A 72,089-nucleotide genomic window follows, 5' to 3' on the forward strand; every position below is an offset into this window, starting at 1 on the left:
GCCTCATGAACACAACAAACTTAAGCCTCGGTCTAGACTTTGTTGTTTCCTTGGTTATGGCAAAACACAAAAGGGGTATCGGTGTTATGATCCTGTGTCTCATCGTCTTCGTGTTTCTCGTAATGTTGTCTTTTGGGAACACCGCTTGTTTGTTGAACTCTCTCACTTTCGTTCTTCCCTAACTGCCTTTTCTGCTTTAGAAGTTTTCCAAACGAGTCTCATGTTCCTTCTCCAAATACTCTTGATCCTCCTTTGGATTTCTCTATCCAACCTCTAGATATTTTTTATATTCCTTCTAGACAGGTTGAAGATAAACAGGTTGATGACGAGCTACCCCAACCTAAGCCTGGGTCTCCTGCTCCTGCTCCGCCTGAAGATCCTCCACAAGACATTCCACCTCACCACTCAACCCGGGTAAGATCCATTCCTACACATTTACTTGATTATCATTGTTACACTACCCTTACTACACTTCACGAGCCTCAGACCTATCGTGAGGCCTCCACTAGCCCTTTATGGCAGATTGCAATGAAAGAGGAACTTGATGCATTAACCAAAAACCATACTTGGGATCTGGTTACTCTCCCTCCTAGACAGTCTGTGGTTGGTTGTAAGTGGATCTACAAGATTAAGACTCGCTCTGATGGATCCATTGAGCGTTATAAGGCTCGTCTTGTTGCAAAAGGTTTTACACAGGAGTATGGGATTGATTATGAGGAGACCTTTACTCCAATTGCTCGCATCTCATCTATTCATGCCCTCTTGGCTGTTGCCGCTGCTAGAAAATGGGATTTTTTTCAAATGGATGTTAAAAATGCCTTCCTTAATAGGAATTTGAGTAAAGAAGTTTACATGCAACCTCCTTCAGTTCTTTATGTTGAATCAAACAAGGTTTGTCGCCTTCGACATGCATTGTATGGTCTTAAACAAGCTCCACGAGCTTGGTTTGCAAAGTTCAGCTCTACCATCTTTCACTTGGGTTACACTGCCAATCCTTATGATGCTGCCTTATTTCTTCGTCATACTAATAAAGACACAATTTTACTTCTCCTCTATGTGGATGATATGATCATAACTGGTGATGACCTTAGTGGCATACAAGAACTCAAAGATTTTCTCAGTCAGCAGTTTGAGATGAAAGATCTTGGACACCTTAGCTATTTCTTGCGTCTTGAAATCACTCATTCCATAGATGGTCTTTATATTACTCAAGCCAAGTATGCTTCTGACCTTTTGTCTTGAGCTGGACTCACTAACAACAAAACTGTTGACACTCCAGTTAAGTTTAATAAGCATTTGGCTCCCTCGAGGAGGAAACCATTGTCTAATCCTTCTCTTTACAAACGATTGATTGACAGCCTAGTTTATCTCACAGTTACTCGTTCAAACATTTCCTATGCTGTTCATCAGGTCAGCCAATATTTGTCTGCTCCACGATCGACTCACTATACTGTTGTACTGTGCATCCTTCGATACTTGAAGGGCACTCTCTTCCATGACCATTTCTACACAATTTAGTCTCTTCTTGTACTCCATGATTTCTCTGATGCTAATCGGGCAGGAGATCCTACTAATCGCAGGTCCACCATTGGTTATTATTTTCTCCTTAGCTCTTCCTTGATTTCCAGGCGAAGTAAGAAATAAACCTTTGTGGTCCGCTCTAGTACTGAAGCAGAATATCGTGCCCTTGTTGATACCACATCTGAGCTCCTTTAGCTACGATGACTTCTTAAGGACTTAGGTGTGTCTACATCCTCTGCTACTCCTCTTTATTGTGATAATCAGAGTGCCATTCATATTGCTCACAATGATATCTTCCATGAACAGACTAAACATATCGAGATTGATTGTCATTTTATTCGTTATCATCTTGTTCATGGTGCTCTCAAGCTCTTCTCTATCTCCTCCAAAGATTAACTTGCAGACATCTTCACCAAATCACATCCTAAAAGACGCCTTGGTGATTTAGTTAACAACCTCATACTGGTCTCACATCCACCTTGAGGTTGAGGGGGGATGTTAACGTGTATAGTACTGCGGGCTTTAAGCCCAACTAGATTACTTGTATAGCACACATTCTTGTACTACACTCTTACTTGTACTGCACTCATATGCTTCCTATATAAAGGAACTCATGTATATTGTTTCAGTAAGAAATACAATACAATCATTTAGTATTTCTAACAATAGTGATAATGACTTCTTCGAAATTAATTTTCTCCTTTTCCATACAAACTGTATTCTGTAGCTTCCAAATAGAATCGAATAGTGATGACATCAAATAGGACTAATTCATGCTCTCATATTCTCGAATTTATGCTCTCTTTGGGCTTACAATAAACTTCTCCAGTTTCCACTAGCTCTGTAGTGTTAACTGGTAAAGTGCTAATCCTAAATCGTTTTTTTATTTGTTTTCCCTATTTCCTCTACCTCTTATTCTAAGGAGACCTGGCATCTCGAATCTAGCCAATTTTGTAAGTCCTATCTGTAACCACTAACCACATGACATCCAAAGATGGTGAAGCATTCAATTAATTTGTGTATACGAAATCTGGGGTTCAATCCCCGTCCATACCAAAAATTGATTGGTATCTTGGTCTAATAATAAAGAGTTATTATCAGGAGTGGATGCCATAGGTTTAAACTCTCTAAAAAAAACAATTAATTTGTGTATAATAGAAAAATGTGTAGAATTTATATAATTTTGTCTTAGAATGACCCGTATTAGTCCATGTATAATTGTGTAAATTGACAAGTTTGCTATCGTACCCATGTAAATTTACACCGATACTATTCATTTTACATTTAATTGTTTATTCTTTCTTTACATATCTTGAGGGTAAAAGAAAAAAGTAGATGGTTGTGGTTATATGTGAAGAAAAAAAATTAATGAAGAAAAATTGATATTTTAATGAAATGTAATATAAAATAGATAATCTAATATATGTTATTTTAAAAAGTATATAAAATAGAAAAGTAAGTTTTTATACTAAAATATGCCGAAATTTTACGCCTAATATAAATTCTCTTTCTTAAAATATTCATGTCCTTTGACAGATCTATGGGTCCATCCAATTATATGGGCCTAAAACCGTTGGAACCTTAACCACATGCCCAAAGAAAGGATGGCGATTATTGGGCTTTAACCATTCATTGGCCCATTAATCCAATGGTTTTGGATTATGGGCTCAAATTTCCAAAACTTCTCTTTGGTGGTTCTTGAGCCCATGCAAACTCAAATGTTTCTAAACTGGCATGAAACCCTAACCACAGACCAAGAGAAATGGTAATAAATAAAGCCATAAAATATGTGCATCGGTTTGACAAAGAGTAAATAAGATAATTTTAGAAAGATGGAAAATGTAAATAACATTATGTAAATGATTGAAATCTAAATAACATTAAAGTTGTGTTTAGTTCGAGGGAAAGTATTTTCCAACCCTAAAATAAATTCCAAGTGAGTATACTTTCAAGTGGTTGATTGCATTCCAATAACTATTTTAAAGTTTTTTGTTGTGTTCAAAAAATGCTATGAAAAACTGGTGATGACGGAGAACAATGGCAACCAACGGCCAATGATGTTGGAGACTAACTACGACCAGCAATTGATGGTGGTGTAGACAAGTGGTTGTTAGTGGTTAGAAACTAGAGACTGTGAATGTTAAAGGGGGCTAGCTGAGTGGCTATCAGTAGGGGGCGAAGGTTCGGTTGATAAGTTTTAAGTAATTCTAAAAATGATTTGCGGAAAATGAAAACATAAACCAATTTCCACCATAAGTACCTACATTTTACAATCAGGTTGACCAACATTTTCAATTGCCCTAAACACCAACAAATGCAAAAAAATATTTTCTTGAAATCAATTTTTGTCAAACCAACCACAGCCTAAGTAAATCTATAGATGATGGGATTTAAAATATACAAACTAAATTAAGGATCCTTGGGTCCTTGCAATCAGATAGACATAAATCCGCACAGAACTCTAAACATGGTCAAAAGAAAGGATATGATTTTTTGAGAAAGTTTATTTTGCATCTAGTGTATGCAAACAGCCCTCTCATGATATATAGGTCCCAACCACTGGTGAGGCCCAAACGCGACGTGGGAAGCGCAAAATGCGCTTCCCAAACGCTCACATACTATCTGATTTTGGGGCTTGAAATAGTTGTCATGATAGGCTAACACATGAACCCCCAAAAGTAAATAAATAAACCATAGGAGTCTCTAAGTGTAATATACACAAAAACAAAGCTAGAAAGATAAAAAGCTTTTTCTATCACACACACTTTCCAAGTACGTAGAAGAGACGGTAAAATAGAATTTTGCCTAAACAAAATGTTGGAAAGTGACAATTGCCTGAGGATGGTGGTTGTGCTATTGGAAAAGAGTTTGAAGACGAGAGTTTATGGAAATTTTTTAGAGAAAGGGAGAGTTGTTGGTGGAAGAAAGAAGCAAAATGTGTGAAAAGGAGAGGTAAAGGGTTTTGGAAAGAAGGAAAAGAAGAAGAAAAAAATTGTGTGAGAAAAATAAAGAAAATCAAAGAGAAAAAAAGAGGAGGGGTTCCAATTTGATAGATCAAAAGGGGGGGGGGGGGGGGGAGAGACGGAGTTTTTGTGGATGAAAGAAAAAAGAAAAATTAAAGGAGTCTTGAGTAGCTCAATAGTGAGATAACAAAAATAGAGAGTTTCGTGTGGGAAAAAAAAATTAATTTCACTTTGCCTTCCTCGGGTATAAGGACAAGTGCAGTTAGAAAATTGAGCGATGTCCCTTTCCATTTGCCTCTATTATTGAAAAGTTCAACAATTTTAATATTTTTCACAAAATTTTTCAATTATCTTGACTTGCGTGCTAAATCCAATTATATTTTATTTAATTATTAACAAAAAATGTTAATTTTACCCATCAAATCTAAGATTTAATTCTTATACCAAAATTAGATAAAGTATGAAATTAGAGGGAATCTGGTAAAAGGTTAACACCAATTTCCCTCTCCAATCTAAGGATGGGCCCTCCAGCTTTCATATAGTGGGCTTGAGACTATTAAGAATGTCTATAACTCCTTGGGTGAGGTTTCATTTTATTGGATCCATTGAGAAGCCAATATGGCTACTCAAAATCTAACTAAATGCCTCTCAACCATTCTATTTTTCGGCTATTTTGAATTGGGCGTTGTCCCCTAAGGCCCATGTCATCTGGGAGGAGGCATCTCTCTCTAGTGTATTTTGTTGGTGTGCCTATGTTGTTTTTGTTTTTCTGTTGATGTTGATGTTGATAAATAAAAAATTATTCATAAAAATAAAAAATAAAAAGATGAAAAACAATAATTTGTGGTGTACTACATGAAATTAACTTGGAAAAAAGTGACATTCAATCAATTTACAATTGCAAGAGTACCAATGCAATAGCAAAATTATCAGCTGAAAACTAATTAAGAACAAAATTATTAAGTTTGTAAATTTGTTACATTAAAAAAAATAAAAAAATAAACCTCTGTCCAACCAAATCAAACACTCAAATTTCACAAATTTCATGAGTTTATAAATCTATTACATAATTAAGAATAAAATAAAAAATGAACTTTATCCAAACCAAATAAAATACCTAAATCTCCCATTACAATCACCACATTGTTATAATCAAGCAGCAAACTCAATTAAAGCTATCAAACTAAATAGAGTCCTAGGGAGAAGCTTGTTGTGGGTCAAGATGTAACAGAAGAGCACCAAATCATGGATATCGCATATCGGTAGTTCGGTACTAGCGGAGTCTACCTAAGAAGCGGGGAGCAGAAAAATATATTTGAGTTGAAGTAGATAACGAAGGCGAGTGGGTAATCGTGAAGATGAAAGTGGACGAGGAGAAATGAACCGATTACTCTTATGATTTTCTTTAAATATTTTTATTTAAAAATCCCATGTGGCCCATTTTTGTTGTTGGATAAAATTATTTCTCCGAAAAAAGGTTGTTGAATAAAATTGGTATTTTATGTTACATTTATTCTCTTGGCAAAATAAAATTCCTATCTTATCTTTTAAACCTAATAATTTTCAGCTTTTATGTTTGAAAAATGAATAAATATCCAAAATCCAAATCCGATACTTTTTCAATTAAATCCAATGAAATCATAACAATTACAAATATAGTCTAAGAAAATAGCTAGCAGTGCAATTTTCAAAATTTTATTTTCTTTATGATGTATGAATAATAATTTCTTCAAAAATTTCCATTGAGAAAGAAATAACGCATTGAGGATATTTACTCATTTCCCAAATATAAAGAGGAAATTTGCGAACTATCTCAAACATAAAAGAGAAAAGTTTTTTTTCCCTTTATTTAGTAATTTTTTTTAATTATAAATGATAATAAGTGTGGGGACACAGTTTGGTTCCTAAGCCCAAAAGGTAAGAGGATCTAGATCCAAAGAGCCCAATACAATGAATTTTGTAGAAAGTGGGTTAGAAAACTAGGCTCTAATGAGTTAGATAACAATTATAGTGGGTCCAGATGATAAGAAAACAAAAGTAAACTGGTTTTATCCAAAGAAAATCATTCTCGGCACAATCCGAGTAGATTAGTTCTTGTATTTATTTTTTGAATTTGATTACAAATCAAGTTCTTGTTGCTACAGTCTTTTCTCTCAATTCTTAGATACGCCTCTACAATGGGATTTTCCTTCTTTATATTGCCCTTCTCTTGCTCCATCTTAGCCATCCACATGTTGATCAGATGACTAGCCCTTATCATTGTCTCATCAGCACCTTCTTGAAACTTTTAGAGATAACTGTAAGGATGAATATCACTGTTCAGGTATCACCTCCACATTAATGCAGCTAGAGAGTTAGCTACAAAGCATTCAATGCGGTGGCAGCAGCTTCCCTTAGATATTTCTTACTTTCCCGTTACCTTATCCCTTCCTAATAATTATCTTTACCAGTAGAACTGCCTAGAATGCTGCTCTTAATGGCAGGCTCGCTCTTTTGCTCTCTGCTCTGACAAGCGGAAGTGTCATTTGTCCTCAAACCTTCTTCCTGAACCCTCATGACTAGACCCCTTTCTTCATTCACTAACGTGGACTTCCGCGATGACGTTTACTCGTCTTCGGACTTCTAGACGTCCTCAGATAGGGCCCATGACATAATATACACTACTGGGCCTGTCATCCTTACAATAGTCCCTCGAAATTATCCTCTTTTGCTCCTCGAGAAAAAATGAGGATTTCGATATCTACCACAATTACCCTACTCTTACCATACGTCACCTCTGTCTGCGCAGGTATCTTTTCAACTGCCCAACTCACACTCCTAAAGCTTCGGCATCTGGAACACACCTTCATTTAATTCATTTGGCTCCATGTTCCCCACGTTCTACAGTGCAATGCGGATCCAATGGCTGGAGATTTTATGGGAATGCAAGTGGGAGTTTTCCCGCTTGCTTTTCTCTTTCATATATATATTGCTTAGAAGCTTCATCTACCTCACTTTTTGCACTCTCAAGATTCAAGAGATAGTCCGAGGAGCCTTTCTTCTTTCCCATAAGTAGTCTCTAGCCATCTCTTCCTTCTTTCTTCACTTCGGTCCCTTTTGTCTTTCTTTTTATTTAGAGTCCGCTCTCTCCTCAGCCCACCTAATTTCACTTCGTCTACCTACTCCCTTCGTTACCCCTCCCAAATGGGTAGATTCGCCTACTTAGGCTATGTTTGGTAGAGTAGTTAGAACCCACATTTTCAGTTTTTAAACAACATTACACATATTTCCACACACTTTTCACCCACACGTATTTCAAAAAACTACAAACAACATTACTCAAACTCCTCTACCAAATGGGCCCTTAGACTCCTTAGAGGGTATAGAGAGCTTTAAAACTCAATATCGAATCCCACCAGAGGTGTCTATTAGGTATTGCAAACATGGAAAGTGGCATACCACGAGGCAAGAGGGAGAAGTAGTAATCCCCATGATTGCTTTCATAGAGGGAGGGATGAGAATCCCTATGAGTAGAGTTACTAGGGATTATCTAATAGCTCATAGGCTTTCCCCCACCCAGTGTGCCCCCAATATGTTTACGATTTTAGGTAGTATAGACGCCCTCAATGAGAAGATGGACGTGAACCTCACCCACCACGAAGTTAATTGGATTTACAACCGTCACTACTTAATAAGGCAGTGGTACTACCTAAAAACTAAGTTCCTTGAGATCAGACTCATATCATGCCTCCCCGAATCCAACAAAAGCATGAATAAGCACTACTTAATTATTTCCGGGGAGTGGCACAATGGCCTTCACTACCTGACGAGAGAAGGGACACCAGGGGGCTTTTAAGTCTAGGTTCTTTTTTCTAATAATAATACCCCTTTTTTCTCACCAACATCTTCCGTGCTCATTTTATTTTTATTTATTTATTTTTGCTTGTAATTTGACTTCCCTCTAATTTGCACCACTTTTCTAAAAATACTTTTTGGTTTTTGATGGATTTGCAGACAGGCATTTAGCTATCCCGAACATAAACCTTGTCAACCAGCCAGATTTGAACAAAGTACTTAAGGCCGAGGTCTTTGTCCATAGCGACGGGCAGTTAAGGGTGGCCCATCTCATCCTAGGCTACAACCTAATCTCGTCTAGCTTCCAGGCACCCAAGTGTGTGATCAAGGCTAGGGATCCATGTCTGCATCAAATCAACGTCACAGTCCCTGGCTTCCTTGTCTTTGGCCCCGTTCTAGAAGGTGTGCAACAGATAGAATTGCCATTCCAATGCACTGTCGAGGAAGGAGCCACACCCTTCCAACCAACCATCAAGGAGGAGGAGGATATAGTTGAAGTCTCCAAGTCCGAGGACGATTTTGAAGTCTTCAGCCATCCCCAGTCTTCAGAAGCTCCGACCGAGGACTTCAGTCATCCCAAGTGAGCCATAGCCAAGAAGCTCCAACAGTTCTGGATGCCATGGTACTTCAACGCAAAACCAGATCGAGCCTCCTAGAATTCAGTCTCGGGAGGAATTACAGCATCAGCCCCATAAGTCAATGAAAAGGGGGTTTCTCCTGTTAACCTACGAGGGATAGTCCGATATGTCCAAAGAACATGTGGCAACTCTTCAACCCATTTACTCTTGGCATCGTCCAACCTCTTTTTGAGTCCATTTTCCCTTTGAGGAATGGACTTTATTGACAGCCTCAGCCTGTCCATTCCCTTGCAGGTAAGCTGGAGTTGAATACCTATTCTTGATACCTAATTCACAACAGTACCTTCTGAAAGCCTTGCTATCAAACTGAAGTCTGTTATCTAAAATGAGGGTATGAGGAATCCCAAATCAAGTGACAATATTCTTCCACACAAATCTCTTGGCATCCACATCCCTGATATTAGCCAGTGGCTCAGCTTCAACCCATTTGGTGAAGTAATTAGTGCCAATCAAAAGCCAATTCCTGTTTCCTGCTACTTTAGAGAAAGGCCCCACAATGCCCAAGCCCTATTGAGTAAAAGGCCAGGGACTAGATAGACGATTAAGAATGCCCCTGGCTAATGAATGTTTGGGGCAAACCTCTAGCATTGGTCACACTTCTTCACATACTCTTGTACTCCATTTTGCATACCTGACCACCAATATCCTTGAGTGAGGGCCCTATGAGACAGTGATATGCCTCCTATATGACTTTCATAAATCCATTCATGTAATTCTTCTAAGAGGGGCTCTATTGCTCCAGGATGGACACATAGCAGATATGGCCCAAAAAAAGAGCGCTTGTACAATTTTTGGTCCTTGAACAACCAAAAACAAGGAGCTTTTCTTCGCACTTTATCAGCCTCCCCTTTCTCCTCTAGCAAGAGATGGGATCCATCCAACTAAGTCCCACCCTAACTTGATGAATCTGCACAACCTCCCTTCTTATCTCGGTAGGCTTGCACAAATCCTCAGCCAGGATGACCCGAGGTAAACTCTATGCCAAGAAGGTTGCAAGCGTGGCAAGAGAGTCAACATGAATATTCTTTTTTCTAGGGATTTGCTGTAAGGTGAAAGACTCGAATCCTGATTGCAAATGTCTGACCTAACTTAAATACTCTTGCATCCTTAGATCTCTGGCTTCCAATTCTCCCTTTACCTGTCCAACAACCAGCCTTGAATTTGAAAAACTTCCACTGTCCTTCCTCCCATTTTCTGAACCATAGTCATTCCCACCAACAAAACTTCATACTCAACCTTGTTGTTCGTGGCCGAGAAACCCAACCTCAAGGATTTCTCAATAACAATCCCTTTAGGAGATACCACAACTAGCCCCACCCCGGATCCTTTTTGATTAGCAACACCATCAACATACAACCTCCAGGATAGAGGTTCTTGTAAGAAAAACATTCCAACTGATTTTCCATCCATGTTTTGCTTTTCTCCCTCCTCTTCCAAAGGAGGTTCAGCAAACTCGGCCACCAAATCTGCAAGGACTTGGCACTTAATAGAGGTGTGAGGCATATACTTGATATCGAAAGCCCCCGAAAATTTTACCTCATTTAACAATCCTTCCTGTGTAATCAACTCTCCGAAGTAGGGATTGAAGAGGAAGTTGAGTCAACACCACCACCGTGTGAGCTTGGAAGTAGTGGGGGAGTTTACGTGTAGCATGTATAACTACAAAGATGGCCCTCTCCAGTGGTAAATAAAGAACCTCTGCTTCATGCAACAACTTGCTCACATAATAAACTGGCATCTACACACTATTGTCAACTCGTATCAGCACTAAGCTCACCGCATGAGAAGCTACAGCAATGTAAGCAAACAAAACCTCATCCACTTCAGGCTTGGACATAATGGGTGGTCAAGAAAGGTATGCCTTCAGCTACTGGAAGGCTAGGACACACTCCTTGGTCCATTCAAACCCCTTCCACTTATTCAACAATCAGAAGAAAGGTCTGCACCTGTCTACTGACCGAGAGATAAATCGATTCAAGGTGGTAGTCATTCCTGTTAACTTCTGGATTTCTTTGGGATTCTGAGATGGCTACAAACTATTAATTGCCTTAATCTGATCAGGGTTGACTTCAATTCTACGATGAGTGGCCATATAACCCAAAAAATTTCCTGAACTAACACCAAAAGAGCACTTGGAAGCATTAAGGCACATCTTGTGTTTCCTTAATATTTCAAAGATATCTCCCAGGTCACCAACGTGCTCGGACTCTCCCCTATTCTTCACCACCATATCATATATATATATATAAACCTCAATATTTTTTCCTAATTATGGCTCAAACATCCTGGTCATCATCCTCTGATAGGTGGACTCTGCATTCTTCAAACCAAAAAGTATCACCTTGTAGTGGTAATTTCTAGTAGGCGTAACGAAAGTTGTCTTAACGAAAGTTGTCTTCTCCTAATTATCCAAAACTAATGGTATCTGATGGTATCCTTGAAAGGCATCTAAAAAACTTATCCGAGGATGGCCTACAGTTACATCCATTAACTGACCTATTCTAGGCATGGGGAAAAGGTCTTTAGGGCAAGTTTTATTCAAATCTGTGAAATCTACACATACTCGCCACTCCCCATCTTTCTTCTTCACCGCCACCGTATTGGCCAACCACTCAGGGTAGAACACCTCTTTAATAGCCCCAGCCTACTTAAGCTTGATCATCCCCTCCTTGACAGCATTAGAATACTCTTTAAATGAGCACCAAGGTGATTGCTTTTTAGGGATAACAGCTGAGTTGACATTTAAATTATGGCAAATGAAGTTTGGATCCACCCTAAGAGCTTCATAAGCACTCCATACAAACACATTAATATTCACCCTAAGGAACACTATCAGCTCTTCCTTCTCTTGAGGGGGCAATTGAGCTCTAACCTGGAAAAACTTCTCCTTATCATCACCTATAACCACCTTCTCCAATTCCTTACACTTTGCCCCTTCTAACACCGCATTCGTAGATAATGCTGGCATCCTGGATTACTATAAGCCTCGCTCAGCAGGGGTCAAGAACTCCATTTCAGTCTGATGCCTAATTGCAGCTACCAAATACTGCCTAGCCACAGATTGGCTCCTGACCAATTCCTCAACTTGGTCCCCAGACGAGTACTTCACCTTCAAATGCAGAGTGGAAGAAACAGCCCCCATGGCATGAAGCCAAGGTCTCGCCACAATGATGGTATATGGGGAGTAAGCATCCCCAACAATGAAGTCCACCTCAACCACCTCTAAACCTGCCTATACCAGTAATCTAATCTGGCCCATTGGAATAACAACTTTCCCATCAAAACCTACCAAAGGTGAATCATAACATGCCAAATCCTCAAGTTTCAACTTTAGCCCCTTATACAAACCAGGGTACATGATTTCTGCACCGCTGCCCTGATCCACCAACACCCCCTTCACATCATAGCCCCCTATCCTAAGGGTGACCACCAGGGCATTGCCGTGTGGCTGCACTGTTCAAACCTTATCTTCATCAGAAAAACCCAATGCTAGTTGGACCTCCATCTTACTCCTCTTCGACATAGGGGATGAGTCCTTTACATGTGGCCGAGCTATGGACATTACCCCATTACCCTAGAGAGGTGAGAACCAGTCCATCCCAGAGCGGCAAGAATAACACTGATTGTGCCTAAAGGTGGCCTTGAAGAAGTATCTATTTGGGATCCTGACCCTGCCTGGCCTCCTTGCCCATTGGGGTGATACATAAATTGCTTTAACTTTCCATTTCGAACTAATTGCTCCAAGTGATTCCATAAAGTCCTACAATCTTCTATGGTATGCCCTCGCTCCTGGTGGTATTGACAATGAAGGCTTTGGTTGCACTTTGTGTTGTCCCCTCCCATTCTATTTGGCCATTAAAAGTATGACTCATTCTTAATTTTTTCCAGGATTTGATGCACTGGCTCTCGGAATACCGTGTTAACCACTTAAGCAGCAACAGTTCCAGATTGCCCAGCAAAATCCCGCAGAGGACGATTATTATTGTACTTGTTCGACCTAAAATCCCTTTTATCTTGAAGGACCACCTTAGCCTTGTCTTTCCCTAGTTGTTAGTCCTCCTCTACTCGCTTATACTTGTCAATGTGGTCTATGAGTTGACGCACACTTTTAACAAGTTTCCCAGTCAAAGATTTCCCTAAACCATTCTCGGCAGGTAGGCCAACCTTGAATGTCCTTATAACCACGTCGTCAAAGTTCCCATCTATTTCATTAAACATCTTCCAGTATCTGTCAAAGTACGTCTTCAGGGTTTCCCCCTCTCACATGGCCATAAACAACAAGGAGTCTAGAGGCCAAGGAACTCTACTATAGGTTACAAAACAAGAGTCGAAAGCTCTTGTTAGCTCTACTATAGGGTTGCCATTCTCTTGCTCCATCTCAGTCATCCACGTGTTGATCAGATGGCGAACTCTTATCCTTGTCCCATCAGCACCTTCTTGAAACTTTTAGAGATAGCTGTAAGGTTGAATATTATTGTTCAGGTATCACCTCCACATTAATGCAACTAGAGAGTTAGTTGCAGAGCATTCAATGCGGTGGCAGCAGCTTTTCCTTAGATATTTCTTACTTTTCCGTTGCCTTATCCCTTCTTGATGATTATCTTTACCAATAGAACTGCCCAGAACGCTACTCTTGATGGTAGGCCCGCCCTTCTAACCTCTACTCTGATAAGTCGAGGTGTTATTTGTCCTTGGACCTCCTTCCTAAACCCGCATGACCAGACCCCTTTCTTCATTCACTAATGTGGACTTCCACGATGACCTTTACCTGTCTTCGGACTACTAAGCGTCATCGGACGGAGTCCACGGCCCAATATACACTACTAGGCTTGTCATCCTTACAATAAGAATGGGCACGTAATTTGTGAAAATATAATATTTTGTTAATTTTTTTGCTAAATCACAAATTGCACCTTCTAACTTTGACTAAAATTAAATTTAGTCATCTAAGTTCACTTTCATTTAATTTAATCCTATAAATTTTAACTTTGGTCTCTTCGGTCCTCCTATCCACTTCCATTAGAAGATTTTTGTCTAGTGTTCCAAAACAATTTTTTTAAACAATGTCGTTTTTAGTGTTATTGTCAACATAATTTTAACGGGATTAATGAGAAGACTATATTGAATAAATTGGAAATTTAAAGGATTTAATTTATGAAAATAAAGTTATAAAATTTGAATTTTAGGCAAAATCAAGGGATTCCATTTATAATTTTTTTAAAAAATATATACTGTAGCGAAATTTTTTAGCATTATACAATTTTGACTTTTATAAATAATTGAATGATAACATTGTGCATTTGCATAGTTGAGGTGGCGGCTTTGTAGTTTGAACTTGACCCATAGTTTAAACTTTAAAGAGTAAAGTAAAAATTAATCTACGAACCAAAGAGTGAAAGATTTGGCACCCGTAGTACTGGGTCTGGGTGGTACATTTGCTAAAATCTGATTAAAAAATTAAAAATTATTTTATTTATAAAAAAAAACCTTTAGTTTAATTATTTATACGGTAAAAAGTGAGATTAAAACTGGATTTACAGAATAACCCCACAACAAATATACAGTAATTTAGTCTTACAATAACCCAAATCAATCAATAATACAATTGTTTAAATTGCAATTTGCAATGCGACCAACATACTCAGTCCTAGGGAGATGCTCTCCTTGTGCTCCGTGAGTTGGTATCTCGTAGAGTGTACCAAATTGTTTAATCCGCGCAATCCAAGCTTGATTTCTTTCAGTTTGTAGTCTTTTTTGCACAAATCCCAACATAAAAAGTTTCACTACTGTTTGGCTCCTTAATCTAGACATGTCACATCTTACGAAAATCATCATCATGATTCAATATTATAAAACGGTAAAAACTTTTCGCTAAATTACTGAAATTTTTTTTCCCTTTTAACTTAAAAATATTTTTCTTTCAAAAAAAAAACTTAAAAATATTTTTTTAATCTATAAATTATTAAAAAATGTTCTTTTTTTTATCCTTATTTTTTCTCTAAATTATTGGATAAAAAAAACTCTTCACAAAATTTTTTAAAAAAGATTAGGGAGGAAAAAAACCTATTAATAAAATTTTGAGACCAAAATATAATTTAACCTAAATTTTTTTTTTTTTAGAATCAATGATATACCAATCTGCAAAAATTACTAATAAAAAATTTATAATATTCTTAGCAACGCTTTATTGTAAGACATTAAGGACATGACTTTGTGATGTCTAATAATTGTAGAACCAATTATCTTGTATAAAATTAAAAGCAATCTTAAATTGGGTCAATTGCCCAATTGTTCTTACATTCACCTTGTCCCTACCAGTCCTTTACCCAAACAGTTCCAAATTTGGAAGAGAGGCAATGCATAAAAACATATTAACATGGCTCCATCAATGCTGAAATTTTGGCAAAAATAATGGAGGGTAAAGAATCTACATATATATATAGTGTATGTTTTAGCACAGCTGCAAAAGTAAGACCCTCCCACGTACAAGTATGTAAAACAGGCTGAAATTTACAGTGGGCAAAAAGACAAAACCAGCCCTGACAACCCGTTTGTCAACTAGCTTCACGTGACCTAACCCGACACGGGATACCAAAAACCAGGGCAAAAAGGCACAGAGGCCACGCCTCCCTTTTTTAAACAAACGGAAGCAGAGAGACTAGAATGATTAGGGGCAAAACGGGAAACCAAGAAATGGACGGTGGTGATGAGGACTCCTCATTCTCGAATTGCAGGGAATCAACGGCCAGTGGCATGTTCTCTTGGTCGGGGCTACACGTGGACTGTAGCGGAGGGTGCGCACTGTACATGATGGCGCGTAATACAGCAGAGACCGTTGGAATGTACGCCGTTTTGTTACGGGCTAGAAGCCACGTCAGCCCCATGAGCTGGCAGTCCCTGTTGAACATCTTGCTTGCTCTGTCGGTTGTGGGCTTGTCCCCCGTTCCGTTTTTGTACCCACCCTTTAGCTGTAGGTATCAACAATATACAAGGGTATTTTAGACTTTTAGTCAGTGCAAATTTAATTATCGTATTTTCCTAAAAGTTGAAGAAAAAAAGTTTAGTGAAATTGGTATTTGTGTTAGCGTGACTAAGAAGTAAATCTTGGTGAATGGCCAAATTGTGTATGATTGACAAGATGGGAAAAGAGGAGGATGCACATTGTAAGGTCATTTTCTAGGGTGTACCAGAATGACTCTGGTTACGTTCATAAAATGGCGAAGTGTGACTTCCACTTTCATTGTCATGTTAGATGTGCCCTTATCATCAGGTTTGAGGCAAATCAATATCTTTCATTTGTTAAAAATGTGTCCCCTCGGGCTTTGCTATAGCTTACTTTCTTGCTTTGTTTAAAAATTAAGTTGGCCAAAAGTTTTTTTTTTTTAATAAAAAAAAAATCGGTTGGACAAAAGTATATCTGAATTTCAAAAATACCAAACCAAACATGCACTAACTATGACCCAATTAATGATGAATTTATCATTAGAGCATTGGACACACGTCCAAAAATAAACCAGTCGTGATTAATGATAATCCGGTCATGCAGATAGAGTTTTATGTAAGAACCTACAAAATGAATGTGTGGAGTGAAACTCATTTCAGTCCAATGGACAGAAATTTAACCTATATAAATCTTAAACAAGTACCTCTATCTCATAAAAAAATACCATAACTCAAAAATACCAGCTTAACATATCAGGATTTGGGAACAATACTAAAATATAACAAATAAAAATCCAACAATGCATGAGACCTTCACTGTAATTGCCATGCTAAAAGCTTGAATGCCCATGGCCTAATTTATACCGCAATATAGATTATAGACCAATCCAATCATTCCCATATGATCATAATTTCAAAGCTGAGTACATAACTTTCAAAGTTAGGTAACACCCCACCCACCTCCCCTCCCCTCCCCTCCCCTCCCCTCCATGTAAAATCCAAACTATTAAACTAAAAAGAACCACGTTGAAATATCAAATCCGGGAACCACTACACTTAATAAATCAATTCTTGACAATGCAAAATCTATAATTTTTTTAAAAAAAAAGTTCGAAAATTCAATAATTGAAATTGAAATTGAAAGTGAAAACTGACCTTTTGGAGTGCCCCAAGGCACTTAGTACAGCCAGAATAAGAAGAATTGCGGCAACTCCTCTCCAAGTTTTTGACTGCAGCAGTAGGAGTGGCATTATGAAACCCAGTAACATTAAAAGCCGCTGGACAGCTCAGTGAGCTGATCTGGTGGAGCCGAATCCCACAGAAACAGAGTATAGCATCGCAACTCGCGTTTGGCTGTGGGAGCCGAATGTTTCGGCTCAGCAACGAGCTCTGCAGCGCATTAACGCACTTCTGTGAGTCATCTGGCATCATTGGGAGATCGGCTTCGGCTCCAGGAATTGGAGCCGAAGCCGATTGAACCTGTAGAGCTGTCCTGGCGTGAGCTGCGTAGAGCCACGCGGCTAAGACTGGACAGCATCGGCTTCGGTCGAGGTTTTTCCCGCAGGCTTCGTTGACGCCGCCGAATAGCTCGGCTGAGAGGTCGAGCCGGCAGGTTTGGCTCTGGGTTTGAACCGGGAAAGCTGGGACAGTGTTTGGGGTTGAGTACACGCCAGGGTCTAGTGGTTGGTCGTGGCCGCTAACGGGTTCAGAAAGTAAACCGGCGCGAGCGTTAAAAAACATCAGCCATAATACAATGCAAGCTGACCTGAAAATGAACGTTAACGACACCATCTTAAGGTAAGGTTCTGGAGTTGGGAGTTTGACCCTTTTGGTTTGGTTTGGTTTTTGGTGTTTTCTGAGAGTGGTAGTGAGAGGGTTACTTGGGTTTTGTTTGGGAAGCGAGAAAAAAAAAATGATTGTCGTGAAAAGTTGGAAAAAGATGGGAAAGGTAGGACAATCACTTGGGAAATTGGAAGAAAAGAGAGATGGGGTGTAAAGTCTAAAGCCGAAAACTTTGAACCAAGTTGCTTTTAAAGGGTTAATCAAGGTGAGAACTTTATGTTTCTGTGAAATTATGGGATGGTTTAAAGTTGAAAAAGAAGAAAAGGATTCAGGAGAGATTCAATTATTGAAGAACCCTACATGAGCAAATGAAAATATATGTTGTTTTTCTCTCTCTATCTCTTTGTCTCTTTTTGGCCTCTTGAGCTCCTTCTCTCTAATAAGAACTAAGAATGATGTTTATATGATGGGGAGTTTCATATTCATAATCCACGTGAATAATGAACTCTCACTTCACTTCAGTTTATTGGTCATGAGGACTAAACTAGTCGGACTAGGAGGCTCCAATGTCACGAAGCAAAGTGAGCACTCATTAAACTACATTATCATATATTATTTTATTTTTTTGTGGAAAAGTGTTTGTGATTTTTTTTTTTAAAGAAGGGGAAGAAAAAAGGCGTGAAGGAGAGGGAGGGGGGGGGGGGGGGGGGTCCACGAGAAACAGAAAGAGATTCGTTTGGTAGTGAGAGAGAGAAAAGAATCAGAAATCAGAAGAAAAGAGGAGGGAGTGGTTTGATAAGAAAGGCTGTCTGAATATTTGGCAGCTTGTGGTGTCGTTTTCTTTTTCATTCTCTATCTTCCTCTTAGAGGCTGATGGGAAAGTGCATCTCTCTTTTGTGTGTGATTGCTGGACGATGCTCGTACGTGTTTGTTTGTTCTAATGTCCACTCACACTCTCAGTGCTCAGTGACAGTGTCATGCTCACTGCCTCAAGGCTCATGTGAAAAACTTCACAATGGTTGTCTTTGGGTAATTTAGGTGTGGGAAGAGTGAGTTTTAAGGGTGGTCAAAATCAATGTCACACTTCGAAAAGTACCATTGGCGGGTGTGGGGTTATCCTTTAGGGATTTTACTAACCGTCTGTCTGCCCACAATAGTAAATTATTTTTAAAAGAAATTTTATAGGTTGAAAAAGTTTTACAATTTTTTTTTATTTTTTATAAAATATTTTTAAAAATAAATGACTTAATAGGACCATTCTTTAGAGATAGACCAAAAGGTTTACTGGTTTAGCTTTAAAAAGGAAGGAAAAAAATAATCATAATAATTTGGTCCAGATGAGTAGAAATGTAGAATCATTCTAAGGTTTTAAGTTTCACTAGTTACAGAAAAAGGAGAGAGTCTCCTATGAATCGACCTCATAGCAGCTTCAAACCTTCAGTTACATGATATACTTTCACTTTCAGAACTAGTAAAATGCCAAATGCAATGAGGCAAAATGAAGAGGGGAAAAAATTGTTTACAATCGTTTAAATAATATTTTGCGGAAAATATAAATTACAACCTTTAAGTTAGTCAAATTGTCATTTTGGTCTTATAAATTTTATTTTTTTGTCATTTTGTCCTATAAGTTAACATCTACCATCACCATTAGTCATTCCTCCATTCCACAAAAATATTTTCTGTTAAGAAATAAATAGTAACAAGAATGTGAACTTACAAGATTAAAATAACAATTGACTAAACTTAAAGAGCGATTTTTTTTTCTTTTTTTGCCTCTTTCTAAAAAGGAAATAATAATACATTTTTATGATCTGAGAGGCTAACCGTGACTGAAAATGCAAATTTAAAGGATCAAAAAATTAAAATAAATTGACAAGACCAAAATGACAATTGACCAAACCTAAGGGATGGTTTCAAATTAAACCTAATGTAAGTGCACAATTGCACCTGGACCAAAAGACAACTACGGGCTCAGGCTCAATGAGCCTTAGACAATAAAATTTGTAGAGCGTGGGTTTGAAACCTAAATTAGAAGTGCTGAGAACTTAATAACGGGCTAAGAGTTACAAACACATGTAGATAACAAAAGATAACTGAAAACAGGCCTCCTCGGACGTAAACCGAAGATCACTTCTGTATTATTGCTATTTCTTTCTTAGAGGTTATAATTCTTAGTTTCTTTCTTTGTTGCTGACCCCCCCCCCTTTTCTCTGACCTCCACCCCCCTTAAATACTTCCTTCCCTAATACTTTTTAGACAGCGACTAGAAGTTTCGGTCTTACTGTTCAGGGGTCACTTCCCCATTAATGCGGCCAGGGAGGTAGGTGCAGAGCCTTTAATGCAGAGGTGACAACCTTTGCACTTGATATTTTCTTTAACACTGATGCATCTAGAAGGTTCAGGGTGTCCCCCTTTAACCATTAGTCTTTCCAGAGTTATGCCTTGACCTTCATAATGAAGTTTTGAGTTCTCTTGGATTTGTCCGAGGAGAAGCTCGTTCTCGGTTGTACCCTCGGATCCTCGGCGTATGGGCCAATTCGTAGAGTTTAATTCTGGAGCAGGTCGGCCCTCCATGCTACAGTCCAAAGGCCCATATGCCCATTTTGGTCCTTTTACCCCCCACACCTAACACTTTCATGAGTTTTAAATTAAATTGTACACTTTCTAAAAGAAATCTTTTAAAATTATACACTCATTTATGGTAACATTATTAACAAAAAAATGTTTAAACAAAACAACATTATATAGTTATTTCAAGACATATATTTATTTGATTAAGAAATTATTTCAATCCAAATCACATCACGTTGTTTTGTTTAAGTATTTTTCATTAATGACAACATAGTAAATGGGTATATGATTTGAATTGAAATAATTTTTATAAATTGTATTTATAATTTAATTTAAACCTTCTAAAATTGTTAATTTTAAACCAATCTGAATTATGGGGTTTAAAACGTATTTTATGCTTATTTTTAAGGTTGGTTTGGATAGCACTAAATGCGTCCAGCGTTCAGCGTTTTTCCTTTTTTTTTTTTTTTTTTCTTCCTCTGCTGCCTGTTTCTGCTTTTAGGGGACAAGTTACTGTGTGTGCACAGTGTGCGCACTGTTCACGTATTGTGCGCGCACTGTTCACGTACTGTTCAGCCATTTTTTAATTAAAAGTGGGTCCCACAGTACTATTTATACATTTTAAAATTATTTTTCTACAATTTTTTCAGTTTTTAGTTTTCAGCTGTATCCAAACAGACTCTTAGTTTAAGATTAAGAGATAAGTAATAATTTATCAAGATATCGATTATAATCATAGGTTTCAACCATGTCTCTTCACTCTAGACCTCACCTAAACTAAAATCAGTTACCTTAATTACCTAATTATATATGTGTCAACTTGCAACTGATGCATAAGTTGACATAACATGCTCAACTATTTGTGGTGGACTCATATGAAAGTGTTGAAATCTAATCACAAGTTGATTTATAAGTAAAGTGTGAATTTGAATGTAAGAAGGGGTGTCTGTAGACGGATTGTGATTTGGAAACAATGAGGTGGGGGTTCTTCCACTCACCTTTGTATGTTGTAAAGTTGTACATATTTATGATTTGTTTGGATGATATAGTTTGAAGCTAAGGGCATTTACATCCTTTGTTTTTTTTTAATAAAGTTTAGTCAAGTTTTGAAGTAAATAATATTTAAATAAATGACACTAACACTCTTGAGAAAGACTTATTATATCCGATTTTCAAGAAGCTCAATCTATTCCCTTTTCCACACCCAAATGATCAAAACAATGGATACTTAATTACTTATCATTTCCTGAAAATCGAATACAGCAGATCACTATGACTATAGCCCTTCGAAATTTTACCAAGTCTAATTTTGCTTTACCTTAATTTTGTCACTGTAATTTACTCTAAATTTTGTTTTATCCTGATTTCCTCTACGTGGCTTCTTTTTTGAACCACACTCAGATCAAAAATATATTTAAAAAACAGTAGCATGACCAAGCTTATTAAACCAAATCCAATAATAAATAAACCTACTCATGGCTATTTTATATAATTTTTTTATATATCTAGGTTTGGTTCAAGAGAAAACTGCCAAGGATGGTCTGGTTAGAGGGACAATGGGATCTAAAAAGTGAAATTGTATATTCAATGTGTTTCCCTCCAAAAAAAAAAAAAAAAAGAAATCAAATTATACTAACACTCTTAAGGTATAATAAAATAAGACTCGTTATACTCGATTCTTAAGAGATGAGACTTTGCTCCAAAATAATCAAAACAATTGATACTTCACCCTTTTTCCCACCCCCAAAATAATTCAAAACATTGAACGGAATGTCAATTATTTGATCGTCTCTTCAAAATTGAGCATAGAGAGTTTAGTTCACCACACCTTGAGTTTGTCAATATAATTTACCAAGTGTGAAATTACAACTAGCTTGAAGATGAGATTTCAACTATTCACCTTTTAAGTAAATCACACACTGAAGATGTATTTCATCCAAAGGTAAAACTGCATCTTTAACATGCAATTTAACGTTTCAAATTTAGAATTTCTTGCTATCTTGGCAAGTTCTATTACAACAAGAAATCTCATCTTAAAGATGCAGATGCAATTTCAAATAACATTGCATTATTTTTCACATGATTGATATTTTTATATTAAAAGATAGATTTCAACCAAATCACTCCCAGTACGTGCTGCAAAATTAATTAGTATGTAAATGAATCCATTTATAATTAAATAAGGCAAATTTTCCCATTAAAACAAAAAAAAAAAAAGAGGCAAATTTAATAGACCATAGAATTTAACATCTTAATAATATAGACAAAAAAGATGAATATTTTTTTTTATGCATCAAGATTCGAGGTAAAATCAATGATCAAGAATTCAAGATGAATCAAACCAATTATCCAACTGAAAAAGAAATAATTGAAAGATAATTGTGAAAAATATAATTTTATATAAAGTAGAAAATACTCATTGATGGGAATGAATATAAGTTTAAAAAAAAATTTGAAAATATTTGTGAAAATACGTTTAATTTTGTAAGTAAAAAAATGTATAAAAATACGTATAATATTATTTAAAAATTAAAAAATTTTATTTAAAATCATGTAATAAACAACCATTCTGCTTTGGAATGGGAGGGCATCCCAGCGATTTTGACATTTTCTGTGTTATACTCTTTTCAGCTAGCCATATGTGCACGACTTAGGCGTGTGGTTACTGGCTAGCTATAGCCTATCGTGCGTGACAGCCTAACAAACTTACTTTTTTTCAAAAAAACAATTTACTTAATAAATGCAATTGCTCAGAGAAAGAGAAGACAAATTTGAATCTCCAGGTTCACATGGAATGATCCATCCTTCATTGTTTTTACCAAATGAACAAAGGCAATGGCATTGTTTTTATTTAGTGAAGACAATCTTTCTTGTTTGCATATGAATTAGGTTGTAATGTATCACTGAGGAGAGAGACAGAGAGAGAAAAGAATAGTGACAAAGCGGAAGAGGCATTAGTATAAAGACAAACATAAATCCTCAATCATGTAAAATTATTCCAACAAAAAGTCTGCTTTGCAAAAGCTTAAAACTTTTAATTTTTTTATTAATTAATTAGATTTTTTTTTTGTGGGCCCTGATTCTTCTTGGGTGTTGGAGAGGGTCCCTTCATTTCAAAAAGCCGAGGAAAAAGTTAAGGGCATTGCCCTTTTCTTTTAGGTCTTATATTAGTTTTTTCCAACCAAAAAGATTGATATTATATTTGGATTGGTTCAAAGGAGAGACCATTCAGCAAAGTCTTTGGTGACTGAGCTAATTAGCTAAAAGAGTGACGGGAAAAGTTGTAATCATGGCGCTGTAAATTGGCGTTGACGGACCCATATGTTTACCTTCTAAACGTACGGTTGCCGGTTTTTTGTTAGCCACATCCACTTGCAAGAAAGGCGTGGTGCATGCATGACTCTGACTTCTGCTTCTCTGATTTGTCTTCCACGCATTTGAGCTGTAAAAGTATCCCACTAATTGTTTCACAGTCTCTTTCTCACCGGATGTTTAGCATGAAAATATAGAAATCGTCATGGAGATGAACTTTCCCCGTATCTTTTTTATTAAATACAAATATTAAAAATTTAATCGTATGATGGCATGATCTTATTATATTATCATCCTTATAAAATTCTAAGAAAATAAAAAATTAATAACTATATTATCAATCAAATATTTAAATTTTAAATTTTTATAGTCTAAAATTATATATAAAAAATAAATTTATTAATCAACGAAATTCTGTGTGTACATTTAGAACATGCAATCTAACAATTGGTTTTTATTAATTACAACTTTTTTTCTTTTCTTTTTAAACTTGAGTGACCTCATAAGGAAATAAAAAATATATGTTGCAAGTTATGAATGGTAAAATATAGTTGGAATACAAAAATACATAAAGGTGTGATGAGATTTATATGTTTTTGGATGTGTTTCTATTTTGTGATACATTTTTATCACACTCTTAGGGATTTTTTGGTGATTAGAAATGCTTCAATCATGAATTATAAAGAATGGAAAGTTTTGTCCTTAAAAAAAAAATGCCTTTGAACATGTGCAACGCACTTTATATAAATGCTAGTGTAACCAAATTTTTTGAAACAAGTGGAATTTTTAACCACAAATTTAATTCCATAATTTGAGGATTTTTTAAAGCCAAGGGAGTTTAACCATGAATTTTTTAAAGCAAATGGAATTTTAACGATGGAGGGTATAATTCCAAAATTTTGGAATTATTGAAAGCAAACATAGGGTGTAATTCCAAATTTTAAAAAATCTTGGTAGTCGGGAAGATGTTAACCATGGAGGGTCCCGATGTATGCATACATTAGAGAGGTGGTTTTGATAATAACATTCAATGAATAGCCGATTTTGAAATGCCTTTAGAATATAATTATTTTCTTTGTTAATAATTTGATATTTGAGGGAGAGATTTGAACCCTAATGTCACCATTGAAAACACTAAAATGAGTCAATTAGTTGAGTTATTAGGTTATTGGCAGAATATGAAAATTTGTTTATGACAAAATATAGTGAGTTATTGATTTAAAGTTGAGACTTTTTGTAAAAAGAAGATCACATCAATGTATTTAGTTATTTTTATTTACTTAGTATTTGCACCCACCAAAGAAAAATCTTGACTCTCACAGTTAACCTTCAATAATATTGATCATGTGGGAGATCCCACTCAAAAAATAGCTACAACCACACCTCTATAAAAGAAAGGAATACCATTTGGTTTAGGGGCTGCCTCTCTCTCTCGGATTATCTCTAACTTTTTCAGGGACTCTCAATCGAGGACATTCTACCAAGGACCCTCTCTACGCTTGTCCAACTCTTTCTCTAATCTTAGTCTTCTCATGCTTTTTACTTGGCACCTAACTTCAGCATAGCCTCCATAAATCACTAAATTTATTGTAGGAATGTCAATCGAACTAGATTATTTGGACTCACTATAAATCATATTATGTTTGTAGGGATAAGAAACTCGGATAAGGGTATTGAGCCATGAACCATACCCGAGGATGCCAAAGATCCCGAGGACAACCAAGTGTTAATAAGGGTAAGTAGGTTATTGGGCCAAGGAAGAGGGCTGATAATAACAAGTAGGTGATGTAGACCGAGGAACCAAACTTCCTCAGAAAACAAAATGAAAGTCTGAGGTATGACCACCCAATTAGTACTGGGCTAAGGGTCACTATGCTTGGGAGGATAAGTTTTGGAGAGGTGAGTCAACAGAGAATTGAGAAGTATTTGGGAAGAAAGTTGCTACCACCATATTGTATGCTTTACACTTAACCAACTGGTTGCATTAATGTGGAGGTGATGCTTGAACAGTGACATCTAACCTTATAGCTACCCACAAAGACTTCAAAAAAGTTTTGATGGGACAAGTGTCAAGAAAATTAGTTATTCGGTCAATAAGTGAAAGACTAAGATGGAAGAAAGAGAAGGAGTATAAAAGGGAAAGGATTCTTTCACATGGAGATCGAAAAAAGAAAAAAGAACTAGTTGTAACTAAGAACTCTGATATTTGTACAAGTCTGAAACATATATACATAAGAATAGACTTTCCTCGGACTTGACCGATGAGTGTTTTTCTCTTCAAATTGTACTTCTTAATCATTTCATCACTAAACCAGCTCACTGTGATTCATATTTAACTCATCAAATCTTCATTTATTAAACTCACTTTCTAACAAATCTATTGTTGTGGGCTTGTTGGGCCATTGTTCATATCTTTTTGGGCTTTGGGTTAATTTGAGCCCTTACAATGTTCATTAATGTTTTAAGAACATTCAGACCACAATGACTCTTTTTTCTTTTTCTTTAATTTTTTTCCTTTTTCTTTTTTCATTGAATTTTCCAATTAAAATGAAGTGGGAGAAAACCATCCGAAGATGTAGCAAATTGGGCCAAAGGTTTCAGTTAGGAATATATTTATTTTTGAATGGATAAGGAAAGAATATATTTATTTTTGAATGGGTAAGGAAAAAATATTTTTATGGAAAACTGTTTCTAAGGATGTATTAGTATCAAATAAAGTAGAGTTCCATTCAAGCTAAAACAGCTACTGAAGATGAAGCTGTACACGCAGGAAACAGGGGCAAGCAAGAAGTGGACAGAACGGCAAGTAGTTTAGCTTAGTGAAAACGACTTGTAGTTTAGCCTCTTTGTATATACTTACTCAGTGTTCACATGTGACACACGTGTTAAAGTTAATTTTGTGTTAGTTTTTCTGTTAGCATCTTTTCTATCTGCTAGTTAGTTACTTGCTCAGGCTTGTATATATAGATTAGCTTCTCTGTAATTCTAATTATTTAATGAAATCATTTTCCCAAATCTAGTTTTCACATTTAGTGCTCTCCAGCATAGAAAGTTAAATATAGTAGTGAAGATTATTTTGAATAAAGTTTTTGTCACGATAATTAGGTAGAAAGTGTTGACAACCAGTGATTGTGTGGGAATTGGGATGTGTTGATTCCTTGTGTCCACTACCCTGACTTTTAATACATATGATTAAGCCATCATGACAATTTGTTTCATTCTAGCCCTCCATTTAGCCTCTTCTAATTTTATCTTAAGTTAGCACTTAAATTATTCTTCAACTTTTGGTGGGCCTTTTCATTGGTAGCGGCACGTCCCGAAGAAATAGTGAATCATCCTGGGATCTGGGCTCGTCATGAGGAGTCCAAGTAGAAACTTTCGCCAGTTAGACTGCTCCTTAGCTTGCAATCGAGGCCCACACTCAGGTCTACACATGCACCAAAAAAGAGGTGAACAAAGGATTCTGGCGGGCCCTTGGAAAATTTTTAGGTAGTCCCAGAACATATTGAAATGGTGCTCTCTCCTTTCACATTTATGGTGAATCTCACCATGAATTTAATAAGCGGACTCCACCATAAATGTGAGAAGCGAGAGCACCATTCTCCGTGTTCTGGGAGTACCTAAAAATTACTCAGATTGATTCATCCAATTTCATATGAGCTCAGCATCAATGTCACAACTACGTACTACCTAATAGGACTAGTTAACATAGTAGATCTACTAAATGCATTAATTGAAGTACTGTGAAATAGACAAGTGCAGATCTTCTATCCGAATCTTCTTACTCTACTATATAATTCACAAATAAAATCATACCACATATTTATCTATTTTATTAAATATTAAATTTATGCCTTCTATTAGTTCAATTACCTAAGTATGATAGGTTATATATTTATTTATTTTAAGAAATTGAAACAATAGAAGGTATAAATTTAGTATTTAATAAAATAGATGGACATGTGACATATTTTTATTTGTGGAATATATAGTGGAGCAGGAAGAGTGGGTAGAAGATTTAGACTCGAGACTCAATGAAATTGACTTTGTTCAATGTTTATCAAAAAAAAGAATTTACTTTGTTCAAATAAATTGTTTTATTAAAGGAAAAAAAAAACTGTTTTTAAATAGGGATAAGAGTAAATTCTGCACAAATCACAGTCATAATTAGATTGCATTTTTATTTATTTCAATCATACTTTGATTGCTTTCATTATGACAGAGACTATCCCAAAAAGTGGTTATTTAGTAATTTGAAAGCACAATAACGTATGTTTTTATTTTTTATTTTTTTTAAGAATCAAAAAGCACAACAACCATATTTATTTTTCTCATATTTTTAATGGGTTACACTAATTAAATTTATAATAAGATTCAATAGTGAATAATTTTTCCTATTTTAAATATTTTTTTAGAGAGTTTCAATCTATGGTGTCCGCTCCTAATAATAGCTCTTTATCATTAGACCAAGACACCAATCCGTTTTTGATGTAGGCGAGGATTGAATCTCAGATTTCTTGTACAACCATCAAAGACTTTACCAATTGAGCTAACTGAAACCCACTCTCTATTTTTAAATAGATCCTAAATTATCATACAATTGTTTTAATATAATGAATCACGGGATAATATATATTTGGCTAACATACACTGTTGACCGCTAAAGTTTACTTACAAAATATTTTTAATTCTTAAAATTTCAAGTGAGCGTTATTGGTTCCTAAAAGACCTTTAGATGAATATTGTGTGATTATATATTATCTAATAATTATAGGAAATTTTTTATAAGACTACTAAAACACCAAGTATGATCTATGGAACTAGATATTGAACAGTTGAGTTGTAACATGTTAATGAAAACAATTTATGCACTAATTAATGAGAGAGAATGAGTTAATTCAAGTTAAGGGAATTAAAGAAGGTAAATGAAGACTTAAAATAATATTAGTAGATATAGTAAAAAACAAGAAGTTAAAAAATTCAAATTTTCATTTGGAAATCCATGCACAATTGATTGTTTACTTGTCAATATCTGGCTTTTTCTTGCCCGAAAATCAATAACTGATGCCCTAGGTGTAATAATCCTGAAATTACTATCCATATCTTAAGAGATCGCCCTTAGGCTAAGATGGTCTGATGTCACTCTTTGGGTGTATTGGCCCTATCATTTTTTCACCTACCACTTCAAACTTGGTTTCATATCAACGCTACATCGGATACTCTCATCTTCCTCCATCAGCTTCCTTGGAAGATTTACTTCCCCTTCCTATGCTGGCACTTATGGTTGGCTAGGAACGAGCATATTTTTAACAATCAATCTTGCTCACAACATTAGCTTATACACAAAGTGGTTCAGTTCACTACAAAATTTTTCTTTTTAGCTTGCCCTGTAAAGAGTATTAAAATTGGTATCCCGAAGACTATTAAATGGAATGCTCCATTAGAACCTTTTTATAAAATTAAATACAGATGGTAGCTCTTTAGGCAATCCTAGATTGACTAGTGCAGGTGGGCTGTTGCGCAATAGATTAGGTGCTTGGGTTTCAGGTTTTTCATTACACATGGGTCTTACTTCTGATAATATTACTGAGTTGGGAGTAGTTCACCAGGGTCTCCTTTGGGTTTCTGGCATGGAATTTGGTTTTTAAATTTATTCATCTTAAAATTAATTTTATGACAGTTCTTTCTTGGTTAACCATTGGTAAATATAGCTCACCAGATGCTATCCCACTATTGTGTGATTGTAGGAACCTTATGGAGTGTGACTGGACTGTCCAGGTGTGGCACATATTCTGAGAAGCTAATGAGTGCACAAATGCTCTCGCAAAGAGGGGAAATTAACAATAGTGCCTTTTGGAAATCTATGATACCTATCCCACTTTTGTGTATGTGCCTTTTGTATGGGATATGGAACACCTGGGGACTAGTCAAATGTGTCCCGTAAAGGTTGTAATGCCTATCGTTGTATGACATAATATATAATCAAGCAATACTCCCCCTTTTTTATATATATAAAAAAAGACTATATATGTGGCTTACCTTGATTACTCAATTCAAGATCATAGTTGATCCTAAAATTTTGGGAAGAATTATTGTTTCTTTTGTTGTTCTTGATTATATTTTCAAATTTTATGAAAATTAATTCATTATTAAAATCTACTAAAAATTGAAATGGGGGGGGGGGGGGGGGGGGGGGGAGGAGATTTCAAACCACAATTGCTTAGAGATCAAATTGGAGGAATGTAAAATTGGAGCTCAAATACTGGTTTGGGTTGCATAAAGCTATCACCCAAAAAAAAAAAAATAGCATTAATAAAAGAGAAGTGCCACGTCCACAATGTTTACATAACATTTTCAAAACAAATTATAGGTTAATTTGTTATTGGTTCTAATTTAAATCTGTTATTGAAAATACTTGTTTGCTCACCAATAACAACTTGTCACGTATAATTTGTTGTGAAAATATTGCGAAATAGTAATAGATATAGCATTTCTCAACAAAAAAAAAAAAAAACCAAAACAAAACATCATGCACTAGGGGTGTAATCGGTTTGGTTCGGTCGGTTTTTTTTTTTTTTTGTGTTTGGCCAATCAAAACCGAAAAATTTGGTTTGTGAAATTCTCAACTGAAACTGACCGAAATAATTGGGAATCAATCGGTTTCAGTTTTATTGTAGTTTCGGTCGGTTTGAAAAGGAAGCAAGAAAACTTCAAAAAGTGAAGTGTACCCATTTGAGGTGTTGGAATATTCAATGTGAAACAAAGAAATTTAAGCAAAATATTGCAGAAGAAGAAGCCCCTGCAGGCCAGATGGTACTCTCATGATATATATATCAGAGATAGACAAAGAAAAAGAAAAGATATAAATAAAAGAGAAGAATCATATCATGAGCAAAGGTTGAAGTGAGGAGTAGTCGTGGAGGCCGGTGGCAGATGTGGACTGATGGAGGCCGGTATGTGTGTGTGTGTGTGTGAGAGAGAGAGAGAGAGAGAGAGAGAGAGAGAGAGAGAGATGGAGGAGTGAATGTGTGGTAGGGTTTCTAATTAATTTAAGTTTATTAGTTTTTTTTTTTTTGATAAGTTTATTAGTTTTTTGATAAGTATTAGATTAAAAAGATAAAATCATTAAAATGAAGAGCCAAGGCCAAATGGATCTGATGATTCTGATAAGATAAACTGAAAAGCCACGGCCCAAATGTTTTAAAATAAAAATGATGGAGGCCCAAAGCACATATAAACTAATAGAGGCCCAAAGCAAAGAATATATAAATTAACAGAGGCCCAAAGCCCAAATATTTACAAACATTATATTATATATTTGATATAAAATATAATATAATAATATATTCAGTTCAGTTTTGGTCAGTTCGGTGCATTAAAGTTTGCCACAAAAAACCGAACTAAAAATTTTGGTGTTTAATATAATAAAACTATAATCAAACTGAACTGAAATTTTGGCAACAGTTCTGTCAGTTTGAATCTGTTTTTTCTATTTCTCGGTTTTTTGCACGCCCCTATCATGCACAAAAAACACTCAGGGTAATTTTTTTTTGAGTTTGGCTTACCTCCAACACTTTTTAAAAAAGAATTTCCTTCTGTTTTAATAAAAGATTGCCACATGGCCCACTAATTAAAAAAAAGTGGGAATTAAAATCCACTATCACTTGCCGTTATATATTTAAAACAAAAAAACATGTCTAGTTAAAAAAGTAATTTTAAAAAAAACCAACTCTATAAAAATATAGCATTAAAAAAAATAGCTTAATGTATACGACAATAATGGAGAGAATATTCATTATATATTGTAATAATAAAATATTTTACATTACGGGTCCGGTCTGTTGGGATTTGTTTATTTTGTTGAAATTGAAAACTTTTAGTTGAAAGTATTACTGATAAAGTTAAAAGTTAGTTAAAATAGTATCGTGAGATCTATAAATAATACTAAAAAGTACAATGAAACTCATAAATATAAATAATAGTAAATATAAACTGAATAATAAAATAAGTTAACTTTTTAATTTGTAGCTAAACACATACGGCATGATATATTATTTATCCATATCACATGACATGATGACATCATTATATTACACAAGTACCGAATTTTTTTTTTTTTTCTCCTTCCGAATTCTATCAAACACGGTGTGTGTACCATCAAAACAAAAAACAAAAAAACAAAACACACAGTTTGTGTTTCAATGACTGAAAACGTTAGATGAATTTAAGTAGGCTTAGGCCTGCACGCGCGGTTGCGCAAGTTATAAGGGTCATCACAATGTTCGTCTGGCGGCTGAACTCCGTTCTTTGGCGGAATGCAGCTTATATAGGGCTTACCCCGCCCACAATCAGCCGCAGATTCGTTGTTCACGAGAGTTCCCGGACTTATCTGAGCGCCCAGCATTCTTCTAATATCCGAATCCATCAAAAACTCTGACTCCAAGTCATCTGCAATGAGGCAGCAGGCTGTGTCGTTGTTGTTGCTTTTGTTGTACAGTGCTGTTGCTGCTGCTGCAGTATTAGCACTTGACGAAATTGTTTTGAGAAGAAATACCATTGTGATCATCACTAGGGAGATGCCCCTCTTTGCCCTAACTCCCACCATTCTTCTTCTTCTTCTTCTTCTTCTTCTTTCTTTCTTTTTTTGAAGTTCACTCTCCTTTCTTTCTCTTTCTTGGCAACTGAGCGTGGGTCTCCTATAGGAATAGGGAGGGAGACAATTAATATTTAATACAGCTGGTGGTGAATGGCGAAGACTGGGGTTGAATGTGTTGGAGTGGACTGACAAAAGTGCCCTCCGCGATTTCTATGGAACCACGCTACTACCCGTGGATGGCGTTTTATTGTCGGTAGCATCTTTGTTTTATCATTTATGATCTTTTCGTTATCTATGTATTATACTGTATATAAAAGAACGACTTACTCTTATGAAGAAAAAAAAAAATAGTGACTTTGTCAAGCAGCTTGTTTTGCGGAGAAAATAAAGAAATTTACTGCAATATCCAGGTAAAGTGGGTAAGAAAACTTAAAGACCAATTTTTTTTTAGGAATAAATAACAAATTGATTGTTACTTAAATGTAAGAGTTAAAATGATATTTTTGTCTTTTTAATAAAAAAACATAGATTATTTATATATACAATTTATCTCTATGTCATTTGACCCATCACGATTTAGTCAATAAATTGTAAGTATTGCATTTGATCTCTAAGATTTGAATTAAAATAAAATTGCTAGGATTCCATTAAAAATATCCATAAATGTTTTATTTTAATACAAATTTTAGGGGATTGTAGCAATTGAAAAGGATTATTTTCTCTAGCTAAAATTTTTGTAATTTAATAGTATTGCATTTCCCTTCTCCTCATATGTATATAAACAAAACTTACTAGACTAAAATCGTGATAGGATATAGAGACAACATGTGCTATTTGTAATTTTAAAAAAAAGGAACTAATGTGAGTAGTTAATTTATTAATAACTGCTTCCTTTATGAGAGGGTATCTTATAAAAACCATCTCATAAGAACAAACTCTTACATCATAAAGAAAAATGTCTTCCATACACATAAATAAAAAGAATATTGGAAGCAAAAAATGCCATCCTTGCGAATGCAGCACAAAACTATGACATCATAGAGCACATTAAGTAGCAACGACTAATGTCAACAAGTAAATATAGGTAAATTTAGATACAATATTTTAAGTATAGTACTTTAAATTTCTCAATTAAATTTTTTTTAAGAGAGTTTCAATTTATGGCATCCGCTCTTGATGAGCGTTCTTTATTAAAAGACCAAATTAAACACCAATCAGTTTTTGGTGTAGGCGAAGATTGAATCCTAGATCTCTTATTCAACCATCAGAGACTTTACCAATTGAGCTAACTGAAACTCACCATTAGATGATATTGACCAATAAAACATAAGTATTGTTTTCTTTTTTAAGTCATTCCACCCACTTGGTCTCAAAAAAAAAAAAAAAAAAAGTCATTCCACCCACCATGAAATGAATAACCCATTTGTTGTTTCCTAGAAAGACCTAATTGGAATATAGAATACTAAAGAATAACCCATTTGTTGTTTCGAAATATAGAATACTAAAGAAAAGTGAGATTTTTTTAAAATATATTTTTATTGCTGTTCATTTGCTCTATTTATTTTTTTTCACAAATTTTGATCTATTTTGCTAATGATCCATCTAAATTCATATAAGGATACAAAGGTATAAAGCCTAAGGTAAAGAATAAAATAAAGAACCAAGTGTTTGAATGTAATGGTAGAATCTAATGTGCTACTCGTCTATACTTAAGGTATTTTACTTAATAAATAAATAAGAAAAATAAAGAAAGAAGGTACTAGGCATTGGAAAATCCAAATAAACAAGGACGCGACTGACTTGCATTCATTTTTATTCTTTCTCACATGGCCATCATAACGAATGCTTGGCTCTTCTTTTTAAAAAGTTCTTCCCTAAATTTCTCACGAACTTATTTTAGTCTTTTCTTTTGTCTTGTGAAAAGGACCAGGGAAGAGGCTTTAATTGGTTGATGCCCCATTGGTCCAATGCGTTTATTTCATGTGTCTAACTTATAAATTCAATTGACGGAAATTTATGCTTATAAGTTGGCGCTAAAGAGGCATTTTCTTGTTGTGAGAGCAACTCGCCATGGAAAGAAAGAGCTTGGCGTAGTTGAACTTGAGCGCTACCTACCCAGTGGGAAAGCAAAGTTTATCAGTAGTTCACCATACAGAAAGGCATATGCATATATAATTATAAACTTCAATTGATCACCGGGATTCGCCGGGCTGATTGCTATTGTTGCGGTATTATACTATCCATCAATAAAGAGTGGACCAGGGTCAACCTATAGAGAATAGTGATCAACTATTTTATCAGTAAAAATGTCGTTTTCGTTTGTGAGTTTTCCTTTCGACAAAATGTCACATGGGACTAGTCACAATCAGAAACAAAACCAATTACATGCAATAATAGGAAGGACCCTCGACTTTGTCAAGATGATTCCATGAACTTGCACAAAGCATGCATGAGGTCTTGCAACAAACTACCTGATCCTGATGTGCCATATCTTGTCCCAGGGGCAGGGAGTAACCAATCAAGATGTCTTCCAGTAGTGGCCCTGCTGCCACAGTTGCTAATGTGGTAGAAAGCGAGATATATAGGATACCAAATGGAAGGCATAAGACACTACAAGGAGCAAGAGGGTGAAGAATTGGAGGCCCTTAATAATAAAGTTTATCAAAATGGAACAATAGCTTGATGGATTTTTGGAGGCCCTAAAAGGAAAATTAACCGCAACTAGGGAAGAATTAGTTCAACGAAGTGGCATACGACCCCTTCGTGCCATGGATCATGAAATGTCCTCTACTCCTCTACAAGTTTAACTAAAGATGTCAATACCATACCTAAAGCCATTTTGGTTTGATCAAAGAAATGAAATATTTTAGAACTGAGTAATACTGGTATACCATTTTGGGATTATCACTATTTAAAAAAAAAAAAAGGATAAGTACACTTTACCCACTTGTGATTTGCCTCTAATTTGACTTGCCTATCCGTGGTTTCAATTTTGACACTTTACCCATTTGTGATTTTCTTCATTACTGATCTGTAACCAACCTCTCCTTCAGCCGTTACTCTAACACATAATATGTCAAAAACAAAAGCTCAAACAGATCAAAACACTCCTCACATGAAGAACATACACAAACATAAAGAACATACCCAGAAAACTAATACAAATCAAATCAAGCAATACCGTTTCAGCCTAACTCTCATCGAAACTCTCATCTTCGCTCTCTCCCAAGTCAAATCCCAAGTTTTCCATGGCTCCGCACTCATCGCCACCGCCCACGGCAAATTCTTCTCCAACGGCTTCGACCTCGCATGGGCCCAATCCGCCGGCTCCTCCTTCGACGCCGTAGATCAACTCCACCACTTGGTCGCTTCTTTTAAACCAGTCGTCTCCGCTCTCCTCTCCCTCCCTATGCTCACAATCGCCGCCCTCCCCAGCCACGCCATTGCAGCCAGATTCCTCCTCGCGCTCAGCCACAACTACGTCCTGATGAGGCGCGATCGGGGCGTGCTGTACATGAGTAAGATCGATATTGGCCTCACTTTCCCAGATTACTTCATGGCTCTGATGATGTCAAAGATCGGCTCCTCCTTGGCTGGGTGTGATATATTGCTGGCCGGGAGGAAGGTTAAGGGAGAAGAGGTGGTAAGGATGGGAATCGTGGACTCAGCGGCGTACGATAGCGAGGAGAGCGTGGTTGAAGCTGCAATGCGCCTTGGGGAGCAATTAGTGAAGAGGAAGTGGAACGGTGAGGTGTATGCAGAGATCATAGCTGGGTTGGTTAGGTCTTCGTTTTCATAGCTGGGTTTTTTATGGTGTTTCATGCTAGGTTTTTCATGGTGCTTTCTTGGCTGGGTTTTCATAGTTGGGCTTGATTTTCATGGTTGGAAAACTAGTGGATTTTTGTTTGGATATTGAGAAAAAAATGGTGAAAAGAAATCTCTATCTGAGTTCTTTTCTTTATTTATGTGCTTGTTTCCATGTGCTTGGCTTCATTTGGGTTTTTGTTTTGATTTTTGATTTTTTAATCTTTATTTGGAAAGAAAATCTTGATTTTCATGGGAAAAATTTGAATACCCAGAAAATAGATCAAAACAAAAATCCTAGATGTTACAATGCAATTTGAGGTATTGCAGTCTGCTTTGTTTTTGTAGATTTACTGCCTTGGATCTAGGATCTTAGTTTGGTGAGCAAGTTGGATGGTATTGCTTGATTTGATTTGTATTAGTATTCTAGGTGTATGTTCTTCCTGTTTGTGTATGTTCTTCATGTGAAGAGTGTTTTAATCTGTTTGAGCTTTTGTTTTTGACATATTATGTGTTAGAGTAACGGCTGAAGGAGAGGTGAGTTACGGATCAGTAACGGAGAAAATCACAGGTGGGTAAAATGTCAAAATTGGAACCACAGGTAGGCAAGTCAAATTAAAGGCAAACCACAGGTGGGTAAAGTGTAATTATCCAAAAAAAAAATATATATATATATATACACACTTTTATGGAGTTATTCATTTTGAAATTTGAACAAAAGAAATATATATTAATTATAAAATTGTCCAATTTATATGGATTAAGACGTTAAGTTAGATTCTAAATGTAATTTTGTAAATATGGGTATTTTTGGGAATTGGGTTTAAATATGTATTCATTTTACTAGAGTTAGAGTTCTATTCCTGTGTTGCCATCAAACAAATGAGTAGTAATAGCCATTCAATTATAATATCTTATATTTCTTGTAATACTATGAGTCACTCTATAAATATAAGTGTTTGTGAGGTATGATGAGCAAGAGCCGAGGTTTAAGTTTCAAGAAAAGAGTTTTATACACATGTACTCTTAAATTAGGCTAAAATTGAAGTTCTATTTTGTATATATAAAAAAAAAAAAATTATCGTTACAATGTACAAAACATGTCTTTTCAGTTTTTTTTTTTTTCATGACAGAAGAACTTAAATTATTGGAAGTAAGAAATAGAATAATGTACTACCAACAAGGGCATAAAAGGCGTGACATAAGATAGTAGGTGTCTAGGTGGGTTGAAAGTTGAGGCAGTCTACAACCCAAATTAGTCACGCACGTGATTTTATTTTTTTACATTGAGTCAAATGACATAATGAATTGCACAATTTTTTTCATAATTACTTTGATGTTACGTTCTTGGTATTAAGGGTTATTGGTATTAAGGGTTATTTTGTTGAAAACTAAAAACACTATAATAAAATAATTCTTAAATATATGAATAGTACTGTAGAATCTATTTTTATTGAAAAAGTTATTGAAAAGTGAGGTTTGTGGGTCCCGTGAACAGTTCACAGGACCCACTGGTGTGCACTGTTCACCGCTTATTTTGCTAGTGTGAATAGTACACAAACAGAAAAGTCAAAAATCACGACTTAAAAAAAAGAATAAAGAAAGGCGTGAAACGCCAGAAACGCAGACACAGGTAGAATACTTTCTACTCAAACGCACACTAAATAAAACTAATGTCAATAATTGTTTAATTTAAAAATTATATTATTGTAATTATAATCTGCTGAGTACCGATTTAAAAAGTTCTGAAATTTATTATGTCTATAATATTATGGTTTATGTGGTCATGAGATGGATGGAATGGAATCATGAAATCCATCAATGATCATACGAGATAAGCTCTACAAAGTTACTTAAAATTAATATATTTTGGTCATCTTTCTCTTTACTTAATTTAGTTATTAATCGTTAAGCAAAAAAAAAAAGTTATTAATCATTTTTTATAGGTAAAAAAATTGATTAATAGTATGGATACAAAGTAAAACCTAATTTTTAAAATTTCATAAAATTATATAAAATCCTAGAGAAAAGTAGATAAAAGAGAAATAATCTTATATACCTTTTTCCATATGCATAATTACTCTTACAATACATAGCCTTCTAATTGTGTGAACCCACATGCATATTAATATTGCAAGAGAGGTAATGTCAAATGTGTCATATGCTTGAGATAATTAATACTAACCTCAACATCATTAAGGGTGAATAGCACTTACTATTGAGTAATTGAAAAAATAATAATTGGTTGGCCTACAGTGGTTCCAGTATATGCTTTGAATTTATGATTTTCTTACCGAAGATGAAGCTCAATCTAATGGAACATGATTTGCGAGGTCATTCTTTATTCTCTCTCTCCTTAGTATACACATTAAAATATTAGCGCCAAGATGCACGCCAATGCTTTTCTTTTTATCAAACATATGCATTACAACTATCGTCTTACTCCATAAGTATCCAACGCGACTCAAAAGTCTAAATAAAACACACTAAAATTTTAGCTACAACCTTTTTTATATTATATTATATTTTTTATCGACCTTTAGGAATCAAAATCTCCGAAAACACTGCCCCGGCAGACATAAATCCATTCAAATCCGTAGTCGAAAAACTTTGTTCTTCCTTGCTTGTGACGGTGACCCTGCTGTTGCTATTTGTACTTGACACTTGTCCATCGCTACTACTGAACATGTCACTGCTATCATATACAGTGGTCTTATTAGGGATGAGAGCTTTCTCAGCATCCATCACCTCAATTTCAACCCCACGAAGTGTCGCCTCTTCATCCACTTCGTTCATTGATGGGCGTTCGGTTCCATTGTCAAGCAAACAATTTGTAGCGATCTCAACATATTTCTTCAAACATTCCACTGCAATTGTACCCTTCAAAAATGGATCAACAATCTCATCAAGTTTTCCATCGCGATGGCACTGTTTGACCCACTCCACCAGGTTGACCTGCTCTTTCACCGCCATACGTGCAATGGGTGGCTTTGCACACAACACTTCACACAACACCACACCGAAAGAATACACATCAGATTTCTCAGTTAACTGTTGACGTAGATAATATTCTGGATCCAAATACCCCATGCTACCTTTCACCACTGTGCTGACGTGAGCCTTGGACATGCTAGTGGGGCCTAGTTTTGATAACCCAAAATCACACACCTTGGCAGTCCATTCCTCATCCAATAAGATATTTGAGGTCTTGACATCACGATGAATGATCATGTGCTTTGACCTGTATGAAGGTAGTTCAACCCGTGTGCTGCACCAATACAAATCTCGAGTCGTCGTTTCCAAGAAAGAGGCGGATTATCAGTATTGTAGAGATGATCACGGAGGGTCCCACGGGCCATATAATCATACACTAGGATCATCTCATTGCCATCATTACAATACCCAATCAGAGAAACAAGATGCACATGGCGGAGTAGAGATAGCATCTCAATCTCGGTCTTGAACTCATGTGCCCCTTGTTGAGACCCGGGCTTCAATCGTTTGATGCCAACGGGGTTGCCCCTCGCCCACCCATCAATGTACCCTTTATACACGTTACCAAACCCACCAGCACCAATAATGAACACACTATCAAAGTTGTTGGTTGCTGCTCTAATTTCAGACAGTGTAAAATAACGACACAAATCAGCTGGTAGTGTTGTTGTAGACCCCTGGGTCTTCGTTGACTTGGTGGCATCATCATTGTCTTCGTCCTTGACTCTCTTGCTCCTTCGGAAAATTAAGAAACCGACCATAAAGATTAAGGATATGCTGGAAACCACACCCGAAATAATGCCAATTTTTGTCGTCTTGTTAATCTTCCGCCCAGTTGGTTGTTGGATTACTGGTGGCGGAACCGTAGATGACGTCGGAGCCGGGTCTGGGTTGGACCCGGCGAGATTGCCTCCGGTGGTGTTGATTTTGAATATTTCCAGCCCGTTCAAAATAGCATCGGTGTAAGTTGTCTGCCGATCATCTGGGTTTGCTTGCAGTGCAACAGAAAGGTTCATTTTCTTCTGATTTAGTTTGCCGAGCATCGGCACAACATAATCAACATACATTGGAATCCCTTTTCCACCACTCCATTGGATTACATCTACACCGGCAGCTGCAATAGTTTGATTGGCTATATAGATGTAAAAGACTCTCTGAGAGCTGCCGGTAATGTCTGGTTGAAACTCGCAAAAATGAAGCCTAACCATGTAAAAAAAGTCAGAATCCACGGAAAACTCCCAAGTAAGATTATAGTGCTTGTTATTGGTTTTGTTCGTACCCATTGTCCGGGCAGTTTTGTACACTTCCTCTGGTGCTGAATAATTTGGAATTTTGTTCCACTCTAAGGAAATAGAGTTGTTGACAGGTAGAACACTATGGTCGTTCACAACCAAGTAATCATCATCGCTCAACCAGCTCCGGTACATACCAGTGTCTTCAGCGGGTGAGATATACCTTGCACCAACGTTTACACGGTATTCCGTCTCAAGAGCCGTGTTGTTTTCGATGCGGAATGGTTGCCCCTGGCCAATAAATTCAGCCCCATTTTTTTCAGCTGCAGTGTAATAGAGATTGGGAGGCATTGATACGACTTCTATTCCGTTGATAAAAGCATATGAATCTGGCCTTGGAGTGAAAGTTATGTTCAGAGTTTTCTCATCCCCAACATTTACACAGAACTCCTTTGAAAAACCTTCAAAGTGAAGAGCGTCAGCAGTAAGAGCAGCACTAAAGTTTCTTAGGAGAGTAAAGGGACCAGCTTTGACAGAGAAGTAGGCCTTAGAGCTGTCAAAGTTTGGGTATGAAGCTGGGTAAAAGTAAAAACGGATGAACTTCTGGCCTGAAGTCACTGAAAAGATATAGGTGAATTCGGAGCGCGAGAAGCGTACTGTGTTGTAAGGGACCTGAAGCACCGCGGTACGGGATTGAGGCGCTGTAGAGATGGCTGATGAGTTATGGGGATCTAATGGAGAGTATGTTGAGTTGATGTCTCCGATCCAATTGCGCGGATCTTGCGTAGTGCTGTTGCCAGAGAAGCCACAGTCAAGGGCTATGTTCTCAACAGGGTTGTAAGGGGCTAGTAATTCACCAGCGATGGGGCTGGTAAAGTGGTAGAAAAAGAGGAAGACGTAGAAAGAGCTGAACATAAATGGGTTTTGAAGATTAAGGTACTTTTTGCTGGTTTTGCTCATTGTTGCAAAGCCAACTACGCATACAGGAGGAGACAGACAGAGAGAGAGGGAGGGAAGGATGGAGGAGATAAATAATGAGAATACGTTCTGTCAGTCAAAACTTTTTAGAATAAGCCATCGTGACAATTTGTTTCGTTCTTGCCCTTCATTTATTAACTTCTTTCTTTCCTAGTAAATAGTCTACTTACCCTCTACTGATTTTATCCTAAGTTTAGCACCAGGAAATTTCGGGCATAAGGGAAAATTTTATATGGGGGCAATTTTACATGTAAATATTAATTAAATAAATTTATATAATACTAATTAAATTAAGACTAATTTAATGCAAATATATATTTGGATGAATAATATTAATTAAGTTAAGGTTAATTTTATACAGAAGATTAAATATCATAGTTTAACTATAAATTTAAATAAAAAGAACTAAACAAAATTATTTTTTTTAAAAGAAATTTACTTTAACTTGAATATATGACTATGCATAGTTGAGTATAGTTGTAATCTAAATTTTAATTTTATATATTCTTTTTAAGAGAAAGAAATAGATAGATATTATTTGGTGTGTAGTTTTGTATTCTTTTTAAGAGAAAGAGATAGATAGATATTATTTGGTGTGTAATTTTGTAGGAAATTAGTTTACAAAAATTAAGATCTCAAACTATTAGAAGAAATTAGTTATCATTGATGATCTATCACATTTGCAGCATTTTTTTTTGAAACATTTAGGGTTTAAATTGGTTTAAATTTTTGTTGGTCTCCTATTTTGGAAGCCTTGTTAGAAATGAAAAAAACAATACTACAAAATGTTCACAATATAATGTGATAATGATTGTAATTGATGAATTTTAACAACTTTATTTATTTGTATTTGAATTACTTTTTTATATAATTGGTGATATGTTAGTTAAACTTAAACTAAAACTTATAGTAAAATTTGTGATATCTTTAACATCACTCTTAAAAAAAAAAGTACCAATTATTTAAAAAAATTATAATTTTATAAAATTTTGGGCAAGGGGATGGGCCTTTTGTTAGTAGGGAATTTTTTTTTTGGTTGTGGGTCCTTAGGCCTAGGCATTGGGCCGGCCCTGTTTAGCACTCAAATAATTCTTCCACCTTCCGTAGGATATTGTAATTTGCAAGGGCCTTTTCATTGGTAGCTACGTCTCGAAGAAATAGTGAATGATTCTTGGATCTGGGTTCTTCTGGAGCGTCTAACTAGAAACTCTCGCCACATGGACTTCTCCCTAGCTTACAATCGAGGCCCACACTCAGGTCTAGGCACACACACAAAGAAAGAGGGCCGAGAGGGCAAACAAAGGATTCTAGCAGGGCCTAGGTTAATGAACGCATTAATGAAACTTTAAAGGATTCTTCTGAATGCATTAATGAAACTTTCGTTAAAGCATTCTGCTTTCATTATATATATATATATATATATATATATATATATATATATATATATATATATATATATGAAGTTTCTTCTTAAAAACTTGAATCTCGATTTTTGTCCCTCATATCCTACAAGTATTTATATTTATTGAGTGATTCAAGTAATTTACTTTTTCAAATAAACTGTAAAACTGTTTTCAAAATGTGGATAAGAGTAAAAATCACATGACAATTTAGTGATTGAAATTTTTATTTGAACAATGAACCCATTTGACATTAGGTTGGTGAGAAGATATCAAATTTTTTCTTAATATTTTTCATTAAAGTCGATGGATTAATTATGTTATTTGCACATTTTAATAATGACAATTAAAATTATTGATGATGTGCAATAATCATGTGTAAATCATCCAATTAAATCCATTTCTCCCCCTTTTTTTTAAGACATGAAAGGATATGAAAATCCACCTCATGTTGATTTAAAAAAAAAAAAAAAAAATGAAAACTAAGACGCCAATTAGTTTTTTTTTTTTTTTTTGTGACCAAAATTCGAGCTCAAAATCCTTACGCAATAATAATAAAAAATTTATCAACAGAGTTAGTTGAAACCTACAAATCCATTATTTATAAACATATAAATAATATGAGAATTTTTTTTTCATTTATATTATATCTTGTTGTATATACTGAGGTATAGATGGATAGGTTTAATAATGATATTTAAATTTGGAGAGTATTCATTTATAAAATACTAAAATGGAAATTCAAGTTTTGGAATTTCTATGTGAAAATTCAAGTCAAGGAATTTTCAATCGGTCAAGATTTTACTCGATCAATCAAAGTGATCAAGGAATTTGATCTGGAGCTTCTTCCTCTTTCGATTGATGTTCGATTCCCGTTCGATCGATCGAAAATAACCTTTGATTGATGTTTGATTCCTTTTGATTGATGTTTGATTCCTTTCGATTGATTGAAACTCTTAAAAACTAAATTTCTACATAATTTTTGGTAACTATTTTGAACGTTTGAAAATGTTTTAAGTCTTTTGAACAGTTTTATGAAGCATTTTAACTCTCCATTGTTGGCTTTTGAAGGTTATAACCATATGGGTATAAATAGTAGCTCATGTTCACTTGATAACCAATTCTTTTCTCTCCCAAAAATCAGTTTCTAAGAAACATAAGAAATTCTATGGGTATTCTCCAAAATTGTTATTTGAAGAACCCAACAAACTTGGTTGTATCATGGCAAAAATTTGTGATAATTCTTAAGCAACAATAGTGTGGGAGCAAATATTGTCTAAGTATAACAATTTTGTGCCTCTAAGTTATTTAATTTTTTTGTTTGTCTTTTGTGTTTACTTTGTTCTTTCTTGATTACTTTGTGTATTATGCCCAACATATCTAAGACTGAGATAGAAATCTTATTTTAGCCTAATTTAAGTGTATATGTGTGTGAAAGTTCCTTCTAGAGACTTAAATTCTAAGTTTTGCCCCCCTAACTCCACAAGAACTAGTACTTATGGAATGAACATTACGCTAAATGTGCACGGTGGTATAATAGAAGAATGTTTAATTTGTCACAAATCTAATGAATATATGATTTTGTCCTAAATTTAATGTGCAGGAATTAATTGTTCAAATAGGAATTCCGATAACCAAATAAATACTTAATGACAAAGTTCATGTTGCCTTTGTTATTTGTCGATCTTGTGTAATTTAGCTCGAGCACATGTTCAGTTGTTTTGAACTATTTCATTTAGACATGCTCATCAAGCGGGTGTCACAATTTCTTTAACAAAATGAAGAATCCAAAATAGTTCTCATTGATCAAAAGTAATTAATTTTACAAACAAAGCACTCTGTTTATATACATAGCAGGGTTGAGAAACTAAGAGCATTAGCATCCGGTTTCTTCAAAAAAAATACATTTTACCATCTCAAAAGTTACTTTATCAATTATACCCATATCATTTTACAACATATCCAACATTCTAACTTTTATTTTCCTATACAACACATTAAAATAATATATCTACACAATAAAATATATTTTTGTCTTTCTCTAATATGTCTCTTTTTCTCTCCCCCTCCCTCTCTCTCTCAACCACTCATCACCTCCATCACCACCGTGAAGACCCAATACCCCCAGCACAGAAACTCAAACAAACCCTAAATAAACCCTCAGCATAGAAACTCAACCCAACCATTAACAACATAACCACTCATTGATCCTCCTAAAACTTTCCAATCACCACCCATTGATCCACCACCAAAAACACAACCACAATCCACCTATTGCCCATCAACAAGAAAACCACCACCCCGATTTGCCACATCTACCACATCAAACTCATGAGCTCCACTAACTCATGAGACCCCATGGAGTCTTGATTTAAGAGGAGAGAGAGACAGAAAAAGAGGTGAGACAGAGAGAGAGACAGAAAATGAGCTCTACCAACCCATGAGACCCATGTCGTGCAACCACCTGCCCATGCCAATGCACCACCAGAACCACGCCGCTGCACCCACTAGCGAAGCCGCAACACCACCAGACCCAAGCCGTTGCACCCACTAACCACGCCGCTGCCCACCAAAATCACACCTATTGAAATCAACCCACACCACAACAAGACCCATAACCTCCACATGACCCCACGTAGCCACAACCTGATCCACAACCCATAACCTGCCACCACCATTATTAACACACACAACCACCACCCCACCACTGTTGCACCACCCAAATTAACCCAGCAAATCACAACAAACCCAAAACCCAAACCCCACTGTAGCAACCACCACACTGCACCATCGCCACTCACCGATCCAAAACCCACTCCCACATAAATCACAAACCACCTGACTCACACGACCTCGACCCATGCGACCCACCACTAACCCACCGCGATATCCATCGCTAACACATTGCGAAGCCATACAATCTTCACCCACAAACACAACAAAAATCCAAAATCGGGAAGCTCAATTCACTGCTAGGTAGCTTGAGTTTGTTGAGTGACTTGGATTAGGGGATGGTGAGTGACTCTAGCCTGGCTTGGTGATGGGGGTCCGGCCATGATGGTTTTGAAGAAATGAGAGATTAGAACAAGAGAGAAGGGAGAGAGATGGAATGAAAGAGAGAGGAGATGAGAGAGAAAAGAAGAAGAAGAAGATATTTGGAATAAAATATATATTTTTATGTTTACAATGGTGCTATAGTACCGTCAAAAATTTATGATGGTGTTGTAGCACAATTGTTAATTTTTTTGGGATTGAAAGATCGGATAATGGGCTGTTTTATGTCTTGATACTGAAATATACTAACATATGGCATATGGAAGACCGGGTGCTTATGCTTAATTAAAAACCACCAAAGTATTCGGAAGCAGGTACATTAAGACACCATGTGAGTTGCACGTAATTATCAATAATAAACTTGAGTTTAGGAGTTAGTGGGTCTACTACAAAATTTGTATTAAAAAAAATAATTAATTGTTGACAGAATAAATTAGTACTTCAGATTCAATTTGAAAGCCAAACTAAACTACAAGTAGTTTAACTATAAAGACTAAGACCATACGACTGTATCTTTGTCTTTCTTTTATATCAACTTCTCTTCACTTGCCTCTCTGCTACCTTATTCTCTTTATGCAGTTCTTTCATTTTTTATTTTTATTTTATTATATATATATATATATATTTTATTTATTTATTTATGATATTCGTGCTTTATTATTCCATCCCTTCCATGTAAAAGGCAACAAATTCAGCCCCTAAAAACTAAAAAGTCAGGCGGAAGACGGACAAGTCCCTTCAAATTCTTCTTATATCTTTTCTTTGGATATGAATTTTGAAAATCTAATCATTAGATTGCATTTTCTTTATATTCTTAACATGTAAGTCAAATGTCATTCAAATTGAATGTTATTTACTATTCGATCAATAAATTTATTTTATATGCATAATTTTATATTAAAAAACTTGAAATTGACTCATTTGATTGATGATATAAGCTATTAATTTTTGATTTTCTATTGATATTTTATCTTCTTAATAAAAATATGCAATCCAACAATTACATTTTTTTTAAAATTTACATCTAATAAAAAGATATAAGAAGAGTTTGAAAGTTTCTTTTCAAACTAGTTTGAAGAGAAACCTTTCTCGGGAGGACGAGATGCAATAGGTCCACAACAAAAAATTGGCTACTATGATAGAAAAAAATCTTAGATAATCTACTTGCATAATGCTTGAGTAATGCTACTTACACAAGAAAAAAAATTGACAACTTATTTCACTTCTTGTTGAGTTGGCAAATTTTCATTTGTTCTCATCTGAGCCTATCTCTGACACTATTTTTGTACCTACCACTGACAATCTGCCAAACTAACAGGTTTCAAATTTTGTGTGACTCTAGATCTTCCCATAATGCTCCTCCTAAGGCTTTAACCCGTGGTGCCTCTCTCCTCCCAACCATTCATAAAACAACCAACTCGGTGGAAGATTAATAGTGATGATTCACAAAAAATTAGTAGGCTGAATGTTCTGGACTTTAATGGGCTAATAGTTGTTTGGAAGGCCTGAAAAGAAAAATGACACAAGATCAAAGGAGACCAGGGTGAACCGGCCAAGAACCCTCCGATGCTTAAGTTAGTCTTCCTCTTAAACTCAAGAATTCCAACTTTTTGGGAAATAGTGGGTACTTACCTTCACATGATGTGGATGAATCTTTATATATTAAGCATTGGAGCGGTTTCTTGATTGGTAATTCCCTCCAACTGTACGGAAGTTAAAAGGTTTAGACACAAACTTTATAACCACTATAGAAGTTAGAAGATTTAACCTTATCTTCTTTAACTATAATTGGAAGTTGAGACTTTATTAAGAAGTTAGAGTGATAAGCAAGAATTTGGCTAATACTCTAGAGCAGTGGAACGTAACACAAGATATGAGTTGTCACGCATGAGCTTATTTTGGAAATATTCCCAAGTGCTGTAGGGTCGTCCATGGCTGGACGACTTTACTCAATCTATACGGGCTTCCTATATCTAACATTTTTATGTAAGGACAACCTATGAATGATATAACGGACAAGTAGGAGCAGGCTCAATGGTCGTGGTTTCTGGCCTTCTTTGGACGGCAATTCAAGGACAAGCTACACTTAGTCTCTTCCCCATTAGTTGCCCCCTTGTCCTTGTGTTGTCTGCCATTAGAATGTCCCTTCTCTTTTTTTTTTTGTTGACACATGGTCCAATTTGGAGTGTTTCAATCATGCCGTTTTGTCTTTCAAGAAAGATGCTACGTGGCCTCTCTTGTATGGTCACGTCGCTTTAGATATCACTCCTCATTGCCTATAAATAGTACAATTCCTCCCCTACCCTTTGCATTTCTAAAATTTTCCTCCTTGACATTTGTCGTCTAGCACCTCGTCTAGAAGCTTTTCCGTGTCTATAGTCCTCCTTCATCTAGAGCCAGGTATTCTCTTCATCTTCGTCTTTAGGCTTTCCTTTAAGTTTTCTTCAAGATGTTTGAAGTTGTCCCCTCTTCATCTAGTAATAGTATTGACAAAGCTATAGATGAGTTCCATGACTCAACTAGCTATAGTGGTTCTAGTAGTGATAGTAGTAACATCAGTAGTGGAGGGAACACCACAGACAAGGAATACATGTCTGGTGTTCTTGGGGTTCCTCTGGAGGTTATCCAGGAACATCTTAGGATGAGGCAGCTTTTGGGTCTCAAGCTGGTACCTCGAGTATTCCTCCGTATTCTCCTTTAGACGAGGTAGAGATTGTATATAGTTGTGCCGTAGGCGTCCCTTCCAAAATGAACGAATAGAGACTTACTTCCCTTAGGAGTTGGAATCAGATTCCAGATGACCTTAACCCTAGGTTAGCCTTCCGTGTGGAGTGGTGTTGCAATCCTCGTTTTGGAATAAACGTCTATGAAGCTTATTATCTAGGGGGACTTAGGTTACCCCTTAATGCTTTTGCTAGGGAGTTACTTACTAGATTAGGTTTAGGAGTGTGTCAATTTAACCCCAATGCATGGAGACTGGTCGTTTCTATGCAAGTTTTATGGAGGGAAGTGTTTGAAGGGGATCGTCCTCTCACCATGGACGAGTTCCTCTTCTGCTACAAACCCTCCGAAATTAACCAATCCCTTGGCTTTTATTAATTCACGGCCAAGGGTAAAGACTGTAGATTAATAAAATCCATTGTCTCATCTGATAGAAACTGGAAGACGGAGTTCTTCTTCATCTCTGGTTTCTGGTCTGGGCACCATGTTGAGGCTGGCAGGGATCCATTTGCCCCTTATACTTGGGAGTTAGGGAACCTTCATTCTGAAGGTATTTTCTTGCTCTTTTTTTTGTGTTTTTATCTTCTGCTTACAATTGTCTAACCTTTCTCTCTCCTTTTCTATAGCTGTTAGACGACCATCTTTGAGCAAGTTCTATCTTGAACGCATTCAGAAGGCTCGTCTATAAGTTGATAGAAGTTTCCACTCTTTAGTCACTCTTCAGCGACTTGCCACCTAGGGACTCGGTCTTGAGCCATCTATTGAAGCTATAGCTCAAGAGCTTACAGTCCATAGACGTGAGTTTTTACTTGAAGAATTTATTTGAATGTCATTTTCATCATTAAAAAAAAAAAATGATTCTAACTTTTTTTTTAGGGATGGCAACAATGAAAGAAAACAAGGATAAGAGAAAAAGTTTGTCAACGACGATTGACCTAGAAAACCTTCCAAGTCGTCACAAGGAGAACATGCCAAAGCAAAGGTTGTCCAAGATTGGTGTTGCCAAGCCAGGGCTTCCTACTCCTAGCAGTCGTCCATCCAAATCCATGATGTAGACTCGTCCGAGCCTGCCAGAGTTCCTCTTGATGGAAATATGGATGTGCGCAGCAGAAAAACAAACGGATCTACTTCATTCATAAAAGTTAACATGTACTATATAAGTTTCAGAATTTAAGAACAAAAGAGTGTACCATAGAGCGGTGAATTTCAAAACCGAAGATCAGAAGCACTTGGGAACACTTTCAATCTGCACTCCAATTCCACTAATGCCCAAGATGTGTGGTTTTTCAATTAGTTCCAAAGGGAAAAATGTCAAAGTGTTTAACACTTACGAGCACCACTTCACAATAGTGTTCATTCAATTCTCTATAGAAAATTCTGTATGTTTCTCCCTTTGTGTCTAGCCGATTATCTAATTGGGCTGGCCTTTTGGGCCTTTCCAATTGGGCTTAAGTGTGTGGCTTGAAGTGGGACCAAAAGGGACCAATAAGACACTAGCTCCAATGAGCCTTGGACTTTTCTGTCAACTCTTGACAAGTCCAAAGTTACCATTAACTATATTTAATACCACTATATAAATATAGTTGCACTCTAGACCTTATCTATAAATTATATCCCAGGACTTTATTGTACATGCAGCCCCTTCATAAAATATTCGTAATAACACAAAGTCATGGATGTAGACTGCCACTTTGTAGATTATTACATCTTATCATTGAGTACCCGGTTTAATCCTTTAAGTTATTCATCATATATTTATGAAATCCAATTTCATAAATATATACTCTAGTAACTATTTACTAAAGTAGTTAGGCCTAACTTTCTGAATAACAAATCCATTAAACTTATCTCAAGGGAATATTTTGTATCTTCGTTAAGAGACTATGAATTCCATCTTGAGAATATGTTCCATCAACATTAAATGTGGTTGCCCAACATACTGAGGTTTTGACCGTAACTCTAGATCCCACTCTTGATATATCAAAGCAACTTACACCTCATGATCAAGTCCATTATTCTCTCAGGATTAAGAGTTCATGCAAATATAAGTCGTGAGTTTATTATTCATTTGATAGTCGTTAGGAGAATAATAAATCTCACACCGGTCCAGTTCAATATATTTTAACTCTTAAAATATATCAACATACCAACTAGAAATCTCCATTTTCATGATTAAGACAAATCATCTTAGTTGATATGTTATAGTCTTTGCAGATGAAATGCCCAATTTTTATCACCGACTACGAACTACATTTTGAGTTTACAAGGAACTTGTGATTCACATCTTCTGTGACTAAATCACATAAATCACATACAATGCATCTCATGGACTATATGATAATGTCCCAATATTCATGTTACCTTTATTTTTAGATAATAGCAAAACAACTTTATTAAACAAAACATTAAGTCATACATAATAACATACATAGCATCATACAATGGGATTTAAGGGCACTAATCCTAACACCTCTGTCCATAACAACTGTGCCTACCCTCAGAGAGCTCCTATGAACATTATTGAAAATGAGGACTTGGCTTGGGAAATATTTGAGAAGGCTGTTACTGACGAGGACGTGGCTGCGTGCTACAACATGTCCTTGAAAGAGTTTGAACATTGTGCTGTTCATGATCTCTTCAAGGTACGTAATCTCTTTTTTACCTCTTCTTGTCATAGTAATGTACATGTATTTTTTAACATAGCCTCTAATCACTTGTGTAGGCAATGTCAAAGTTTATCGCTGCGTCTAGGCAGGCCATAGAAATGGACGAGGATTTTGCTTGAGACAAGGATCCATAAGGTCAAGGATGACTGCAAGGGCTGGGCTGAAGTGGCAGCTAAGGCTACAAACGAGGTCATGGCACTACAGAACCTCGTCGAAGAGCATAAAGCTGACATTGTTGAGAAGGATACTCGTCTTGACCACCTTCAAAGGAAGAACGACGAGCTGAGCACCCTTCTTAAGAAGGCCAAAGAGGACTCCGTGGTGGAGTTTAGGTCTTCCAAACAGTTTATTGATCTGTTGGACACCAACTACTCTGCTGGCTTTGAAGATTTTCGTATGGATGCTATGGAAAACTTCCCTGAAGTTGACTTTAGCTCTATCAAGCTCAACCTCGGTACTATGAACTTTCTTCTCTAGACGAGTTCTGAAGATCTTAATATTAAAGACGATGCCACTACCCAGCTTGCTCAAGACGAACCTACTCCCAGAGATAACCCATAGTGAAAAATGTTTGAAAAATTATCTAGTCATTTTCCTTTTCTTTTTTATGTATGAGGTTCGTTGTTTTGGACCATTTAAATTTATCCAAGTACATTTATCTTGTCTATGATCTTTGTGACGAGCTTTCAAACAATAGCCTTCTAGGCTTTACTTTATAAGGGTTTTTGGACGATGGTTGCCTACCCTTTTCTAAACTTTTATAAATGAATGTTCATTTTCATTGCTTTGCTTATTATGGAACATGTTATTGTATGGACGAATTATTTATTTTCATCATCGACATTATACTGGTTTTTTGAATGTGGTCCGTCCACTCGTGGTGTATAGCTCGTCCTTGTTCAGGAACTCCATGTTCAACATTTTCTTTGAATTTTACAAGTATAACTCGTCTTACGAATAGCATTGCTTTTACCAACTTTGCCTTTGCCAGCCTTACTTGTCTAGGGATTTAGTAGCTGGTGTTTTCTATTCGTCCATAGGTTAGACGTTCCCAGTGTTTACTCGTCCAAATATTTGGATTGTTATGGCTGGTTATAAGTTTGCCAAGGATTTTAATGATTCTCACGTGTATGCATTTTCTCGTCCGTTTCTTGGACGAATACACCTTGAGCTTATTTTTCTTTGCTTTATCCTTATCTCGAGGAAAGCTTATACGTTACATCTTTACGTCTAGAGATTTGTTCGTCTTGGGCCTTAGCCTTTTTGTGGATGAAATTACGGGAATAAAAAATTCATACATCACATATATTGGAAATCTGATCTATACATATATAATATAAACATCGTCCACAAGCATGGCACATGCTTAGAAGCTAGTGCCTTTTTAGGGAATTTAAAAATACTTATACAAACAGATAGACTAAGTACATAACTTCGTCCATCATAAACTTATCTTTAGACAGTGCATAAGTAGAGTCTAATGCACTTTTTAGGGAATTAAAATATTTAAAACATGCAGTAGTAGTAATAAGCATAAGTAAATATGGTATTTCAACTTCCTCCATGCTGCTCGTCCAGGCTGAGCCTTCATTGGTAGTACCTTCTTAGATGCTCAACGTTCCAAGGGTGCTCCAATTTTCGTCCATCTAGGGCTTCCAGGTAGTATGATCCCTGCCTTTTGCAATTAATGACCCTATAGGGTCCTTCCCAATTAGTTCCCAGTTTCCCATGGGTTGGATTTTTGGTTGCCAAAGAGACCCTTTTTATAATGAGGTCCCCAATGTTGAAGTTTCTGGGTTTCACCATTGCATCATATTGTCTAGCCACAAGACTTTTGTATCTTACTGTCCTCTGCTCCGCATCCATCCTTACCTCGTCAATGAGATCGAGGTTAAGGCGAAGTTATTCTTCATTCTCCTCGTGCTGATACTTCATTACCTTATGGTTGGCTAGTTTGAAAGGGGTTTCCCTTGTGGGGGTCCTCACGATTGTCCTGTAAGCCCATAGAACACTTGGTAGCTCATCTGGCCATACTCCCTTGGCCCCTTCAAGCCGAGTCTTGATGATTTTCAACAAGGATCGGTTTGCTACTTCTGCTTGGTTGTTCACTTGTGGGTGGAAGGGTGAGGAATAATGATTTTTGATTCCAATTTACTCATAAAAATCTCTAAAAGGTGTGTTATCAAATTGTCGTCCATTGTCAGACACTACTATCCTAAGTACCCCAAACCTGGATATAATGCTTTTCCAAATGAAGTTCTTGACATTTTGTTGTGTGATTTTCGATAAGGGTTTAGCTTCCACCCATTTAGTGAAGTAATTGATCCCTACTACCAAAAACTTCATCCGCCTGGTTCCTAGTAGAAAGGAACCCAAGATATCTAATCCCCATTATGCAAAGGGCCATGGAGCCATCATCGGGGTGAGAAACTCCGACGGTTGTCTAGGGACGTTGCTGAAGCATTGACATTGATCACACACCTTGACATAAGCCTCAGCATCTGCTTGAATAGTTGGCCAGTTGTAACCTGCGCAGACGACCTTATGGACTAGTACTCTTGCTCTTGAGTGGTTTCCACATGCTCCTTCATGGAGTTCTCTCAATATAAGTTCGCTTCATCTGGAGCTAAACACCTTAGGTAAGGCTGAGAAAAGCCTCTTTTGTATAGCACCTCATCTATAAGGATGTACCTGGTTGATTTGATCCTTAGCCTTTTGGCCTCGTCTTTTCCCTCTAGAAGCTTTCCATCTTTAAGATAAGTGATTATTGGGGTCATCCAATTTTCTTCGCCTGCTATCTGTTGTATTTCTGGAAGATCTATGCTTGGCATATATTGAACTTCATCAAACTTGTCCATCAATTCATTTGCCGATGCTTCCTTTGCCAAGGCGTCTACTTCCATGTTCTCTTCCCTTGGGACTTGAATAAATCTAGCTTCTTTAAATTTCTTAACGAAGTGTCTTACCTTATTAAGGTATTTTTTCATCTGATTTTTTTTAGCTTCATACGTTCCATTCACTTGACCTATGACCAATTGAGAGTCTCCTTGGACGAGTACTAATTCTGCTTCTAAGGACTTAGCCAATTCTAGCCCTTTAAGAAGGCCTTCATACTCCACTTCATTGTTGGTTGCTTGATACTATAGGCGAACCTTGTACTTCAACTTGTCTCCTTCTGGGGATTGCGAAACAACTCCTATACCTCCTACATATAACGTGGGCGAGCCATCCATATTGACGACCCACCTCTATGCTTTGTCCACCTCATCTAGCTCACCTTGATTGGGGCTGAACTCTGCAATGAAATTCGCCAATACTTGTGCCTTTATCGCGTTTCTTGGTTAGTACCTGATATCAAACTCGTTGAGTTCTATGGCCCATTGGATTAGTCGTCCTGCGGCTTCCAACTTGTTCATTGCCTTCTTTAGTGGATAGTCTGTTAGGACATTGATGACATAAGCCTAAAAGTAATACCTTAACTTCCTAGAAGCCATGACCAAAGCAAAGGCTAGCTTTTCTATCATGGGATATCGTCCTTCTGCTCCTTTTAGTGCTCGGCTTGTATAATAAATCGGTTTCTGTATCTTCCTTTCTTCTTTAATTAATGCTAAGCTCACTGCATGCGAGGACACCACTAAATACAAATATAATTCTTCACCTGGTATATACGGGCTTAGGAGAGGAGCTGTTGTGAGGTAGGCCTTGAGGTCTTGGAAGGCCTTTTGACACTCGTTCGTCCATTCAAATGCATTCTTAAGAACCTTGAAAAATGGTAAACACTTGTCAGTAGCTTTAGAGACGAACCTGTTAAGGGCAGCAACTCATCCAGTAAGAGACTGGACTTCTTTAACATTCCTTGGTGGCTCCATATCTAGTATCGCTTGAATCTTATCAGGATTTGCTTCAATTCCTCTATGTGAAACCATAAACCCAATGAATTTTCCTGATGAAACTCTAAAAGCACACTTGCTCAGCTTTAGCTTCATGTTGTATCATCTAAGCGTATCAAAGGTTTCTTGAAGGTCGTCCAGATGCTTTTCTTCATCCACACTCTTTACTAACATATCATCTACATAGACATCTGCATTCCGTCCAATTTGTGGATGAAACATATGGTTAATCAGCCTTTGATAAGTTGCCCCCGCGTTCTTCAAACTGAAGGGCATCACCTTGTAGCAAACACAAACCTTGGTTGGTAATGAAGAATGTCTTCTCTTGATCCACCTCGTCCATCCTTATTTGATTATAGCCTGAGAAGGCGTCCATGAAACTTAACAATTTATGACCTACAGTTGAGTCCACCAGCTGGTCAATACGTGGCAATGGATAGCTATTTTTGGGGCAAGCCTTATTCAAATCGGTTAAGTCCACGCACATTCTCCATTTTTCATTAGGCTTCTTGACCATCACCACATTAGCCAACTAGTTCGGGTAATCAACTTCTCGGATAAATTTCACCATGGTCAATTTTTGGACTTCTTCTTTGATTGCATTATCTCGTTTTGGAGCAAAAACTCTTTTCTTTTGACGGACGGGCTTGGAGGAAGGGTAGACATTCGGACGATGGGTAATGACACTTGGGTCAATACTTGACATGTCCTTATGACTCCATGCAAACACATCAATGCTCTTTTTTAAGAACTGGACAAGGTCTTGCTTTGTCTTCTTCTTCATGCTTGCTTCAACCCTTGTATACTTTTCAGGGTTATTCTCGTCTAGAGGAACATCGTCCAACACTTCAGTGGGCTCCGCAGTAACCCTTCTCTCCTCTATATTCATCGTCTATTCATGCTCATCTACAACTAACATGGCTAGATAGCATTATCAGGCGGCTAACTGATCTCCTTGCACTTGTTCTACCTCATATTCTATAGGGAACTTAACTGATAGGTGGTAGGTAGAGGTTACTGCCTTCCAACTGTTTAAAGTAGGTCTTCCAATGATAGCGTTGTATGATGATGAATAGTCTACAATAAGAAAGTTTACTTCTTTGGTTATCTGTTGTGGATAATCTTCTACCACCACAAGTAGCGTAATGGTATCTACGGGTTGCACTTTCATCCCTCCAAATCCTACCAAAGGCGAATTCACTGGATAAAGTTGATCTTGTCTAAGCCTTATTTGTTGGAAAGCAGGGTAATATAAGATGTCCGTTGAACTTCCATTGTCTACCAATACCCTTCTAGTTGTGTAATCAGTGATGACAATCGCGTCATCATGCAGGTGGTGAACCCTTTCAACCTCCTCGTCCATGAACATAATGGCTTGCTCATCCGTTCCCCTCGTCCTTGGGGATTGTCTAAAAAGTTGGACATTTTGTACCACCTTCAGATATGTCTTCCTTGACTTGGAAGATTTCCTCGTTGAGGTCTTTCCTACAATGACTCTTATTTCTCTAAGTGGGGGTTGTGATGACTCTTCTATCTTTCCCTTCAACTTCTCGTCTTTGTGATCTTTCCCAAGAAAATTTCTCAATTTTCCTTGCTTGATGAGATTCTCTATTTGCTGCTTCAAATCAAAATACTTGTCCGTGACATGTCTATGATCTCTGTGGAAGTGGCAGTACTTGTTTCTATTTCGCTTGTTGGGATCCCCTTTCACTTTTTTCGACCACTTCAAGGATGGATCGTCCTTGATTTGCATAAGCACTTGTTCAAATGGCACGTTCAAGGGTGTATATTGCTGACTCTGTGCTAAAGAACTTGCCTTCTTGTTGTCTCGATATTTCTTCTCTCCTGTACGGGCCTTCTTTGGTCAAGGACCCTGCTCATGATGGCGTGGGAGATCTGCTTCCATTCGCTTGGCTCTCTTCCTCTTCTTGGCTATAATTGCATCATCTACATTCGTGAAGTTTTGGGTTGAATGGACGAGTTCAACCATAGTTTGAGGATCTTGCTCATAAAGCTTATGGATGAATAAATCAGAATTAACTCCATTATGGAAGGCCACCAATAACAATTTGTCATCCATCTTTTCTAATGTCAGGGCTTCCCTGTTGAAACGAGTAATGAATGACCGCGAGCTTTCATTTTCCCCTTACTCTATGGTTAACAGGCTGGATGAGGAGCCCTTATGCCTTTGTCCTCCGATAAAATTGTTGACAAAAAACTTGCTCAATTCTTTGAAAGAACTCATAGTATTTGGAGGTATCTTACAGCACCATACTCGCATTGGCCCTTTAAGGGTGGTAGGGAAGGCCTTACACAAAATCTCATCTAGAACCCCATGAAGGTGAATCGTAGTCTTGAAGGTTGCAATGTGATCACAAGGGTTGCGCGTTCTGTCATATGAATCCAAATAAAGGCATCTTGAATTTAGAAGGCAGGGGGTCACTGTTAATGGAAGCCATGAAAGGGGAATTAGTTTGATGAACTAAATCCTCTACAAGATTTGCCCTTCTAATGTTTTCTTTCATCTCATCCATGGCCTTCCTCATTTGATCCATCTCCCTCTCTAAGTGTGGTACCCTTTGTGAAGTGGTACCCCTTGACTGGTTCTCGGGCTCAGCCTTTTCTCCCTCTCTAACTTCTTGACTCTGGGCTTGTCCTTTTGTGTGCCTTTCATGGCGTTGCCTCCTTAGACTAATCTCCTTAGTCAACTCTTGGTTCAGATGGGTTAATTCCGCCATGGCGGCTGCCATGGACTATATGTGTTGGATGGAAGCGGTTGCACAACGGGTACTAACTGACGATCACGGTGAGGATTACTAGAAGTATTCCTACCCTCCTGATGGCCTGGACTAGTGGCCCTTGATCTTGTCCGAACCATGCAGCTTTTTGTCGAAGAAAGATATAGTGCAAAACACAAAATTAATCTTTCCCACAGACGGCGCCAATTGATGGTGCATATAAAATCAGTAGGTTGAATGTTCCGGGCTTCAATATAATTTTTTGGAAGGTCTGAAAAGAAAAATAACACAAGATCAAAGGAGATTGGGGTGAACCGGCCAAGAACCCTCCGATGCTTAAGTTAGTCTTCCTCTTAAACTCAAGAATTCCAACTTTTCTAGAAATAGTGGGCACTTACCTTCACATGATGTGGATGAATCTTTATATAGTGAGCATTAGAGCGGTTGCTTGATTGGTAACTCCCTCCAACCGTACAGAAGTTATAAGGTTCAAACACAACTTTTATAATCGCTATAGAAGTTAGAAGATTTAACCTTATCTTCTATAACTGTCATTGGAAGTTGAGAGTTTTTTAAGAAGTTAGAGTTATAAGCAAGAATTTTGCTAATACTCTAGAGTAGTGGAACATAACACAAGATATAAGTTGTCATGCATGGGCTTATTCTAGAAATATTCCCAAGTGCTGTAAGGTTGTCCATGGCTGGATGACTTTACTCAGTCTAGACGGGCTTCCCATATCGAACATTTTTATGTAAGGACAACCTATGAATGATATAACAGACAAGTAGGAGCAGGCTCAATGGTCGTGGTTTCTGGCCTTCTTTGGATGACAATTCAAGGACGAGCTACACTTTAGTCTCTTCCCCATCAAACAGTATTACAATAATTGGCATAGTTTCAGGTGTAGTTTCCGACATAGTCATTATTTCTATTGTTGTTTTCTTTATCTTCCGAAGGGGTAAGGGAGCCAAGGACGAAGACTACAGTAATGAGAATACTTGGTGGGGCCTATCTACTTTCCATGAGATCAATTCAACAAAGTCCTGGGTCAACACTACCTTCTGATTTCTGTCGTTATTTTTCATTGGCTGAGATTAGAGCAGCCACCAACAGCTTCGATAATGTTTTCATTATTGGTGTTGGTGGGTTTGGTAACGTGTATAAAGGGTACATTGATGGGTGGGACAAGCCTATCTTGTTGTCATCAAACGATTAAAGCTTGGGTCTCAACAAGGGGCTTATTAGTTCGAGACCGAGATTAAGATGCTATCTCAACTTCGTCACGTGCATCTTATTTCTCTGATTGGGTATTGTAATGATGGCAATGAGATGATCCTAGTTTATGATTATATGGCCCGTGGGACCCTCCGTTACCATCTCCACAATACTGATAATCCGCCTCTTTCATAGAAACAACAGTTGGAAATTTGTATTGGTGCAGCACATGGGTTGAACTACCTTTATATGGGCGTAAAGCACATGATCATTCATCGTGATATTAAGACCACAAATATCTTATTGGATGAGGAATGGACCGCCAAGGTGTGTGATTTTGGCTTATCAAAATTGGGCCCTACTAGCTTGTCCAAGGACCACATCAGCACATTGGTGAAGGGTAGTTTTGGATACTTGGATCCGGAATATTATCGACGTTAGCAATTAACTGAGAAGCTGATGTGTATTCTTTCGGTGTGTTGTTGTGTGAAGCATTTGATAGGCCAAAAACGTATTGACTCCTTGTGATGGATTAATTAATTAATTTGTCAAGTTTATTAATTAATCAAATTAACATGCAAACACGTGGTAACACAAACAAATTACCAATAAACTAGTGTATAAAGAAAGAAAAGAAATAACACATGTAGAGATAGGTGAAAACAACATACAACATACAACATCATATATATATAACAAAATGAGCGCAATGTATGTAATAATGGTCACAAGACCTAGATACAAGAAGATTATGTATCTAAAGTAGAGAAAAGAAAAAGATACAAGTAATCCTCACTACATCCCTCAGTGCTCAACACTCCCCCTATCAAAAAGTCCCTATACAAACTCTCCCTAAGCATGACTACTCTCATAACCCAAAACTACTCTCCTTTTTTGTCACGAGTGACAAATGGTAGAGTGTCAAGTAGACATCTCATCGGTAGAGCTAGCATCCATCATCATCATCATCATCATCATCCAAAGCATCATCGTCATCACCAGCATCATCCCCAGTCGTGGAAGCCATAGAAGGTGGTGGAGGAGAAGCCTCAGGAGCAAAACCACCCATGGTCGCCTGTCACCTGGCAATGTGACCAACATGAACATTCACCAGATAAAACTCTGTAGAGAGTACATCGAGGCGAGCATCCATGCGCTGAAGCTGCGCCATGATATCTCCTAGTGACGCATCACTCGAAGAAGAGGAGGGAGCGAATGAAGCACAAGCAGATTTGGATGGAGCGGAACGGGAGGAGGGAGCAGCTGAACCTATTTGACGCGATCGAAACTGTGCCTCACTATGTTTTACGGTAGCGGCATCTATGGCAACCATAACAGAAAAAGGGTCGGACACAGGAAAAGGGATAGAAAAATGGCGTAAAATCCTTGTGATAGCATAAGGAAAGATGAGCTTATGACGGGTAGCCGTATCCTTATACACATCTAAGATGGAAAAGATAAAATGTGAAGGAAAGTCAATGGTAAGATCCTCAATAAGAGACAACAGAAAACGAGCACGAGGCTCTGTGATATAGTTGTAATGAGAGAGAGGATGTAAAACAAAAGTTATTACCATGTTTAAGAAACGAGGACCTTTAGCAAAAGGTCGACATAACATAAATTGGTGCTCACCCCAATCAGAAGGGCGCACACAGAAAGCAGAAATCATCTCGTCTTTGGACACAGTCCGTAGACGCTTACAACCAGGGTAGTCAGGATGCGCAACCCTCGGAACATGGAGCACATCGAAAACCAACCCCTGTGTAACAACTATGCGCGTACCTCAAACGCGAATGAGAAAGAGAGGTACTAAATAATTGAATCCATGCATGTTGGAGTAAAACTCCTGAATCAGCATGGAAGGAAAAGTGACCGAGACGTCACACAGTGACTCCCATTCCCGTTTGTGAAAGACATCGGGAAGGTCAGTGTCGAGAAAGTTTGCCAGAACAACGTGGCGTTCTGAATGAACACCTCGTTTAGAGAAGTTCTCTAAGAAGTCCTGATGGACTTTCTCATCACGGAACCGAACAGAGATAGGAGTGGAATCAGAAGATGAAGCGGCCCTAGAACGAAGAGGGTTTTGGGTCGGAATAGACTTACGTTTAGGTGCCATAAACATTACTAACGCAATTAGAGATAGAAGGGGGGGAGACAGAAACAATCATAAAAGTCCCAAAACAATTCAACTATAACAAATATATTGAAAAGAAAGGACTTATGCATGGGGAATGCATGAACATGTGACATGCACTATGAAAAACATCATGGGCTCAACCCAATCCAATCCTACCAGCACACAAACATATTTCACACATCTAATTGCATGAGAATACTGTTTGAATGCTAATGTGATGCAATGTATGGAGTTTTTAAGATAAAAACTACAAAACCCATCCCAAAAATTTCAACACAAACTCATCAAATTTCAAAAACCCCAAAATCTAGGTTTCAAAAACATGAAATGCATGTAGAATGATGAAAAAGAAGCTTACCAAGTGAAGAAAAACTTGAAGAAGCTTTGAGAAACCTTGAGAAAAAGATTTGGAGTAAGAGAGAGAGTTTGAGAAGTTGAAAAGACAAAAGTGTCAAGAGAGAGATCGAGAGAAATAAGAACCGGATCGCACAGAACCTTTATATAGAACCTCAGTAAATCCCGACAGATGCAGGTATCGAGAGGTGTCAAGACATCTGTCGAGGTAGGTGTCGAGGAATACCCGTCGATAGATCCAGCTATCGAGAAGGTGTCGAGAACCAAACACAAACAAGAAAGCTGAAGCTCGATTGATCCACCAGGTGTCGAGAAGCTATCGAGAGGACAGAAAGTTTCTTGATCGATCCAGAAGGTGTCGAGAAGCTATCGAGAGGACAGAAAGTTTCTCGATCGATCTAGAAGGTGTCGAGAAGCTATCGATATTGCGATAAGAAAAAGCTGAGAAGCTCGATAGACAGCCAGGTATCGAGGAGGTGTCAAGCCAACTTTTCAAAACAGTTTTTCGAGAAGGGAAAAACACAAACCTGATGCAACTCAACCAATGATCCAATCAACATAATAGACTCTTAAAAACTCTTTCAACAACAATCTTAAGCACATGGATCTCAAAACATGCACTCACACACTAAACATGTCTAACCAATTTTATATTTCAAAAACAAGTTAAGACAGTTTAGTGAGCATACATCAACGCATGTAAACCTTGTGATGACCAAATCACATTGTACCTGCACATGTATCAAAAGTAGCAAAGAATATTGTGTGCTGTGTGTGAAAAAATCGCAAGATTGCACAAGTGTCTCTATGTTATGACAATTTGAGATATGAGAAAATCACTCGAACTCACACACAATCATAATTGTTTGATGGGGACTATCACCTTTGAGGTACATCCTATAACTCCTGCATCTCCTAGAAAACACGCTTGCAATAATATTTAAAGCATTTTTGATCTTTTTGCTTTTATTTTCTTTGCATATTTTCTTTTTATTAAGCATATCATGCATGGGTATATGAAGCTCACTGTCAATCCTACAAAGCTCATCTAAGCTATAAGAGATATGAAGTTTAGAAAACTTTGTTTCAATGGCTATTTTAAGGTTCACAAGAACCGATGTACACAAAACACATTGTTTTTGTATTTTTCTGATTTTTCAAAATTTTTTTTTGAAAAACAAAAATAAAACAAAACTAAAAACTCACAAACAAAAACATGTTAAACAAGATAAAACAATGCATAAAACTAGATTGACTCAAAAATGGAAAGCAAAACACACAAGTAATGCAAAACAAAAACAAGAAGGGGAGAGAGAGAAAAAGTGAATAAGTCACATGGAATCCTTTTCCTTCCACACCTTGGAAGAACCTTTCCTCTTAGCAAAACCTTGAACTGATGATGAGGGGGAAGGATTGAAACCATTCAAGTTCGAAAGGAACATGAGGGCTTTGAGAAGATCTCCAAGAGGAGCAAGAGAGGTTTGAAGCTGATTTTGGTTCCCAGATGCTATCATGCCATTGCTTTGTTGAGTGACTAACCACTTATAGCAATTTGGTCGAGTATGACCGGCTACACCACAATGATGACAGAGATGCTGCTTCTTCTGTTTAGGCTTTTGAGAGTTAGCCTTCTTAGTCCTAGGGTTTTTAGTGTCCTTCTTCTCAAGCTTAGGGGGTGCTCCTAAGATAGATTTACCCTTGTCTAAGTTCTCACTAGCTAATTCAGTTTTAACAGCATTGTTCTCAATTTTAATATTATTAGCAAGAGGAACAAAAATAGTAATACTAGCAGAAGCATTATTAGAAGAAGATAATTCATACAGTTCGATCAGAAATAGATTTCTGAATGCTGAGCATCTCATCCAGCTTCGCACTTGATGCCTGAGCTTTAACTTGAAACAACTCTGCTTCAAGCTTCTTGATCTTCTCAGCCAAGAAGTTGTTCTCAAATCTCAGTGCCCCAATAGTTTGATTAGCTTCATCAACCTTTGTGGAAAGTTACTCACGGTTAAGTTCCACATCACTGAGCTTCTTGGTGGCTAGCCTATAGAGTTTCTCATGCTTCTTAGAAAGCTTGTACAGTTTCTCATAGGCTGTATGGATATCATCCTAATCATCCATCTTTTCAAACGTGGATTCCACCAATTCCCCTTCTTCATCCACATCTTCAACAATCCCTTCAGTAGGATTGACAGTGGCAGTGAAGGCATTCAAAATTCCGTCATCTTCATTGTCGAAATCATCCTCAGGCTCAGTGTCGCTCAAGGTAGCAGCTAGGGCCTTGCTCTTCCCAATACTCTTGAGATATGTGGGACACTCCTGCTTCATGTGACCGAAACCTTGACATCCGAAGCACTTAGGTCCTGTGGGAACAGTGTACTGACCGCCATCCCTTGCATCCGTCTTTCCTTTATCTTGGCTCTTGAACTGAGAAGAACTAGATTGCCTACAGTCCTTGTCGAAGCCTTTTCCATTAGCATTTTTCATGAATTTCTTGAATTGCCTAGTGATGTAGGACTTCATCTTAGAGTCTTCATCGTCTGATGACTCATCTGTCTCACTGCTCTTGGCCTTTAGTGCCATACTTTTGCCTTTTCCTGACTTGCCAATTCTTGCCAACCCTAGCTCATAGGTTTGCAGATTACCATCCAGCTCAGTCAGAGGAATCTTGTCAATATCCTTTGATTCATCTATTGCCGTGATCTTTACATGGAATCTCTCGGGTAGAGATCTAAGCACCTTGCTTACAATCTTGGGTTCAGGAATGGTTTCTCCAAGATTAAAGGTTGAGTTCACTATGTCCTTGAGCTTGGCATAGAACTCATCAAATGACTCATCCTCTTCCATCTTAATTTCTTCGAAGCTTGTAGTGAGCCTTTGTAGCTTTGAATCTTTGACAGCCTTTGTTCCCTTATAGGTTGTTTGTGAAGGAAAAATTCTGGTTTTGTATCTCATACAAAACACATAGCGGAAGCAACAAACAAGGATCTATTTCATTCATGATTGATAACGTGCACTATGTAAATTTCAGAATTTAAGAACAAGATAGCATACCTTGGTGTGGAGAAATTCAAAACAAAGATTAGAAGCACTTGGGAACACTTTTAATCTTCACTCCAATTCCACTTTACGCCCAAGATGTGTGGTCTCTCAATCAGTTTTTCAAAGGGCGAATGAAAGTGTGTCTCACACTCTCTCACACACCATTTCTTATTTTTAATAAAAATTCTGTATGTTTCTCTCTTTATAACTAACTGATTATCTAATTGGGCTGACCTATTGGGCCTTTCCAATTGGGCTTTAGTGTGTGGCTTAGAGTGAGACCAAAAGGGACTAATAAGACACTAGCTCCAATGGGCCTTGGGCTTTTCCGTCAACTCTTGACAAGTTCAAAGTTACCATTAATTATATTTAATATCACTATATAAATATAATTGCACTTTAGGCCTTATTAATAAATTATATCCCAAGACTTTATTATACATGCAACCCCTTTATAAAATATTCGTAGTAACACAAAGTCATGAATGTAGACTGTCACTTTGTAAATTACTACATCTTATCCTTGAGTACCAGGTTTAATTTTTTAAAGTTATTCATTATATATTTATGAAATCCAATTTCATAAATATATACTTTAGTAATTTCTTACTAAAGTGGTTAGGCCTAACTCTCTGAATAACTGAACCCATTAAACTTATCTCAAGGGAATATTTTATATCTCCATCAAGAGACTATGAATTCCACCTTGAGAATATATGTTCCATCAACACTAAATGTGGCTGCCCAACATACTGAGGTTTTGACCGTCACTTTAGATCTCACTCCTGATACATCAAAGCAACCTACATCTCATGATCAGGTCCATTATTCTCTCAGGGTTAAGAGTTTATGCAATAGAAGTCGTGAGATTTATTATTCATTTGACAGTCGTTAGGAGAATAATAAATTTCACAGTGGTCCAGTTCAATATGTCTTAACTCTTAAAACATATCAACATATCAACTAGAAGTCTCCACTTCCATGATCAATACAAACCATCTTAGTTGATATGTTATAGTCTTCGCAGATGAAATGCCCAATTTCATCACCGACTACGAACTATAAATTTTGAGTTTACAAAGAACTTGTGATTTACATCTTCTGTGACTTTTCACATAAATCACATACAATGCATCTCATGAACTATATGATAATGTCCCATATTCATGTTACCATTATTTTAGATAATAATAAAATAACTTTATCAATCACAATATTAAGTCATACATCATGTCATACATAATGTCATATATAATATTATACATAGCATTATACAATAGGATTTAAGGACACTAATCCTAACAGTTTGGAGGATGATCCATGCTTCCATAGCAGTTTCAGTGGAGGATATCTTCTTGAACTCCTCATTAGTGACTGCACTGTATAAGGCATTCAATGCTTTGTTGTTGAAGTTTGCCGCCTTGATCTTGGCTTCATCCCAATCGGCCGGCACTTCTTTAGGCTTGGTCCAGCCTATCTCCATAGCTTGCCACACTTTCTCATCTAGAGACTGCAAGAAAGCTTTCATGTGTACTTTCCATTATGCATAGTTGGTACCATCAAACAAAGGAGGTATAATAAGAGACTGACCTCTATCCATGACAAACAGGGGAAAATGGATCACACACACAAAGATAAACCTAATCAGAGTGTGCCTGCTCTGATACCACTTGATAGACCAAAAATGTATTGACCCCTTGTGATGGATTAATTAATTAATTAGTCAAGTTTATTAATTAATCAAATTAACATGCAAACGCGTGGTAGCATAAACAAATCACCAATAAACTAAAGTATGCAGTGTAAAGTAAATGACATGGTTATTTGTTTACGAATGGGGAAAACCTACATAGCAAAAACCCCATCGGGTGATTTTAAGGTCACCACTCCCGAAACTCCACTATTATCACAACAAGAGGTTACAAGTAAAGGAATCCCGAGTACCTTACCAACCTACAGTTGAACCCTTACCCCAATACTCAATTGGGCTTGTTCTATAGTGATAGTTTCTCCTTTCAATGCACGGCTCCCAAGTACGTGACTAACCAATTATGCGGATCCTAGTACGCGACTTCAATCGCCAACTAGAGAAGATTTATTGGCTGCAAAGTTCTTCAATTCATCCACACGATGAAGATCAAGAAGATGCTTGGTTACAAAACCCTACGGTGCAAAGACACAACAACTTCTTCATAAGATAGATGAACTAGGGCAGGAACTTCATTTCAAGTTACAATTTGCATGAACAAAGAATTCTTCATGCTTGTGCAACTTGCCACACTTTTACGGCCCTTAAAATAATCTTTTTATATGTCTAGGGTTAGGAGAAAAGAAGGCCCAAAGACACATCCATGGATTAGAGTTAAAACAGAACTAGGAATCTGTTTTTCTTAAATCTCGACAGCTATAAGTGTCGAGGTGCTGTCGAGCAGCTGTCGAGCAGCTGTCGAGTCTCGGGGCTAGAACAGCTTCTTAAAGCTCGATAGATGCAGCTATCGAGCTTTAATGAAGAGCACTTCTCAACTTGTTTCTTGGACAGACTTGCATGGCTTTAACACTTGATCTTGAAACCTTGTTTCTTGAAGCATTAACCTCATCCTAAATCTACCCAATTACAAGTAAAGTGCATTTTGACAAAGGATTAGCCAATTACATAAATAATGAATGACATATGTTCTAAACAAGTGAAACACATATGTCCTAACAGCATTGTGTGCAAAGCCACCCATTACATGTACGCCGATAAAGGAGCAAGTCAACCAAATGGATTGGGTCAAACAATGCTGTGGGGATGGAAAGCTTAATGAAATAATTAATCCATTTCTTAAGGGTTCAATTGCATCAAAATGTTTGAATAAATTTGTTGAGGTCACCACAAATTGTTTGCTTGACAATGGAACCGAACGCCCATCAATGAACGATGTGGCGTAGGGCCTTAAGTTTGCATTGTAGTTGCAAGAGAGTGCAGCAGATGAAAAGGTCATGCTTAATGGGGTTGAAATTGAGATGATGTATGCTGAGGATGCTGAAATTGTTAGTCAGAAGGATCGTCCAGAGAGAGAGTCGTCCAAGATTGCCAAAGATCCTGCAAGAGTGAATGAAGGTTGAAAGATATATGGGTCACTAGTGTGGTGCCTACCACAAAACCTTCGATGATAAATTCAGATAACCAAAAGAGAGAAAAAGAATGCCTGATAGCAAGATGTGAGAGTATATTATGTAGAAAATCCGTACCTCCTCCGGTCCTGGGGTGTTGGAATATATATACACTTTCTTCTCCTTCCTAGCCGTTAGAGGTGTTTTAATGGTGGCTTTAATGTGGTATTCGTAACACCTTTGTGAGGTGTTAATGAAAAGATTTTTGTCTTCTCCAATAGGAAGGAGATTCATTACTGTTACGTTACTTCATTGATTGTTAGTGAACGGCCTTTTCTTTGTCTGACGGACATTATATTGGACGAAGATTGAGGTTACCTTCATCCACTAGCTTTTCCTATGGACAAGGAGATCATCGGGTCCATCAGCTGCCCCTATTTCGAGGCCGTCCGTTTCTTTTGGACGACCATGGGAATGTGAAGAGTTTTTTATTTTATTTTTATTTTTTTTATGGCAGTTATGGTGCTTGGGGTTCCACCCTTCCGCATTAATTGCTTAGTTGCGGCGCGTTATGCGACGTGGCCATGTGTCATGTCAAGACTGGTTGAGGGGTCCTGTTTCCGATGAAACCTATCAGTTTTCTTGCGTTTTTCGAGGCAACCTTTTTAACTCCTGTCTTTCCCTTCCCATTTCTCCATTTTCCCTCTGCGTCTTGCTCTTTGTCTTCTCAGTTTCATCATTCTCTCATGTATGACCTTTTTTTTCGCCTTTTTTTCCCTTTTGGAGTTTTACTGCTTGCCTTTCTTTGTGCTCTTGTTTCCTTTTAGAGTTGTATTGTTACTTTTAATGGTTGATTATTCTGAAATTAGGCACACTTCTCCCTCTATTGCCTTTTATTTTTGCTTGTTTAGGGGCGCCATTAGACTCTTCTAGTGACCAATTGGGTGCACTTTTAGATTGTTCTAGTGACCACCGTCCACAAATTGAGGATTTTGTTCTAGGTGATAGTAGCCTGGGTTTGGTGTGGGGTAATCTGTACCCATTGTTACGCCAATCTTTAGCTTGGTTTAGGTCTGTGTGTGAGGTTTTAAGGAAGGAAAGTATGGGGTATGAGGTTAGATCGAGTGACTTAGAGACTGGTTTGTCATCTAGTGCTGGCACGGCTGGGGCTGAGACGGACACAGTTACCGCCGTGCCTTCTTCCATACCTTCGCTCTCTCTCCCCTCCGTTTCTGTTACATCTCGAACATTTTACACCCTTAAAGAAGAGTGTTCTTGAAAGTAGATACTCTTAATAGGTTCAAGTGATAGGCCAAAAACGTATTGACCCCTTATGAAGGATTGATTGATTAATTAACCAAGTTTATTAATTAATCAAATTAACATGCAAACGCGAGGTAGCACAAACAAATCACCAATTAAACTAAATATGCAGCGAAAAATAAAAGACGCGGTGATTTGTTTACAAATGGGGAAAAACCTACACGGCAAAAACCCCACCGGGTGATTTTAAGGTCACCACTTTCGAAATTACACTATTATCATAACAAGCGGTTACAAGTAAAGGAATTCCAAGTATCTTACCAACCTACAGTTGCACCCTTACCCCTAATACACAATTGGACTTGTTCGGTAGCGACAATTTCTCCTTTCAATGCACGGCTCCCAAGTACATGACTAACCAAATGCATGGATCCTAGTACGCGACTTCAATCACCAACTAGAGAAGATTGTTGGCTACAAAGTTCTTCAATTCATCCACACGATGAAGATCAAGAAGATGCTCAGTTACAAAACCCTATGGTGCAAAGACACATCAACTTCTTCACAAAAGAGATGAACTAGGGCAAGAACTTTGTCTCAAGTTACAATTTGCATGAACAAGGATTTCTCAATACTTGTGCAACTTGCCACACTATGACGGCCCAAAGACACATCCACAGATTAGAATTAAAACAGAACTTGGAATCTGTTTTTCTTAAATCTCAACAGCTACAGGTGTCGAGGTGCTATCGAGCAGCTGTCGAGCCTCAGGGCTAGAACAGCTTCTTAAAGCTCGATAGATGCAGCTCTCGAGCTTTAATGAAGAGCACTTCTCAACTTGTTTCTTGGACAGACTTGCATGGCTTTAACACTTGATCTTGAAACCTTGTTTCTTGAAGTATTAACCTCATCCTAAATCTACCCAATTATAAGTAAAGTGTGTTTTGACAAAGGATTAGCCAATTACATAAATAATGAATGACATATGTTCTAAGCAGGTGAATCACATATGTCCTAACAATCTCCCCCTTTGGCAATCCATGACAAAACCACAACTAACAAATGAACATATGAGAGAAGTCATAAATCACTTAACTCATATTCACTTATGGAATACAATAAAATATATCCTAACACAAACTCTTGAAAAACTTTGCAAGAAGAGAGATGACAAGTAGACTTTGACAACCTGTATTTTTGAAACACTTTAAACAAAACTCATCAAGGCATTTTAGTGTGAAACAGAAATAATAGATTACATACAAATAAAGAAACATGTGCATAAAGAAAGAAAAGAAACAACACATGTAGAGATAGGTGCAAGAAACATACAACATCATATATATATATATATATATATATATATATATATATATATCAAAATGAGCACAATGTATGTAATAATGGTCACAAGACCTAGGTACAAGAAGAAAATGAATCTAAAGTAGAGAAAAGAAACTGATACAAGTAATCCTCACTACATCCTTTAGCACTCAACACTCCCCATATCAAAAATATCCTTATACAAGCTCTCCCCCTAAGTATGACTACTCGTATAACCCAAAATTACTCCCCCTTTTTGTCACGAGTGACAAAGGGTAGAGTGTCAAGTAGACATCTCATCGGTAGAGCTAGCATCTTCATCATCATCATCATCTGAACCATCATCGTCATCACCATCATCATCCCCAGACGTGGAAGCCATAAGAGGTGATGGAGGAGAAACCTTGGGAGAAAAACCACCCATGGTCGCCTGTCGCCTAGCAATGCGACCAACATGAACATTCACCTGATACAACTATGTAAAGAGCGTATCCGGGTGAGCATCCATGCGCTGAAGTTGCGCCATGACATCTCCTAGTGACACATTGCTCGAAGAGGAAGAGGGAGCAGATGAAGCATGAGTAGATTTGGATGGAGCAAAGCGGGAGGAAGGAGCTGCCAAACCTGTCTGATGCGACCGAAACTGTGCCTCACTACGTTTTATGGTAGCGGCATCTATGGCAACCATGACAGAAAAAGGGTTGGAGATAGGAAAAGGGATAGAAAAATGGCATAAAATCCTCGTGATAGCAGAATGAAAGATTAGCTTATCACGGGTAGCCGTATCCTTATACACATCTAAGATGGAAAAGATGAAAATGGTAAGATCCTCAATAAGAGACAACAGAAAATGAGCACGAGGCTCTGTGATAGAGTTGTAGTGAGAGAGAGGATGTAGGACAAAAGTCATTACCATGTTTAAGAAACGAGGACCTTTAGCAAAAGGTCGACATGACATAAACTGGCACTCACCCCAACTAGAAGGGCGCTCACAGAAAGCATAAATCATCTCATCTTTGGACACAGTCCTTAGACGCACAACTAGGGTAGTCAAGATGCGCAACCCTCGGAACATGGAGCATATCGGATACCAACTTTGGTGTGACAACTATGCGCGTACCTCGAACACGAGTGAGAAAGGGAGGTACTGAATAATCGAATCCATGCATGTTGGAGTAAAACTCCTGAATCAGTACGGAAGGACAAGTGATTTGGACGTCACACAGTGACTCCCATTCCCGTTTGTGAAAGACATTGGGAAGGTCAGTGTCGGCAAAGTCTGCCATAACTATGTGGCGTTCCGAATGAACACCTCGTTTGGAGAAGTTCTCCAAGAAATCCTGATGGGCTTTCTCATCACGGAACCGAACAGAGATAGGAGTGGAATTAGAAGATGAAGAGGCCCTAGAACGAAGAGTGTTTTGGGTCAGAATAGACTTATGTTTAGGTGCCATAGACATTACTAACGCAATCAGAGATAGAAGGGGGGGAGACAGAAATAATCAGAAAAGTCCCAAAATAGTTCAACTATAACATGGGGAATGCATGAACATGTGACATGCACTATGAAAAACATCATGGGCTCAGCCCAATCCAATCCTACCAGCACACAGACATATTTCACACATCTAACTGCATGAGAATACTGTTCAAATGCTAATGTGATGCAATGTATGGAGTTTTTAAGATAAAAACTACAAAACCCATCCCAAAAATTTCAACACAAACTCATCAAATTTCAAAAACCCCAAAATTTTCAAAAACCCCAAAATCTAGGTTTCAAAAACATGAAATGCATGTAGAATGATGAATAAGAAGCTTACCAAGTGATGAAAAACCTGAAGAAGCTTTGAGAAACCTTGAGAAATGGATTTGGAGTGAAAGAGAGAGGTTGGGAAGGTGAAAAGACAAATCTGTCAAGAGAGAGATCGAGAGAAATGAGAACCAGATGGCACAGATGCTTTATATAGAACCTCAATAAATCCCGATAGCTGCAGGTATCGAGAGGTGTTGAGACAT

The 72,089-nt window shown here is 37.2% G+C and overlaps 4 protein-coding genes and 1 pseudogene across 4 annotated transcripts; 1 reads left to right on the forward strand and 4 right to left on the reverse strand.

Annotated features, from left to right (window-relative positions):
- Nucleotides 1–11,933: 11,933 nt before the first annotated feature.
- On the reverse strand, nt 11,934–12,799 carry LOC142639852 (uncharacterized). Its single transcript, XM_075813987.1, has 3 exons — nt 12,530–12,799; nt 12,246–12,404; nt 11,934–12,188 (listed from the first exon to the last, which is right to left on the reverse strand). The coding sequence occupies exons 1-3, from the start codon at nt 12,797–12,799 to the stop codon at nt 11,934–11,936; spliced, it is 684 nt and encodes a 227-aa protein (XP_075670102.1).
- Nucleotides 12,800–15,353: 2,554 nt separating this feature from the next.
- LOC142638233 (putative GPI-anchored protein At4g28100) lies at nt 15,354–18,234 on the reverse strand. The gene is made up of 2 exons (XM_075812252.1): nt 17,054–18,234; nt 15,354–15,924 (listed from the first exon to the last, which is right to left on the reverse strand). Exons 1-2 carry the CDS (start codon nt 17,687–17,689, stop codon nt 15,592–15,594), a joined length of 969 nt encoding a protein of 322 aa, XP_075668367.1. The 5' UTR covers nt 17,690–18,234; the 3' UTR covers nt 15,354–15,591.
- Nucleotides 18,235–35,235: 17,001 nt separating this feature from the next.
- LOC142639853 (enoyl-CoA delta isomerase 2, peroxisomal-like) lies at nt 35,236–35,961 on the forward strand. Its single transcript, XM_075813988.1, has one exon. The coding sequence runs from the start codon at nt 35,236–35,238 to the stop codon at nt 35,959–35,961; it is 726 nt and encodes a 241-aa protein (XP_075670103.1).
- Nucleotides 35,962–38,484: 2,523 nt separating this feature from the next.
- LOC142641488 (receptor-like protein kinase FERONIA) lies at nt 38,485–41,152 on the reverse strand (annotated as a pseudogene).
- Nucleotides 41,153–55,835: 14,683 nt separating this feature from the next.
- On the reverse strand, nt 55,836–56,264 carry LOC142639854 (uncharacterized). The gene has a single exon (XM_075813989.1). It carries the CDS (start codon nt 56,262–56,264, stop codon nt 55,836–55,838), a length of 429 nt encoding a protein of 142 aa, XP_075670104.1.
- Between the last annotated feature and the right edge of the window lie 15,825 nt (nt 56,265–72,089).

Source organism: Castanea sativa, chromosome 6, assembly GCF_040712315.1.
Source record: "Castanea sativa cultivar Marrone di Chiusa Pesio chromosome 6, ASM4071231v1".
NCBI lineage: Eukaryota > Viridiplantae > Streptophyta > Magnoliopsida > Fagales > Fagaceae > Castanea > Castanea sativa.

Coding starts and splice junctions, on each gene's coding strand:
- LOC142639852 (XM_075813987.1), bottom strand. CDS start 12,799: ATGGGAGGGGACAACACAAAGTGCAACCAAAGCCTTCATTGTCAATAC. Junction 12,405..12,529: donor CTGGTTCTCACCTCTCTAGG/GTAATGGGGTAA, acceptor TGAACAGTGCAG/CCACACGGCAATGCCCTGGT. Junction 12,189..12,245: donor CATGTTATGATTCACCTTTG/GTAGGTTTTGAT, acceptor TTACTGGTATAG/GCAGGTTTAGAGGTGGTTGA.
- LOC142638233 (XM_075812252.1), bottom strand. CDS start 17,689: ATGGTGTCGTTAACGTTCATTTTCAGGTCAGCTTGCATTGTATTATGG. Junction 15,925..17,053: donor GCCTTGGGGCACTCCAAAAG/GTCAGTTTTCAC, acceptor TGATACCTACAG/CTAAAGGGTGGGTACAAAAA.
- LOC142639853 (XM_075813988.1), top strand. CDS start 35,236: ATGTCAAAAACAAAAGCTCAAACAGATCAAAACACTCCTCACATGAAG.
- LOC142639854 (XM_075813989.1), bottom strand. CDS start 56,264: ATGGACGAGGAGGTTGAAAGGGTTCACCACCTGCATGATGACGCGATT.